This window comes from Humulus lupulus, chromosome 1 (assembly GCF_963169125.1).
Source record: "Humulus lupulus chromosome 1, drHumLupu1.1, whole genome shotgun sequence".
NCBI lineage: Eukaryota > Viridiplantae > Streptophyta > Magnoliopsida > Rosales > Cannabaceae > Humulus > Humulus lupulus.
The window spans coordinates 303352577-303424665 of NC_084793.1; the positions used below are offsets into that span (position 1 = coordinate 303352577).

A 72089-nucleotide genomic window follows, 5' to 3' on the forward strand; every position below is an offset into this window, starting at 1 on the left:
CAAGAATAAATCTACTTGGGTTCGTAAGCCCAAATGAGATTCCCCATTTTCCAGAAAAATATCTATTATATATATATTATGAATGTATGGATTCATACCTTCTGTCGACACAAATTTAGCTGCCTTCAATCTGTATTTCTCCATCAACTCAAACAATAAAAATATATGATTCAAGTTCAACCCACCTTATTTCAATCGACAACAGGAGAATGAGCCCTCAGCCGACACCAAGTTTTTAAAAAAGGATAATCGAACACCCTTTTGTATAAAAGAAATCACATATGCAAAGCAAAGTCCTTGTGTAGTTGTGCCCCAGTAAACGTTTAAAGAATGATTCAATCAATGGCCCAAAATGATGTGCTATCACCAAATAAAGTAAGGCCCAACATGGTGATGTCAACATATGAACTATTGCACATCATCACAATTAATTCTTCCTGCTTAATTAAATACACGTGTGCACTATATATATATATGATTAAGTGAAAAGATGGCCCACATGGAGGCATGTTAGATAATTGAACAAATCTAAAAGAGGACTCATGGCCTAGCTCGTTAGTCACATCAACATGTGAAGCTTATACCAAGTAAACATATCACTTAAATCTATGATAAAATGGAATGGATTTCCAAAAGCTTGATAAACCTCACATGTTTCCTTGTTCATCAAAAATATATGTAACATTTAAATAGTTGCATATTATGGCACTCTAAAGCATAATCAATCTCTCGAAATAAAAATACTTTTAGTTAGAGAGTGGGGGACAAACTGTAGTGGCGAAAAATGGTACTAGAGGCCTACGGCCCAAAGAATACATTTTCAATCAAATAAAGCAACAACCTACCAACTTGGTAAAATGGCCCAAGAATAATTATGCTTGGGTTCGTAAGCCCAAATCGTATAGATATACAAGACCAAGCAACTCGAGCAAAATAGGTACTCAACTATGTAGTCTAAATCTTTAACAAGTACTTGCAAAAGACTTAGACTAGGAGAATAAAAGCCAAGTGCCAAGACCGACCTACTCTAAAAATAAGCAGGATGTTATCGATTATAGCATAAGAACATCAATTCTAAGCAGAAATACATAGTTGGAGAGATCGTGCTACCCGTGTATGCTGAAGGCATGAACGAACAAACCAAATTCTTAGTGGTCGACAACCCCTCAACTTACAATGTCATCCTCGGTCGCCCATGGATCCACGCCATGCATGCCGTTCCATCCATATTTCTTCAAGTCATCAGGTTCCCGACAGAATGGGGTGTCAAAGAGATTTGGGGAGCTCAAAAGATCGCAAGAGATTGTTACCAGAATACACTAAAGGAGAATTCAGCGACAATGTAGCAATAACAGCAAGAAGTTTTGTGCCCTACACCAGACGAGCCTCAAATGGAAGATCTCGATGAAGTCCAGATCAATCCAGACGACTCGAAACACAAAGTACAAATTGGCGCAAAATTAACTCCAGAATTCAGGACTCGACTCACCCAATTTATAACAGAGCACCATGATTGCTTTGCATGGCCACATGAAGACATGACAGGAATCGACCCTAAAGTCACAGTTCATCGACTCCAAGTCGACCCAGACTTTCCTCCCATTCAACAAAAGAGGAGAAAGTTTGATCTCGGGCAAAATAGAGTCATCAATGAAGAAATTCAAAAGTTGATTGACATAGGTTCAGTCAGAGAAGTAGACTACCCAGAGTGGTTAGCAAACGTGGTTGTGGTAAAAAAGAAGAACGGAAAATGGCGTGTGTGCATCGACTTTACAGACCTTAACAAGGCGTGCCCCAAAGACTTGTTTCCTCTGCCACACATTGACATGATGGTTGACGCCACCGCAGGTTACGAAATCCTCAGCTTCATGGATGCTTTTTCGGGTTACAACCAAATACTCATGCATCCAAGCGACCAGGAGAATACCGCCTTTATAACCGAACGCGGGACCTTCTGCTACAAAGTCATGCGAAACTTATTATGAGCAAGTACTTGCAAAAGACTTAGACTAGGGGAATAAAAGCCAAGTGCCAAGGCCGACCTATTCTAAAAATAAGCAGCATGTTATCGATTATAGCATAAAAACATCAATTCTAAGCAGAACTTTTTGGAGCAACCTGGTGTTCTAGTGAACAAACATACACTTGTTCATAATCTTTGTATAAATAAGATGCAGTCTACCGATAATAAGTTAATCTTATATGGAGTATAAAAATACAAAGTCAATATAACAAGGTTCAACAACCAAAATACAACATATCCTCGGACCTCCAGTAGTTACTGTCATTCGCAACAAGCAAAAGTCTAAGATCCTGATGTCGCCCATCAGTAGGATCAAATGCCTCTACCTCATGATCGATGACCCCTAGCGATTCAAGCAGTGGCGGGAGCAAACCCTTGTCACGAGCAGCTTGCTCAACTTCCTCGGCTTCAGACGCTATTATATGCTCATAAACAGCTATGTCGCCATCAACATCCCAATCCTTATACTTGCCAGCCTTGTACGCTTTCATGATTTCTCCCCTTGTCTTTAGGACAGCCGACTCCGCTATGTCACCAAGTTGCTCATAATACTTCTCCGCACACTCCAGATGCATGTCACAATCAATCTTCATAGCCTCAAGTTCGGTGATGACCTTTTCCAGGCTTGCACCATGGTCAGACTTGTATTTCTCAAACTCTTGACGAATAGCGGTATTCGTTTCTAACGAAAGACGATTCCTACGAGAAAGCTCTACCTCCGACAAAGCTCTACCTCTTTCTTCTTTAGGTATACTGCACCTTGAAGAGCCTACACAACAAACAAAAAATTAGCACATTACAAAATGAGCTAAGTAAACTTTCACAAACAAATTTCATTTACCTTGAATGAACTCTGGATTGTGTAGTTTGAAACACCAATTAGCCCTAACTCACTCAATTGTAACTCATCCACAGGAAACAAGAATTTGTCTACTTCTCCAGAAATAGATCCAGGGATCGAGTAGACAGATATGTCCTTCAAGAACGAAAGAGCAATAGATCCTTCGTCAACTGGTTGGAATTCGGGACGCTTCCTCTTCGAGAGAGTCGGATCTAGTCCCTTGTGCCTGGAATTCTTTCCCGACTTCATACGCTCAAGGAACTACGCCTTGGCAGCGTTGGAGGATGGAACCTTGAAAGTCATATCCATCAACACTTTATCTGCAAACGCCTGTTCCTCTTCAGTCAAATGACGAGTAAAGGAAAAATGGGATCCCAACCGCTCAATAGATCGAATGAGCGTCAAAAAATTTGACGAGCAAGGAATAATACCTTCAGGATCTCGGTCTACAAGCCTCTGTGGCACACTAACTTGCAATTCGTTCTCTTCTAAGATACGCTCCCAATGACGCTCTGTCGCTGGTATCGCAAGTATGGATTCAGTACTCTCCTTAGCTAAAACACCAGGTGCCCCCGTAAGGTTGCACTCCCGATCTACAAAAAAGAAAAGATAAGTCTCAGCATTAACTGGAATGCAAAAGAAAAATGTTCAAACTACATACCAAGGACCTTCCAATAAAAGGGAATATCACGACAGCCCTTCAGACCAAAGATTAAGTCTCCTTTAGCAAAGAAGAACTTTTCCTTCCATCTCCCACGAACATTGGTAGTAAAACCAGTAATCAGATGGCTCCGGCGCCTTCGGAGATTAAACTGGTAACGCCCTTTATTTGTATCATGCTCTTGAAGGGAGTATGAATAATGAATTTTGTTCCTCCCAACCTCCAAATTATGTCGCTTCGCTAAGTAATGAAGTGATACAAGTAACCTCCACGAGTTGGGCATAAGTTGACTCGGGGAAATTTCGTAAAAATATAGCACATTTAACGCCAAGTCAAAGATTGGAAACCTAAGCCCATTCACAAATGTTTGCTCATAAAAAAAAAATCCAATCTCCCATGTTCCATTCAACCCTCTCATATGACTCTGGTAGTCTCAATCTGATAGATTCTGGAATTCGGAAAGAAGACCTTATTCTTTCCAAATCTTTTTCCTTAAGTATAGTACAAGGATTCAAGCTCAAGACATATTGAGGTCAACCTACCCCTTCATCTGGAGTAGAATCAATCTCTCGTCTAGATAAACCAAACTCGCTACTTGGCACACAAGTAAGGATTGAAGACTCTAGTGGTGACATAATATGAGTTAAATCCTCCATTTCGTGACATGAATGGACACCAACGATTATCACACTACCATTATCCAACATACCCAACCTCTTGATACTTCCAATCTACACCTCAATGATAAATTTCAAAGTCCCTAAACCAAATGACTTCATTTCAGTCTACACAATTTCAGTCAACAACCAATCTCACTAGTAAACAAATTTGGCAAAAAGCTCTTTCCATCCTACCATATTCACCGTTAACAAATAGGTCCAATGCTAAAAGCCCACTACTAAAGCACACAAACAACAAATTCCCATTTTACTATAACATCTAAAGATCAAAAGGAGAAAAAACCAAAAGTAAAATCAACATGGAATTCACTTTTCACCACTCAAGAGCACCAAGAACATCAAGAACACTTCAAAGGTAAAAAGTTGAAGCTAGGGAAAACTTACCTCAAAGGATTCTTTTCTCTCATTTGCTCCTCTTTTACCCAAGTGTGAAAAGTGAATATGAGAAGAGGAGTCTCATCTGATATAGGGTCCAAAAGTAAGAGCTCAAAGACGTGTGGCAAGATCACATTGGTCCATTAGTCCAAGGGTAGGAAAGTTAAAATCAAAATCAAGATAGCTGAAATTCAAAATTTAATTGAAACAGAATTCGGTCACACAAAACAATTATAGAAATACTCTTGCCTACACACAATCAAAACAACAAAAGGCAAAGTCGACATCAAGTATGAGAACGAGAACTTCCATTTATGGCTTTACATGTAGACTACCGCAAAGAAAACTTTTGGACTTGTACCATCGATACAAAGGCCACCAAAGCATCGAACACCTCAAAGTGCAGTATTTCAATCAACACAACTCGCTGAAATTGGTCCTACTTTCAATCGACATAAATAAATTAACCAAATGCCTGATAGAGTTCCAATTAACACTATATTCGACACTATAATGCCTTCCAGTCTACACTGTACCAACCAGAAACTTACTTTGTTTCAGTTGAGTTCAAGAATGACAAGACCAATGTGCTTCAGCTCATTTTCCAAATAATGCTAGTGAAAATCAAAAACTTTAAAAGCCAGGAAAAAAGGGGCTTCAGTCGACATATACTTACAATAAAAATAGAATAAATAGCATTTTTCCCCTCGAACTATGACCACCGTATGATCGTGCCCCTCGAATGATTTGCGATGTTAAAAATTCCCCCCGAACTATGCACGTTACTGAAATATGGGACTTCTGTTAGATTTCACCCTAGGTTGCTAACAGATTGATGATGTAGCATTTTGTCTCTTGATGTGGTAGTGCCATGTGTAGAATAATTAGAAATTTTGCCCCCCGAACTTTGACCACTACCAAATTGTGCCCTTTTTATTAAGATTATTTTTAAAAAAAATTGTTAATTAAATCCTTAAAAATTAAAAAAAAATTATTTTAAAAGATTAAGAAATTAATCAATACTAAAAGTTTCAAATTAATTAAATAAAATTCGAATACTCAAAAAATAAAAATCTAATTAATAGTTGTTGACTGCGTTTTTAGCCAACGACGTGAGAACGTCAAATAAGACAAGCCTTTAAGAGAATTTAAACGACACAGACGGTTCAATAAAGAAAATAAAGAACACACAAGATTTTATAGTGGTTCAGCCCCGATTGTCGGTAATAGCCTAATCCACTTAGAGTTGTGATTTATAGATCTGTACTCAAGATCAGATGGACTGAGCCAACTGAGTTTCTTCAGTACAGATTGCAAAAATACAAGGATTCTTTCAAATATCAGCACTTTCTCTCTCTAGAATACTCAGACCCAAATTTTCTCTCTCTAGAAAGAAGAAGCAGAAGAAGTCCCTCTCTCATCCCATAAGCCCTCTATTTCTAGGCTTAGGGTCATACATCTGATATCCCCTAGAATCGTGATATTTTATTATAGTTATTACATTTAAATTACAAAGAAACATTCAAAATTCAAAATGTAACAAACCCCCCATTTGTGGGAAGAGTGAGAGATTCCCGCATATCTTGTTGAAGCTGTTTCTGGGAATCTTGACTTAGTCCTCCTCTAGCTAGTTGATCCACCTCCTACTGACCACCCATGCAAGTGCTGGTCGAACATGTGCATGGTGGTAGGACATACAGTTGTTGGTCGGACGTGCATGGTGGTAGGACATGCACTTCTCTCCTCATCCTTGGGGTCTCCTAGGTCCACTCTCTTGAGTTCTCCTCGGACCAAGGTCTCTTGGGCTCTCCTCCTCGGACCTCATCCTTGGGGTCTCCTAGGATCACTCTCTTGGGGTCTCCTAGGACCACATCCTTAGGGTCTCCTAGGACCACTCTCTTGAGTTCTCCTCGGATCCACTCTCCTTAGCTCTCCTAGGAAGCACTCTCCTTAGCTCTCCTAGGATGCATTCTCCTTAGCCTCCTAGGATGCACTCTCCTTAGCTTTCCTCGGACCAAGGTGCACTTGGCTTGGTTATGACATCTTTCAAGCAGTCCAAATTCTTCGTCAGTCTACCGGGTCACTTTATCACAACTCTGAGGAGTCAATGTATTTATTGACTATTAATGTGTCTTTTACTGATCATGCACTGCCACTTGTTGTTAGGAAAAATAATATTGCCTCAATAGAAATGGTAAGATTATGTTACAACTCTATGCAAAATATTACAATGGACAAGATTGATTAAATAAAGTGTTACAACTCTATAACTGAAAATACAAATAAAACAAAGGAAATGAAGAAGATGATGAAGAAGAAGTGAATAGTAAAATACAACTCAAAACAAAAGTTACAAATAAAATAAAGTGTTTGGACCAAATGAAGAGATTACAACTCTTAAACAAAATATACAAGTAAATAAAACAAGAGAATAAGAAGAAGAATAATAGAACAAAAGGAAGAACATAAACCACAAACAAACTCTCACTTACACAACCTAAGTGAAGAGGATTGGGGATCACCAACTTGAACAAGGTTTAAAACCTTTGTCCAAAAGCTTATTTCCCCCTAACTCAAGCACTAAGGGATCTCTCTCAAATTTTGGAAATGCTTTATGGAATTATCAAGCCTCAAGGTGTTTCTAGCCAAGTGCTTTAGTGGATGGAAATGGTGTGTCATACAAGTGAGCATTAGGCTCCTATTTATAGAGTTTAGAGACACCCTTTGAATTTCAAATTCCACCAACCCCCATGGCTGTTACCAATGATTAATTTGGTGTTTTATGGAATTAAAATAGAGATTTGGGAGTTACTTAGCTGTTGGAATCGTTCAAAGTTGGATAAAAAACCGAAATTATAGAAGCTGTCAGCCATTAGGGCCGCGGCGCTAGTTCCAGGCACCGCGGCCCTCAGTCAATTTCAGCAAGACATTTTTTCAGTTTTTTCCAAAACATTCCAATTTATTCCCACTTGATTTTGTAACTTCCATACACAATATGGGAGTTAAAATCACATCTCTATCAGTCATTTCTCAAATGGCTTTAAGAAATTCATCTCAATATTGTGTAACAACAAATCTACACAATAATGGGTGATATTTAGGAGTTACAAATTTGTGATGAATTTGTAACACCAAATATGTTACATGTTTGGATATTTCACATATATCCAAATAATGTAACTCTCTATTATATGTTACAATATGTGACACTCCATGTCACATTTATTTAATCTAAAACATTATATTATAAAATAATATAATATTACATTATATTATAAAATAATATAACATTTGTCACATTTATTGCCACGTTATTGATCTCCAATTTTTGGGTATAACAATAGCAAATAATTTTTTTTTACTTTTTCTTTTCTTTTACAATATATATGTTAATATAAAAATTAAAAAATAAATCCTAAAACAAAGTTTTTTCCCTTTGTCCTCCTCTTAAATTAAAATTTGTATTTATTTATTTAAGTCTTTTGTCCACCTCTTTAATTAAAAGTTTTTTCTTTGTTTTAGTATTTATTTTAAATGTTCATTCTAAAATAGTTTTAATTAATATTGTTTAAGAAAAAGTAAAAAAGAGTTATTTGTTGATAATTAAAAAATTTTATTTATCAAGGAATTAATTATTATTTAAAAAAAACATATATATATTTTTATAAAATGGGTATAATTTGGTAATGGTCAAAGTGTGGGGGGGCAAAATTGATAATTATTCTACACATGGCACTGCCACATCAACAGACAATATGTTACGTCATTAATCTGTTAGCCACATAGGACGAAATCTAACAAAAGTCCCATATTTTAGTAACGTGCATAGTTCGGTGAGAATTTTTAACATCGCGAATTATTCATGGAGCACGATCATACAATGGTCATAGTTTGGGAGGCAAAAATGCTATTTATTCATAAAAATAATAAAATTTCAATACCCCACTATCAACAATATAGTATCAATTAGATTCTTAAGTTTCTAGCAACTCATCAGCAAGGAAGCCATTTTCTTTGAACTCTTTACTTTTCAGTCGACAATGAGAAAACGAGCCTTCAGTCGACACCACCAAAAATAGGTCTCCTATACTATTGAGATATAAAAATATATATCTCCATTATATCAAGCACCAAGGCAAAAATCTCACTTCCAGCCATCAATCGACACCCCATTTTCTAGAAAAATATCTATTATATATTTATACATTATGAATGTATGGATTTATACCTTTCTGTTGACACAAATTCAGCTACCTTCAATCTGTATTTCTCCATCAGCTCAAACAATAAAAATATATGATTCAAGTTCAACCCACCTTATTTCAGTCGACAATAGGAGAATGAGCCTCCAGCCGACACCAAGTTTTTAAAAAAGGATAATCGAACACCCTTTTGTATAAAAGCACTCACATATGCAAAGCAAAGCCCTTGTGTAGTTTTGCCCCAATAAACGTTTAAAGAATGATTCAATCAAAGGCCCAAAATGATGCGCTATCACCAAATAAAGTAAGGCCCAACATTGTAATGTCAACAAATGAACTATTGCACATCATCACAATTAATTCTTCCTGCTTAATTAAATACACGTGAGCACTATATATATATATGATTAAGTGAAAAGATATCCCGCATGGAGGCATGTTAGATAATTGAACAAATCTAAAAGAGGACTCATGGCCTAGCACGTTAGTCACTTCAACATGTGAAGCTTATACCAAGTAAGCATATCACTTAGATCTATGATAAAATGGAATGGATTTCCAAAAGCTTGATAAACCTCACATGTTTCCTTGTTCATCAAAAATATATGTAACATTTAAATAGTTGCATACTATGGCACTCTAAAGCATAATCAAACTCTCTAAATAAAAATACTTTTAGTTAGAGAGTGGGGGACAAACTGTAGTGGCGAAAAATGGTACTAGAGGCCCACGACCCAAAGAAAACATTTTCAATCAAATAAAGCAACAACCTACAAACTTGGTAAAATGGCCCAAGAATAAATCTACTTGGGTTCGTAAGCCCAAACCGTATAGATATACAAACTCATTTAAGCAAAAGTCTCAGCTACTTGAATAGACAAAGTCAATAAGTAATTTGAAATCTTCTCCAAGCAATTCACTTTACACAAAAGACTCGGTCTACACTCTCCCAACTGCAAAATGGAGAGAATCTCGGAAGACGTGTCACTCTATGCATCATTCGACCAAGCATTATGGAGAAGGGTTGTTCAATCTCCAAATGAGATTCCTATTTAAGAAAGAGATCATTCTCAGAGAAGGATCACAAGCTGCGCACTAAACTCTCTTAATTCTCTCAATTCTTACTCTATAAGCATTCTCTTTTCAATCAATCTCTGGCCTCCCCATGACGACCTTAGCTAAGTATTCTACTCTTATTACCAGCCTACTTATTACGAACTATCTTACTAACTTGGCCGTCGGAGTCTCTTTGGCCGGCACCACTCTGGTCTCCCAAAGACTTTACGACCTTTTTCCTTTTTGTTGTGTACAGGTTTCCGGTGCCCACCTTCGATCGATTCAATTGTAGATTCGTGCGTCTACACATGGCTTCTTGCCATTCTTTTATTTGGCTAGCTTGCTTGAAGCTAGTAGGCTCTGAAATGTCATTGGCACTTAGTATGGCAATAGTGAAAGGCTGAGAAAATCTGTCATAAGAAATAAATTTTGATAAAGGGTGAGTTGTAGAAGAAGAAACTATAGATAAGGAACATTGATATTCATCAAGATGTTTTAGTCGAACTAAATCTCTTCCAACTTTTGAAACTTTTGTAGTTTCAATGATGGGTGAGTTATGATGAGTTAATGACAAATTTGGTTTGTCATTGTTTGGAATTATTTCTTGAGCATAGTCATTTGTTGAATCTGTAGTTGGCAGCAAAGAAGAGGAGAATATATCATCAATAGAAAAAGAAGATTCAGTATTCTTGAGAGGAAAATTATCTTCATAGAACACAACATCTATTGAGTGGAATATTTGTTGAGTTTGAATATCTAGTAAAGTATATGCTTTCTTTCTATTTGGATAGCTAATAAAAACATAAGCTCTGGATCTAGATGAAAACTTATGACTTTTTGTATCTAAAGTGGAAGCAAAAGCACGACAACCAAAAACTTTGAGATGATCATAATTAGGGAGGTTGTTGTTAAGTAACTCAAAAGGGGCTTTGTGTTTTAATAGATGAGATGGAGTTCTATTAATGAGATAGACAGCAGTGTGAACAACATAAGACCAATAAGGAAGTGAAATATGTGATTGAAAAAGTAATGCTCTAGCCACATTAAGAATGTGTTAATTATTTCTTTCTACTACATCATTTTGTTGGGGCTTATCAACACAAGAATGATATTGTTGAATGCCTTTTAAAGCATAAAAATTAGTCAAGTTAAATTATTTTGCATTGTCAGATCAAATGCCTTTAATATTTCTACTATGTTGAGTTGAAATGAATGTAAAAAAATCATGAATTATTTGTTGCACATTTTAAGCATAAAAACCCAAGTGTAACGAGTATGATCATCTATAGTAGTAAAAAAATATCTATAACCTTCAATGCTCATTATGTGAAAAGGACCCCAAATATCAATATGAATTAAGTCAAAATGAGCAAAACTTATATGATTAAATGAAGGAAAAGGTAGTTGTTTCTGTTTTGCATAATGACAAGTAGAGCATAATTTATCATGAGATTTATTTGTAGAAAAAAGAGACTTTTATTCATTGAATTTGTGATCAACATAGATGGGTGTCCAAGGCAAATATGTCAAGGATTAGTTGCAGTACAATTATTAACAGTAGATTGCAAAACAGAGTAAGATTGAGAAAAAAACTTGTCATGGTCTATGAAGTATGGGTTGCATATCTTCTTAGCAATCCCAATCTTTGAATTATGTTGTGGTTCTTGAATATGGCATTGATTGTCAGTAAATAAAATACAATTAGATGAGTGTTTAAGAAAAGCACATACTGAAAAAATATTGAAGGTAAATTCTGGTATGTAAAGAACATCATGGAGAGTGATGGTGGCTGTCAAATGAACAAAAGCAACATTGTGAACCTTAACTAAGATACCATTAGGTAAAGTAACAGTTTGTGCAATATGCTTATTAGTAAATGAGTGAAAAAATGAAAGATTGTTGCAAACGTGATGTGTGGCACCGTTGTCTATAATCCACACAGTGTGAGAAAAGTTAGACGTGTTACCAGAAAAATTTGAAACCAGTGGCTAGTTGGCTTCGGATGAAGAGGTATTTTGCTTGAGTTGTTGGCAAAAAAGGGAAATAAGCTCTTGAGTTGTGTTGGAGTATTGGACAGAGGTGTTAGCTTTATTAGGATCATTTGAAGATGAGGCCAAGTTGTGATTGATGCAAGGTTTTAGATGTTGATCTTGCTTGTTCCTATCACCATAACCATTTTGTGCTTGCTTGTTCCTATCACCATAGCCATTTGGTTCTTGCTTGTTCTTGTCACCATAACCAGGTGGGAAGTCGTGGATAAAGTAGCATTTGTCAACAAGATGACCCGGTTTGTGACAATTTGAGCAGGTGGGTCTTAGTTTTTTGTTTCTTTGGGCATATGGTTTTGGGTTTGGGGTGTTGGTTGTGGCAGTAGCTATTATGGAAGGGGATGGACAGATGTTGTAGCCAAGACACCTTTGTCTTTCTTCTTAGACAACCATGGAAAAAACTTTGGTAAGTGGGGGTAAAGGATCATTCAAAAGAATTTGAGCTCGTGTGGCATGGTATGATTCATTTAGATCATTTAGGAACTGAAGAACTTGACCTCTAGTGTAGAAATTTTGAAGATTCTTCATTGCTCCACAGGTACAGCCGCAAGTGCAAGGAGTGTAAGGTTTGAGTTCATTCAGTTCATCCTAGTAGGATTTGAGCTGAGTGAAGTAAGTATTGACATTTCGATCTCCTTGTTTAAGGTTGTACAGAGACGTTTGGAGTTCAAAAATCCTAGGGTCATTACCCTGATTGAATCTCTCATAGAGGTCATTCCACATGTCAACAGCTTTTTCTTGATACATAATGCTGACAACAATATCTGTGGACACAGATTGAAGAATCCATGCCATGACCATATTGTTACAAGTATGCCAAGATTCAAAATCAGGATGATCAGAAGATGGGCAAGGTAGCGTACCATTGATGAGTCTTGATTTATTCTTTGCTCTGATGGAGATTGTGGCAACACGTTTCCAAGATTTAAAGTTCTCTTGGCCAGTCAACAGTGTGGGAACAATGAGATAACCAGTATGATCACTGTTCCCCAAATGATAGGGATTCTTGGAGCTTTCTTGAGCAGATCGATCGGTGTGGGTGGTGGTGATTGGAGCAAACTAGTTGGTAGTAAACTCAGTGCCGCCAATGAAGTTGAAAATCGGAGGAGATGGGGGAATCGAATGGGTCTGAGAACCAGAGGTGGGTTTTTGAGTTTGTGCTTGAGGTCCAGAAATTGGGACCTGGGTTTGAGCATGAGAACCAGAGATGGGAATCTAAGTTTGTTGTTGTTGAGATCTAGAAATGGGGATCTGAGTTTGTTGTTGAGATCCAGATACCCTTGTGCGCGCCATGGAAGAGGATCTTGAGTTTGTGCAGAAGCTTTAGATTAGTGCTGATACCATATTAGAAGATAAAGAGCTCTGTGTATTTTCTTTATTCTCAGTAAAAAAAAACTGTCACAAATACAAAGGATTGTACCTCTTATATATAAGAAAGGCCAACCAATAACAAAACAGCACTAAGGTTACAATAGAAAAATAACAACTTAGAAAATAATATCTGTTTTAACAAGTACTGAGTACGAAAATGACTCTACACATCTCACACATCTCAGAGATCCAACCATCCTCGTAACCCAGCCCCTTCATCATAGTAGCAAGGAAAGCCCACACTACTCTATCATAGACTTTGGACATATCAAGTTTAAGGGCTACTTGTTTACCACTCCCAAACTGCCCTTTCTTCTTACAATGTAGCCCTTCAAAGCCAATAATAGTGTTATCCTGGATCAATCTTCCACCAATAAAAGCACTTTGTTCATGAGACATCACCAAATGTAAACTCTCACACATTCGATTCGACAAAATCTTAGAGATAGCTTTATAAACAATATTACAAAGACTGATAGGACGAAAATCAACAACCCGCAAAGGATGAGCAATTTTAGGAATCAAACAAATAATAGTTTCATTGAGCTTGTCAAATGATAAATTCTCATTCAAAATCTGAAGGCACACCTTCGTCACACTCAGACCCACAATATGCCAATACCATTTAAAATATATAATATTTAAATAATAGAGAGAATATTAGATAAGCTATTTTAGCTTTTTTTTTAAATAATAAAAATAAAAATGTTATAGTGTTTCTCCACTTTTATAGAAGCACTAATCCTACTTCAAATAATATTTTATTTGGATTTTGTTAATTTGTAATATATATTAAAAAATATATAATATGTAAATAATGGAGAAAAATTATAGAGAAGTTAATGTATAGTATAATGAAAAAAAATTGATATAAAAAAGTAAGATTGTAGCAATGTATTTTAAAAAGCACAATCATTTGATATTTTGAAGAGAGATTTGCATAATGGTTATGGTTACTTTCGCTTGCAATAAAATGTATTGATTGATTTAAAATTAATAATTCTTAACATTTATTTTTATTTGTCAAGCTTTTAAAACCAAATATGCATGGTGGTAAAAATGTCATCCTTTAGTATATAGGGTTGTGTTTCATACAAGTGTGAAAAAAAAGAAATTAGTTAATTTGTGTCATCAAGAGAATTATTATAGAATTAATGTGTGTGTGTGGTTATAACTCATACGCGGTAATGCAAGGCTAATTATAGGAAGAAAAAAATGGTAAAAGAGAGAACTAAATTAAACTAAGTTAAGAAATTAGTTTTGAGGGAAAGACCCTACTTTGTAGGAGTCCATTGGGGGAGGGCAGTGTTTCCCTATCCTATTGTTGAATTTCTTTCTGAAACAACTCTCTCCTTCTCTTTAGTTTGGGATTAATCCAACTTTCCCATTCTCTTCTTTCAGGTATTACCTTTGCCCCCATTTACACAAATTCTCTCTTTTGTTCTTTGAAAAAAAGAAAAACCCAAAACAAAATTTGTTCATATATATTGATTGATTTATAATATTCCATATAAAACTCAAAATATAACATCATAAACAACAAAGAAAAATGGGTTTAATATTTTGTTTAGTGTGATCATATTTTTGTTGTTTGCTAATATTTTGATGTGTATACATATATATCATAATAGGGATATCCGATCTTTGAGATGAGCAGTTGCAGGGGAGGTGAAGGTTCTGGTATATTATCTTACCTGAACTAGCAGAAATATTGGTTCAAAGTTGATGACCTAGAAATAATGTCTTCGTCATCTTCTGTGACTGCTCCCTCCCCGGATTCAAATTCCACCACTACTCCAGCGCCGCCGCCACCAGCGGCGACAACATCTCCGCCTACCCCCTTACCATCATCACCACCGCCGACCTCGTCACCATCACCACCGGCCGTTTCCCCACCTTCAAATGCAACATCATCACCACCACCTCCGTCGACGGGTGGCAACCCCCCTCCGCCGCCATCTTCCAACGATGCCTCTCCTCCTCCACCACCTCCGAACAGCAATGTTTCAAACCCGCCGCCCAGTGATCTCGTTTCGCCACCCCCGCCACCCCATTCTTCTTCTTCTGCCACACCACCTCCGCCGCCACGCTCCATTAAATCTCCTCCATCTCATTCCAACACGTCGTCGAGTACCTCGTCAAACTCCGATATGTCAGCCTCCACAAAGCAGTTGATAATAGGAATCACGGTTGGAGTAGGGCTTTTTTTACTGGCTTTGATCGTCATTTGTTTAGTTTTTGGCAAGAAGAAGAAGAGAAAACATGATCATATGCAGTACTATGGCGGTGATCCTTCTCATGGTCTAAAAGGTTCCAATCTTTTTTATGTATTACTCATAATAACATAGCCATGCACGTAAGAAATGTCCATGCACGTTGATGTATATTCGGTTTTGATTTTGATTTTTCTTTTGGGAACAGATAACAATACTTATTACAACAATAATCCATCGCATCAAAATTGGAACATGGGTCCACAAGGAACAGAACACGTGGTAAGGCTCAACCCGCCACCCGGTGGCGGTGGTGTAGGACCATGGCCTTCACCGCCTCCGCCTCTTCCTCCAGGCATGAACAGCGGCGAGATGAGCTCGAATTACTCGGGACCACGGCACCCGCCATTGCCGCCTCCTTCTCCATCACTCGCTCTCGGCTTCAACAAAAGTACCTTCACTTATGACGAGCTCGCCGCCGCAACCGGCGGATTCTCGCACGAAAATTTGTTGGGTCAGGGCGGGTTTGGGTACGTGCACAAAGGGGTTTTGCCTAATGGGAAACAAGTTGCGGTCAAGAGCCTCAAATCTGGAAGTGGGCAAGGTGAGAGAGAGTTTCAGGCAGAGGTTGAGATCATTAGCAGGGTCCACCATCGACATCTTGTGTCACTTGTCGGATATTGCATCGCCGGTGGACAGAGAATGTTGGTCTATGAGTTTGTTCCCAATAACACCTTGGAACATCATCTTCACGGTGTGTTTTATTATACGAATTTATACACATATATATATACAGATTTGATATTATAGCTCTGCATATATTACTCTACAATCAATTATGTTTTGGTTCGTTTTGGCTTTCAGGGAAGGGTCTTCCAACCATGGATTGGCCAACTAGGCTCCGAATTGCGACGGGATCAGCCAAAGGGCTTGGTTATCTTCATGAAGATTGTAATAACATACTACCATCTCTTGTATTAGATATGTGTTACATAATATGTATGTATACATATATTCTCATTGTAAATTTTCGTATATTCAGGCCATCCACGAATTATTCATCGGGATATTAAAGCTGCTAATATTCTCCTCGACTACAACTTTGAAGCCATGGTATTTGCTTTATATATCTCAAAAAAAAATGTTGGAAAAAAAAAAACAAAATTCACGTTCAACTTTTTTGTTTTTCTATGGCAGGTGGCTGATTTTGGGTTGGCTAAGCTGTCTTCTGACAACTATACTCATGTATCTACAAGAGTCATGGGCACATTCGGGTAAGCCATTTCTAGTCATGGACTCTATTGAAGATGACTCTCATAGAAAGTTAGCCTGGCTTACGATATGAATGTATTAAAATAAATATGAAAATTAATTATATGATGTGCAGGTACTTGGCTCCAGAATATGCATCAAGTGGGAAGTTAACAGAAAAATCTGATGTTTTCTCATATGGGGTCATGCTCTTGGAGCTCATAACAGGACATCGACCTGTCGATCCTAACAGTGCAATGGATGAAAGCTTGGTGGATTGGGTTTGTACTAGACAAGCCTTGCATTTATACTGGTCGATCTTTGTATCTTGTCTTAGAATTGATACATAAATTTGTGATTATACACAGGCTCGACCGCTTCTGCAACTTGCCCTTGAGAACGGCGTTTACGACGAGCTAGTTGATAAACGATTGGAAGACAATTACAACCCACATGAGATGGCGCGCATGGTCGCCTGTGCCGCTGCAAGCATCCGCCATTCGGCCAGAAAACGCCCCAGAATGAGTCAGGTATAACATGTTCGATAAAATGCCTCTGAGAAGGAGAAAATTAAAAGAACGTAATAAATATTGAACCTTTGGTTTTTGTTTCTGTGTTTGTATGGTAAAAACAGATTGTTCGGGCACTAGAAGGAGATGTTTCACTCGATGACTTGAACGAAGGCGTGAGACCAGGCCATAGCTCCATTTACACGTCGAGTGGGAGCTCAGACTATGACGCCAATGCATACAATGCTGACATGAAAAAGTTTAGAAAGATGGCTTTGACTAGCCAGGAATTTGTGAGCAGCGAGTTCGGGACTTCCACTAGTGGTGACTCCCACGACATGTCCAATCCTGGACACCAAAAGCAAAACTTTGGAGTTTAGCAAATCAAAACGACACAAAAAAGACAGTCGTTTTATTAGCAACTAGTTTCTGCTTTTGTTATTATACATTATTTGTGACTTAATTGGGATTTGGGGTTACGAGATTGTGAGACTACTTTGTGGTTGATGTTTTGTTGGTTATATAAAACTTACTTCAGAAGTTCTGAGATTATTTGTTTAATTAATGTTTGGTGTGAGTGAGTAAGAGATATCAATTGTTGTTGTGTATTTGATAATTACTAAGCTATTTTTTTTTTTTTCCATTTCACTAGAATGAGTATAAATTTTCATTAAAAATTCAATTGTTCACTCAAACTAGTCATTCCTTTGTCTTTGGTAGTCTTTTCTTATCTATTAGTTTTTTCATTTCAAGTCTTATTGTCTTAATTTCAAATTAGTATGAATGATCAATACAATTTTATTAACTTTATGTACACGATTTTTTTTTTTTAACTCAAAAACTTGCACTCGTTTAGGAACCATTGTATGGATTTGTAAGACAGAATAGTGGAAGAAATTTTAGGAAAATTATAACAAAGAAAGATTTAGAGGAATTAGAATTAAAATTATTAAAGAAAGATTGAGAAAAGGAACTATGAAAAGTTCTAATATATAGTTTTTTTTTCTTAGTAAATTTCTTACTAGTTTTCCTAATACAAATTTTAAGAAATAACTTATCCGTTTGATACAAGGATATTGCAACCAAAAAAAGATCATCTCCCAAGTCAAGAATCATCTCCTATCCAAATCATGTCATTATCTAACATTTTTTGGTGAAATTTGGTTGTTCATGGTAATAAAAACAAAGGAATAGAAATGAAAATTGGAAAATTAACAAAATTAAATTAAATATAAATAAAAAAATTATTAAATCTTTTTTTATTTTGTATTGAAATAGTCTTTCCTTCAAATTTTAATGGAATATTCATTTCAAAAAACAGTAGAAAAGTCATTCCATTTAAACAGGGTTGGCTCTGAGCATAGGTAAGCTAGGTTTATGCCTAGGACCCCCAAATAAAAAGATCTCATTTTTTTTAAAATGTTAATTTTTTCTATACAAAAAGGTCACATAATTTTACAAAAATATCATTTTATATATAAATATTGTAAAAATACCAAATTCTTCATTGGGTTTTCAATGTTAACAAGTAGGCCCTGCATTTGAATGACATTCTAATGTATTAAAATGCAACTGTGGTGTTTGATTAAGCCACTTAAGAGCTGGCACACATGGCTTTATAACTAAGTTGTTGGACTGATTTTTATAGTTAAGTTTGTTGGTCAATGCACACTATATATACTCTCATTCTCTCATTTTTATGTGTATAAAAAATTAGAGAGAGAGTTCAATCCCTGTAAATAGAGAGTTTGAGAGCAAAGTTTGCAGTGAGATTTCTTTATGTATTTTGAGGAACAAGATCCCTTTGTTTGTGTACAGATTTGGTTAAAGTAAACCATTGGTTGGCTAGTTTTAGATCCTTGGATGTAGACAGCAAAACACTTTGTTTTGTCTGTTGAACCAAGTAAATTTGGTGTGCATTGTTTACGTTTTATTGATCTGAGTTTGTGTTTTTGATTCTTGGTTGTTGTTTTTGCACAACAAGTGGTATTAGAGCCAGGTTACCATAGAGAAGATTCAAGAACCGGTTAGTGTTGATCTTGGAGATTCAAGATTGAGAAGAAAATGTCATTAGCAAAGTTTGAAGTTGACAAGTTCACGGGTGAGAATGATTTTAGTCTATGGAGGATTAAAATGAAGGCTTTGTTGATACATCAGGGTATCTCAGAGGCAATAGATGAAACAACAGTTGAAAATCTCAAGGATGAAAAGGTGAAGAAGGATACATAGACCAAAGCACACAGTGCTATACTGCTCAGTCTTAGAGATGAAGTTCTAAGGGAAGTGTCTCATGAAGAAACAATCATTGGGTTATGGAAGAACCTAGCTTCGATATGAAGAAGTCACTGGCAAACAAGCTTTATCTCAAGAAAAAGTTCTACACTCTTTGGTTGGATGATGCTAAAGAACTCAAGAAGCATTTAGATGACTTCAACAGAATAGTCTTGGAACTCAGCAACATAGGGGTCAAAATAGAGGAAGAAGATCAAGGCATTATACTTCTCAACTCACTACCCAAATATTATAAACATTTTGTTGACACTATATTGTATAGCAAAGACACTTTGACTATGCTGAAGTTAAAGCAGCATTAAATTCAAAGGAAATTCAAAAGAAATCTGAAGAGAAAGGTGACTATAGTGGTGAAGGGCTGTTAGTTAGAGGCAGAGCAGATAAACGAGAAGTCAAGAGCCATAAAAGCTCTAATGGTCATAAGCATCATGGTGGCATAGATCAAGATCTAAATCAAGACCTAGGAAGATCTGTTTTTTCTGTCGAAAGGAAGGCCATTTCAAGAATGACTGTTATCTGTTAAAAAACAAGTTGAACCGAGACAAGCAGAAGGACAAGGGTGAAGCTAGTGTTGCATCAGATAGTGTATCGACCCAAACTCGCTAATAAGGCTTAAGGGCCTTGATTAGTGTGCCTGGAGGGCATAATGGGAATTATGTGTGAATTTAATGATTAAGATGCATGATTATGATTTAAAGCATGGTATATGATTATTTGAATATCTGATATGCATGACTATGTGTATATGATTTAAAGCATGTTATATGATTAGTATGCATGTAGGCCCTGATTATGTTAGAAGGGCATAACTGTAATTCTGGCTATTATGGGCATAACTGTATTGATATATGTGATAATTGTCGAGACCACATTATTATGTGGATATAACTGTGATATGTGACTCGAGTCGATCCTAGTGAGCAAAGTCGCGAAAAAGTCAAGGCAGGGATTTATACCCGGCTCGGGGTGAGCCTAGGGATATAAATGGGAATTTAGTGAGTATACTGGAGTCTATTTTGACATTGAGGAATATTATTGGTGATTAATTAGGTATCGGGAATTAAGCGGGAAATATTAGAGACACTTGAGGAGTTAGCGGGAATTGGGTAAAATGACTAAAATGCCCTAAGAGGATTAAAGGGTTTAGACTTAATAGGGAGGGCATAATAGTCATTTGGCTTACAGGAGTTAAGTGTTACTAAGGCTTTATGTTAGTGGAGATTGTAGAAAGTTATAGAAGTCTGAAGAGAAAGGAAGGAAAAGGAAGAAAAAGAAAGGGAGAAAACAGAGAGAGTTTTCTAAGGTCGGTTTATGCTTCCTTCATCAGTTTCTTGAGGATTTTTGGAGCAAAGCTCAGAGGAGAGCTGGGTTAGGCTGAGCATCAAGGATCCTAAGCTAGGTTTGAGGAATTGGAAGAGGTTTAGCAGGAACTCACCAACACTTGAGGTAAAATTCTGTAAGTTTCTTCAGTTCTGGTTTTGGTTCTTAGCTATGATATCTAAGTTGTGTTGATGGGGAATTTTAGGAAAGTTGGAGCCAAGAGTTGAGGAAGAGCAAGCCAAGAAGGTCTAGAGGCAACTTGAGGTCGAAATTTCACCAAAGGTATAAATTCTAAGCTTCTAACTTTGGTGCTTAACTGGTTTCTACTGAGTTTCAATGTCTAGAAGTGGCTATGGTGAATTTTGAGATTAGGGATGCATGTGCTAGAGTTCTAGGTATTTGGGGTGCTTGGAATGAGTGGAGTATGTTCATAAGGTTGTTTTTGTGTTTGGTAAAGGTTTGGAGAGGTTTTGGTTGAGTTTGGCTCGAGGAAATCGCAGGAAGGAAAAACTAGTGTTTGTCTGTCTGTGACTAGCGCTACAGCGCTAGCCTTTGGGCGCTGTAGCGCTAGGCCAAGCTTCCTGGGGGATTTTGCTTCTGTTTGTAGTGCTGTAGCGCCCTCCCATGAGCGTTGTAGCGCTGAAAGGGATTTTAGGGTTGTTTGCAAGGGTTTTTGACCAAGGGTTTGGGGTTTGGTGTAACTAGGACTTCCCGGGGGCTCGGGATTAGCCCCGAGGCTAGGTTTTGGACTTGAGGTTTGATGATGACTTTGTGATAACTCTACAAAATAGAGTTATTTTACCATATTTTATATGTTAATTGTTGCTTAGTTCTTGAGTTTTTAATTAACTTATTAAGTTTTATGTAATTTTTAATTTATTAGTCTTATTGTAGTTTTCTTGATTTTTTATATGTTTTTATATATATTTTATTATAATATGTTGTAATTTAATTATTTAAAATTTGTGTTGTTAGATTATAAGTTTAAAAAAAAATCTCATTTTATTGATTTTAATGGCCAAAGTAGATTAAATTTCAATTAGTATTTTCATTGACTTAATTTGAGTTAATTTACAATTGAAAATATTTGATTCTAATTTAATATTTACTTATTTTGTAGATAAATTGTTGCATTTTAATGCTCTTGAAAAGAGAAGAAAAAAATGTTAGTTTTGAAAGAAAAGAAAGAAAAAGTGAAGTTTTTGAAGACCACAAGCCAGGCCCATCTAGTAGCCTCCACGGCCCAAGTCCCCAGCCTCCTGGTGCACTTCCTCCTTCAGCATATATGCACTAATGCCCAGCTCCTTCCCACGGCTCAGCTCACGCCACCTGCCCCAGCAGCCTTCAACTCTCCAGGCCGTACACCACGTTCACCCTCCTTCATTCTCAGCCACATGCAGCTGCCCAATGAAGCCTTCAGCAAGTTGTTTTTCACAAATCACTTGGGCCTCTTCAGTTCACTCGCCCAAGGCCCAAATAGCATCCTTCGGCCCAGCAGTGTTCCAGCCAAGTCTCACTGCCCAGCCGCCTGGTGTACCGTACACCATCCCCTTGAGCCCATCAATTTGCTCATTTGTCCCCTATGTCTAAAATGCCACTTTTTACCCATTTTTCTACACACTTTTTACCCCAAAATCATCATTACTCCTATAATTTACCCCTATTTACCATATTATTATTAATTTAATCAATTTACTTAATTTAAATTGATTATTTTAATAATCTCATTTTGGCTATAAATAAGGGTTTTGAAGACCATTTTAGTGCTTAATTTTTTGGTTACCATCTTTTTCTCCCATTTTCTCTCTACCATTCTCTCTTCCTTTTGGGTTTTTCAAGAGCATTTTGCAAGTATGTATGTCATTTATTTTGTAATTTCTACTCTAGTTATGTGCTTCTAATCTTTTTCATAAGATTATTAAGATCATGCTGAAGCAACTTGTAACTAGGTAATATTTATGTTGTATGTTGATTTCCCTTGTAATACAACAAAGTTTATGGATTTTTCTTCTACATATATTTCTTTCATCTTAAATATCTTGTATTTTAGATTGTTAGAACATATTTACACTTTGTTCTTCATTAGTGCATAAACATAATATTCTTTGTGTAAGATGTGTCATTAAATTGTACACATCCATGCTTAGAATAAAAATATTATGTTTTGCCTTATAACTAATGTTCATTGATTTATTTGTTATTTCATTAGATTGATTTACACTAAATGCTTTGAAATTATAATTTTGAAAGGTGAAGAAAAATCCTATCTTTTTATAAGAAATTTGTGCTTAAAATTATAAATCTTTTTGGAAAATGATAGTTTAAATTATTTCAACTATCACTAAAACTTGGGAATCAATATACTAATAAATATTATTAAACTTACATTTTGTGGATTCTAGTATCTTAATAATCTTTTCTTTTAACACTTATTGTCAACTCATTATTGCTTTATTTTTATTCTCTTAAATAACTTTATTTTTCAATGTTTTATTTTATGGTCATAATATTAAAACTCATCAATCTTTGGAGTTAGGTTAGAATTTATTACTTTTGAATTAAAATAGTTTTCTTTTTTATTTTAGACAACTCCTTTGGGTTCGATCTCGTGCTTACACGAAAACTATTCTATAAATACGATTCGTGCGCTTGCGAGTTATAAATTTTTAAACATACCCGTTTTGGGTCCATCACTTTGGCTTATGGTTGTGTATAGGTGAGCGCTAGGGCTCGAAAGGGATCGTACTCAAGGAGTCAAGTGATCAAAGTTAGCAAATCGAAAGGAAAGAAAACTGCACCGGGTTATATGATTGTGGTGGGACTAAGTGCTCCTGATACTTGTATTGTGTCAATGATGGTATCATGCCATGGGACATGTGATAGCGGCCTAAGAGTGTCGAACACAATATTTGCGCACAGGACGTAGCTTGGCCACTGGTAGCCGAGGACAGCTTGATATTCACTGAGCTCGGTTTAAGCGGGCCGGAGTCAGTGGGATAACGGAGGGAGCGGCCTGAGGGCGCTAGCCCTAGTTATCATTTGTGAAATGTTATGTGATATGAGTTAATATGTTAGCATGTTGAATACCTGATTATACTGGATGATTATATGGTTGAGAATATGTGATGCAATATGAGATATTGATTTGTCTGTTGATTGCTTATGCTCTGTTGTTGTGTTTTCTTGCTGGGCCTTGGCTCATGGGTGCTACGTGGTGCAGGTAAAGGCAAGGGCAAGTTGGACCAATCCTGAGATGGAGAGCTGCGGGGTTGAATGTACATAACCGGCTGTTCGATCGCCATTGGTCATTCACTTGACCTTGGCTATTGTCATTATTCTGACCCTGACCATTCTGGCCAGCTGAGGTGCCTGTCTGTTCTGGGTTCATTCTGTCACTGATACCTTACTGAAACAATGATCAATACGGCCAGTCAGGTAGTAATAACTAAACCTCTTGCCGCCTTACGGTCCAAGAACAAACAGATAATAGTCACATTCCACAGTCATTCAATATTCACAATCAGATACATGTTCATGGCATTCAGCACTCAGCATGTATCACATGATAACCCAAAAACAACCATACTAATAAGCAGGTGCCAGCAATCTCAGTACTACTCAGTACACATTTGCTGAAGATATAGTATTTCAGGGCACAGGCTCAACATATTATCTCATACACGCAGGTAAAGCATATATATCACGTTTAAACAATTATTCATGTAACCACGTAAATAGTTACCAAACCGTGAGTCGAGCTTGTCTTCGACGATGTGTGTACATACCCAGCCAGTCTATAGGAACCCTAACCTTGGCATTGCTCTGATACCAAGTTGTAACGCCCTGGCTACCCCAGAACAGTTACGGAGAACGGTGAACCGGAAATTTGACTCGCTACCCGAGTCCTTTGGTTAAAAACGTGATCTAAGTGTCATTAACAGGTTAAGGTGTAAAACCAGTAAAAAGGAAATGACACTTTTCATTAAGTAAATAAACTGCTCATGAGCCTTTTTAAAATGTTTACAAGTAGTTCATGTTACAAAAGAGTTGCTACAGTTCCAAATATACAATCCCCGCCGGCCTAAGCGGCAAAAATAGGGTAAACCCCTAGTCCCTCTGAGAACTCCTTGACCGTGGCGATCAAGCGGCCCTGTATGTACATTACATCGCCCAAGCTCTCCACTCAAGGCTGGCCAAGCTTTTCCTTTCCTTCACCTGCACCACATAGCACCCATGAGCCAAGGCCCAGCAAGAAAACATGATATAATATCAACAACGATCACAATAACCATTCAGGACTATCAGTCCAACAAATAGGTGACAATAGCCAAAAGTCACAATAATGAGCATCGCTCCCTCTGGCCATGTGACGATAGGGTCACCAGGGCTTAACTGAGAAATGAATCTTTCACAAGTTGTTTAGGACAGGTGTATGGTGATTAGTCACCAACATAACCTTCCTCACGACTCTGGAGTCGAAACTATGGACAACGTCCCTTAGCCATGTGACAAACAGTCACCGGGGTCATATACCTTGGCTATATTCATCTGGTTGTAAGCCAGGCAAGCGCTTATAAGTTCCTCGACCCTAGGGTCGGTCTGGCATTAATGCTATAGAGCCATTCAATGCGTGATTCTCGACTTTAGAATCGGTCCCTGACTAGTCAGTGTCTCAAGCAGGTAATCAACGTTCAATAGCATTTAATATGCAATCCATGTCCACATATATCAACCAGCATGCCTCAAATATCAAACCAAACATGCCATATATCTATACAGGGTGCAACTATATTCTTACACTGTTTTCTTACCTCTGGTTCGAGTGAGAATACTTATATGAACGACCCCTGAGAACGATCAACCTTTAAATTCCTCGACGGTCACCTGGTCATAACCAAATTATAGAATTTATCAATAAAATGATAACCGAGGGTTCCTAAACCAAATCCCAGCCCCCGAGACCTCATACACTACCCAATCGGGTACTAGGTTCAACCCCGAGGCCTATGGTTTGTGTCCCTGAGCTAAAAACCACTTTTTTAGCAAGTTTGGCCTTATGGGCCGCGACCCCCAAAAGCTGTGCCGCGGCACGCCCCCAAACAAAGAGGCCCCCATCTGCCAGACGCGCATGGGCCGCGGCACGCAAAATCTGTGCCGCGGCACCCAGCCCAGTTCAGCAACTAGCCCACGCACAAACCAGATTTTTCCCCCTGTGCGTTTTTCTCTCAAACCAGCCTCTCAAACCATCATAAAACCTCCTCCAAACATGTAATTAAACCCCCAAATAACAACCTTAGCTCACTCACATTAAACCCCAATCAAAACAACATAAAAAAACTCCCTTTAATCCTCACTCCCCACATCAAAAGCCATGAACTAAAAACTATAAGCAAAACAGAGCATCAGTTGAAATTAATGGCCAAAACTCACCTTGAGACTAGCTTTAAGCCTCCCTCACAGGCTAACACAAGTGCTCCAACCCAGCCTTAAGTTCCTCTAGCTTGAATTACCACCAAGAACACAAAACTCTCAAAGAAGGCAATGGAGAAGATGAAGCTATGGGAAGGTACGGGAAGAGAAGATAGAGCCTCTGTTTTGTTCTGTTTTATTCTACAGCCTTCAGCCATTTAAAACAAGTATATCCACCCCTAAAATGACCAAAATGCCCTATACCATCCAAAGCCTTTTAAGCTACTCTAGGGGTAAAATTGGTACTTTCCGCTTAACCCGTTAATTATAATTAACGCTTCCCAATTCCCGCTAATCTCAAAATCCTCAAACACTAATAATTCACATCCCGTTACCCTAAAATCCCCGGTAACGCTATAATCATTAATAACACCCCGAGACTCACCCCGAGCCCCAAGCTCAAACCTGATATGACCAAACTGATAAATCATGTTTTAAGATCGTCTCATGTCGGAATACTCGAACCAATCCACATTATAATGTGGTCTCACAATATATCATTATCACGCAAACAAATATTCAAGTATACCCTCAACTGGCCAAATTACCAAAATACCCCTATAGGCAAATGTTGACTCACATGCATGCATTTAACATCATATGATAATATAATTCTCATAAACATGCATAAACACATTTAAATGGCATAATTAAGCAGTTATGGCCCTCCCGGCCTACTAATCCAGCCATTAACCATAATAAGGAATCTGGGGCATTACAGCCTAACTGTCTTTTTTGCCTTAATATGGCTTGTTATTGTATCTTGATGGACCCAAAACAGGTATGTTTAAAAATTTATAAATCGCAAGCGCACGAATCGTTCATATAGAATAGTGATCGTGTAAGCAAGGATGTCGAACCCAAGGGAGTTGTCTAAAATCGAAAAGAGAAAACTATTTTAAACCAAAATTAATAAATTATAACCTAGTTCCAAATATTGATGAGATTTTTGTATAATAAAAATAAAATAAAAGACAATAATAAATATATTACAGACAATATATATAACATAGATTAATAATAGAAATGAAGATAGTAAAATAAGATTATTAAGGATTAGAATCCACAAAATATAAGTTCAATAATATTTATAAGTACATTGATTCCCAAGTTTTAGTGATAGTTAAAATAAATCAAACTATAATTTTCTAAATAGATTTATAATTTTAAGCACAAATTATTTCTAAAAAGGTAGGGTTTTTCTTCACTTTTCAAAATTATAATTTCAAAGCATTTAGTGTAAATCAATCTAATGAAATAACAAATAAATCAATGAACATTATTTATAAGGCAAAACATAATATTTTTGTTCTAAGCATGGATGTGTACAATTTAATGACACATCTTACACAAAGAATATTATGTTTTAGCACTAATGAAGAACAAAGTGTAAATATGTGCTAACAATCCAAAATACATGATATTTAAGATGAAAGAAGATATTTGAAGAAGAAAATTCCATAAACTTTGTTGCACAAAATGGGAAATCAACATACAAAATAAACACTATCTAGTTACATATTGTTTCATCATCACCTTAATAATCGTAAAAAGATTAGAAACTCATAACTAGAATATCAAATACACACTAAAAATTACAAACATAAATAGGAAAATTTAGAGGAGAAACCCCCAAATTTTTCCTCTAAAAATACATAGAAAATAACCAAAAAGAAGAAGAAGATGAAGATAATAGAGAGGTTTTGAATGTGTAGAAATTATGGTATAGTAACCTCCCCCTAAAATGGACACCCTAAAACCCTTATTTATAGCCAAAAATGATGATTTAAAATAATCAATTTAAATTGATTAAATTAATTTAATTAAGTATAATATGGCAAATAGGGGTAAAATATAGGGTGTAATAATGATGTTTTGGAGTAAAAGGTGTAGAAAGTGGGGTAAAAATGTGGTATTTTTGGAGAAAATGAGACAAGGGAACATTGATATTTATGGGCTCAATGCAAAATAAAGTGGCTTGGGGCTGCTTTATGGCAGGCTGGGCCTTCATTGATGCATGGCTGGAGAAGTGCTTGTGCTGAACGTGGAGCATGGCTGTGAGGTGCTGGGGACAGCTGGAGCATTGATGAAGGCAGTAGTGGAGTCTCGCCTGGAAGAGAAATGGCATTTGGAGGAGCTGACTGGTCTTGCTGGTTGATGGCATATGGTTGGAGCTTCAGCCATGAGATGCTGAACGTGGAGCTCCTTGCTGGGAAGGAAAATTTGGGCTTGGGCCTTGGTAAGCTTTTGCTTACTTATGGCATTTGAAAAATGCCATTTTCTTCTTCTTTTTTTCAGCTTTATATTTTTTCTTTTCTTTTCTTTTCTTTTCAAAGCCCAAAAATACAATAAATTTCCTACAAAATAAACATAAAATAAATCATAATAAAATATTTTCAACTATAAAATAAATCAATTTAATTCTTTGAAAATATTAATTATAACTTAATTTATATTTAACATTTAATTTCAATAATACAACATTTTTTCCTCAAACTAAACCACAATAATTCAAATAATTAACTACAATATTTTACAACAAAATAACTATAAAAACACACAAAAATCTAAAAAATTAAAATAAACCTAATAAATTCAAAATTACTTAAAAACTTAATAAATTACTTAAAAACTCAAGAATTAAGCAACAATTAGCACATAAAAAGTGGTAAAATAACTCTATTTTGTAGAGTTATCATATCTAAACTTTATGACTTTTGTATACGGTCCTCAAACTTAATATTTTTTGGATCCCATGTAAACAGATAATGTTTCTTCATGAAAAGTGTGGCTTTTGAGACCAAAATGTTTAAACCCTAGTTCCTTTATAGTTTCAGTAACACGTTTTAAATTAAATGACTTGGTTAGCAAGTCTAGCACTTTATAAACACACAGTGTAACGGTCTTGGCTATCCAGGACGTTACAGATAGTGAGGGTTATGACTCCGCTGATGTTCTTATTATATTAAACACAAAATCAAGAGAATAGTGGATATTGGATTTCGGATGTTCGTTTCATATGAGTCCAAACAAGCTTTTGTTCAGTACTTTTGAAGACATTGCAGGAGGAACAGTCTTGCTAGGAAACAATAAAGCATGCAAGGTTCAAGGAATTGGTACAGTAACAATAAATATGTGTGATGGAGTACAAAGAATCATCAAGAATGTTAGATATGTACCTAAGTTAAGGAGGAATTTACTGTCAATTAGTCAGAAGGTTACACAGTAAATATTGATGTCAACTCAATGAAAGTTCTCAAGGGATTTATGATAATAATGAAGGTCTCTATTTTCTAAATGGCAAGTCATTAATTGGTACAAATACTATAGTATCAGGTACTAAAGATTCAGATAAAACAAGATTATGACATCTTAGATTGGGACATGTGAGTGAAAGAGGCATTTATGAGTTGAACAAACAAGGACTGCTCAGTGGTAAAGTTAGTGGTAAACTAGATTTTTGTGAAGAGTGTGTTTATGGGAAAAGTTGCAAGGTCAAATTTGGTTCACGAAAACATACTACAAAGGGTCCACTAGATTACTTGCATTCTGATCTTTGGGGGCCATCCAAGGTTTCTACATTGGGTGGAGCTAATTATTTTATGAGCATTGTTGATGACTACTCAAGAAAAGTGTGGGTTCTGTTATTGAAAATCAAAGATCAAGCCTTAGAAACTTTCATAACATGGAAAAAGATCATTGAAAATCAGTTGGGAAGGAAGATTAAGAAGTTGAGAACTTGATAATGGTCTCGAGTATTGCTCTAAAGAGTTTGATCAATTCTGTAACAATGAGGGAATAGCTAAGGACCGTACAGTTCGAAACACTCATCAATAGAATGGCTTGGCAGAAAGAATGAATAGGACACTCTTGGAAAGGGTAAGGTGTATGCTAAAAGTAGATGGACTTGAAAAGCATTTATGGGGTGAAGTTGTAAAAATAGCAGGGTATTTGGTTAATAGGTGTCCCTCAACTGCTCTTAACTTTAAAACTCCCCAAGAAATTTGGACAGGAAAGAAACCAAGTTTTGAGCATTTTACAGTGTTTGGGTGTACTGCATTTGCACATATTAGACAGAATGAACTTGAGCCTAGAGCAATAAAGTGCATGTTTATTGGATATTCAGATGGTGTTAAAGGTTACAAACTATAGTGCTTGGAACAAGGGTTTAAAAGATGTATCATTAGTAGAGATGTTACATTTAGGGAAGATGAAATGCCACTAAAAGGAGGCCAGGAATCTGTTCAGAATTCAAGCAGTAGCAAGGCTAGTTTTGAGGTGGAAAATGGTATTAGGGACCCAACTCTCGAGTCACACACAAGGCATGAAGAAACAGAAGAATTGACAAATACATCAGCTGGCTAGAGACAGGGAAATGAGAGAAACAAAAGCACCAGATAGATTTGGCTATGCAGATTTCATAGCATTTGCCTTAGCAGCTGCAGAAGAAATTAAGATTGAAGAACCAACTTCTTACAAAGAAGCAATGGAAATTAAAGTCAGCAACCATTGGAAACTTGCTATGGAAGAAGAAATGAAATCATTAGCTAATAATAATACTTGGATTCTAGTTGACAAATCTGATAAACAAAAGCTAGTTGGATGTAAGTGGATTTTTAAGAAGAAAGAAGGGATACCAGGGATTGAGAAAGAAAGGTACAAAGCAAGGTTAGTTGCAAAGGGATTTACACAAAGGGAAGGTGTTGATTACAATGACATCTTCTCACCTGTGGTGAAACAAACCTCAATCCGAGTAATGATGGCAATGGATGCTAGATTTGATTTTGAAATTGACCAAATTGATGTTAAAACAGCCTTCTTACATGGCAAGCTTGAAGAATAAATTTTTATGCACCAACCTGAAGGATTTGATAATGGCAATCCTAATCAAGCTTGTCTACTCAAAAGATTGTTGTATGGGCTTAAACAAGCTTCAAGACAGTGGAATATCAAGTTTGACAGGTTCATTATAGCTATTGGTTTCACTAAGAGTGCTTATGATCCTTGTGTTTATCTAAATGGTCATGTGTATTTGTTGTTATATGTTGATGACATATTTATCATTGGAAAGAGAAGATTTGAGATAGATAAACTTAAATCTGAATTGAGTAAAGAATTTGAAATGAAGGATTTAGGTTCAGCCAATCGAATTCTTGGAATAATAATCAAAAGGGATAGACCTGGAATAATCAAGTTGTCTCAGGGAAATTATCTCAGAAAGGTACTTCAGAGATTCTCAATGGGAAATGCAAAACATATATCTACTCCTCTTGCAAATCATTTCAAATTGTCCCAGTCACAAGCACCAAAGACAAATGAGGAAAAGAATTATATGGCCAAGATTCCTTTTACTAGCATGGTAGGGTGTCTTGTGTATGCAATGGTTTGCACAAGGCCTAACTTAGGATATGCAATGAGAGTGGTTAGTCGTTTTATGTCTGAACCAGGAGAGGCTCATTGGACTGCACTAAAATGGATAATGTGGTACATAAAAAGGACTTTAGATCATGGTCTTATCTATGATAAAGAAGCTGGACTTCATGAGGTTGCAGTAGGGTATGTAGACTCAGATTATGCAGCTAATATAGACACAAGGAGGTCTTTAACTGGGTTTATTTTTAAGGTATTTGGAGGTTGTGTTGGCTGGAAGTCCAATCTACAAAAGGTTGTAGCATTATCTACAACAAAAGCCGAGTGCATGGCTGCTACAGAAGCCTTTAAAGAAGTTGTTTGGTTGAGAGGATTGACTCGAGAATTTTGTTTGAACTCAGAGGATGTCACATTCTATTGTGATAATCAAAGTGCTTTGCACTTGATCAAGAATCCAATGCTGCATGACAAATCTAAGCATATTGATATCAAGTATCATTTTATTAGAGAGTTAGTGTCTCAAAGGAAAGTTTTTGCCAAGAAAATCAGTACAGAAGAAAACCCAGCTGATATGTTGACTAAGAGTGTCCCTACTTTAGGCATTGTCTAAACTTGATCAATCTTGGCAATTGATTGAGAGCCATCATGGCTCTGATCTAAACAACTAGAACTTATAAAACCTCTTAAGTGACTCAATCAAGGTGGATTTGTGGTGTTTGATTAAGCCACTTAAGAGCTGGCACACGTGGCTTTATAACTAAGTTGTTGGACTGATTTTTATAGTTAAATTTGTTGGTCAATGTACACTATATATACTCCCATTACTATGTGTATCAAAAATTAGAGAAAGAGTTCAATCCCTGTAAACAGAGAGTTTGAGAGCAAAGTTTGTAGTGCGATTTCTTTGTATTTTGAGGAACAAGATTCCTTTGTTTATGTAATAAAGCCATTACAGCCATTGGTTGGCTGGTTTTAGATACTTGGATGTAGATAGCAAAACACTTTGTTTTGTATGTTAAACCAAGTAAATTTGGTGTGCATTGTTTCTGTTTTATTGATCTGAGTTTATGTTTTTCGGTTCTTGGTTGTTGTTTTTGCACAACAGCAACCAAACAAAATAATGAAATAAAAATTTATTCATTTTCATTTCATACCATTACACCAGCCAAACATCACCTTATAGTATATATTTATTGTAACGCCTTGGTTACTCCAAGATCGTTATTGTGAACTTTAAACAGTGCTTAACTCGCTAAATGAGTTATTAGGTTATAAACGTGCATCTAGGTATTATTAATAGGCAATGGTGAAAATTTTCTATTAAAAGGAATGGATATATTTTATTTAAAACATTAAACTATACATGGGCCCATAAAATCATTTACAAGTTATTTACAATCCAAAATGGTCATTACAGTGTAAAAATTACAACCCGCCGACCTAAGCGGCAAAATATATAGTTAACCCCTAGTTCCCCTGAGAAACACCTTGGTCGTGGTGGTCAAGCGGCCGCATATGTACACATCGCACCCAAGCTCTCCACTCAAGGCTGGGTAAGTTTTTCTTTCCCTTTACCTGCACCACATAGCATCCGTGAGCCAAGGCTCAGCAAGAAAACTCATTACCGCATGAATACAATATCAATGAATGATTATGATAATCATACTGGGGCTTGTAGCCCAAATCAGATAAGTGAAGATCAACAAATGATTATGGTAATCATTCTGGGACTTGCCGCCCAATCAGAGGAGTGATTAATGAATCACACGTTATTTAAGTGACTAATGAGTCACACATTTGATAGGTGACTAATAAGTCTACCTCAAGGATTCGTCCCCTGTATAGATGACTAATAAGTCCATCTCTAGGGTTCTGCTCCTTAAATAGATGGCTAATAAGTCCATCTCTGGGGATCCGCTCCCTAAGCCATGTGACGTGTCAGTCACCTTAGCCTTTTGGCTCTAACTCTAAGTAACTAGCCTTTAGACTAGACAGTCGCTTTTGTTTTCATCGAACTTAAGGTCGGTCAAGCATTTCACGCTTATGTTAATAGTGCTTATGTCGATTAGATCTAATCTTTTCGGCTTACGTTAAACATGCTAATACCGTTCTTGACCCATAGGTCAATCCCATACGACCAGTGCTCAGTACTACTGTCGAGCTTGACTAATAAGTCACAGCTTCACAGTCAATACTGACACCATTGCCGATTCTGACTAATAAGTCAATACCATTCACAGATAAGTAAGACTACAATGCAATCAATGTCCACATATAGAGCACTCAATATGTCTCATCAATAACCATGCATGTCACATACTGGGTGCAATTTTCTTACCTCTGGTTCGAGCGTGAAATAATAAAATAACGACCCTTGAGAACGATTAGTCCTTAAGTCCCTTAGTGGTCACCTAGTCATAACCAAATAATAAAATCTCATCAATAAAATGAGTAATAAAAGGTTCCTAGACCAAGACCTAGCCTCCGAGACATCGAATCCTACTAAACTAGGTAGTAGGAACAATCCCGAGGCCTAAGGTTCGAGTTCCCACGATTAGACCAAAAATGCCCTTAAGAGTAACGGCCCCACCCTACTGAGCCGTGGCTCGCCTCCCAAAAACAGAGGCGCCAGCCTCCACTGCCTGCACCACGCACCGCGACCAGCCTCCCAAGTGTCGCGGCCCCAAGGCCCTTCAGCTTCACCTTTCTTCTTTACTAAGCTCGAGCCGCGGCACCCAAGAACAGGGTCGCGGCCCCACTTGGAACCTAGCCAAAAACCTTCGTTTTTCCTCTTCTAAATCATTCCAAAAACCTACTCAAACATTTCCAAACTTATATTTTAACCCCAAAAACCTCATCACTACCTCAACCTCATCAAAACCTAAGCTTTGAACCATTTAAAACCACCTCAAATAGCCACTTCTATAATCAAAATCCAAAGCTTATAAACTAACTAAAAAACAAAGCAAACTAGAAAATCTCAAGCTAAAATCTTACCTCAGACTTGAATTAAATCATCTTCAATGGTTGAACTAAGGTCCTAAGCTCTAAACCTTGATCTCCTAGCTTGAATCATCAAATTGAGCTTCAAAAATCCAAAGGGAGAAAATAGGAGAAAGATGATCGTGCGGAAGAGGGAGCTACTATGTTTTGCTTCAGCTTAATCTTTTCTACAACCATCTATTTTAAATATAACCGAAGGTCAAAATACCAAAATGCTCCCAAGCCTATTTATTTCCTTAATAGCCCCCAAGGGCAAAACCGTCATTTCTCGTCTATCTCGTTAATCATAATTAACGTCCTCCAATTTCTATTACTCCCAGTATTCTCAAATAGTAATAAATCATATTCCATTGCCCTATAATTCCTGGTAATGTACTAATCATCAAATTACCTCGAGCCCAGAAAATAACCCCGTTATGACCAAACCGCTAACTTGCATTATAAGATCGTCTCATGCCAAATAACTCGAACATATCCACATAATAATGTGGCATCATCCATATATCACCAACATACATGAAAATATACAAATATGCCATCAACGAGCCAAATTACCAAAATACTCTTATATTGAAAAGTGGACCCACATGCATGCATTTATCATCACATAATAATATAACTCACATAATCATGCATATACTCATTTAATTGCATAATAAATCAATTATGGCCCTCTTGACTCCCTAATCAATGGACTAAGCCACATTAGAGAATTTGGGGCATTACATTTGTGAACACTACTAATGTGCAAATTAGAGAAGGAAATGATGAAGATAATGAAACTTTAATACTCTTAATAGCTTGAAGTGAGAAGTGAGAAGAGCATGAGTTTCTAATGGCTTGAAGGATCCCACAGCAACAACTCCTCCTCAATGTTATGAATGACCCATCCAAATCCCATTTCTCACAACCTCTAGTCGAAGTAGCTACACATATAAATCTGACACTTTATTCAAATTCATTGCTAAAGATTTTTTGTTGGAAAACTATTTTCTAAATTCTATTTAAAAAATATTGAATATATAAAAAAGAAAAAATATCAAATTTATATGAGGTTTTTTTTGTCTTGTTAAAATCTAAATATATATGTAATTTAAAGAAGAAAAAAAGTCTATGATCTAAGTTAATAAAAGATAAATGAAATTACACCAAATATGAGATTTTTTCTTAAATTTTGAAAAATATGACAATTTTTTTTACATTTTTATGGGAGTTTTTTTTCATATACTTATAAAATTTTATTTGTATACCATATTGTATCTTTTATACATTTTTAGTAGTTAGTTTTGATATGTTTTGAGATTATTTTTATAATTTTAATCTATTTGTATTTATCATTCATATTTTATAAAATATTTTTTTTTACATAATTCTTTGAAGAAAAAAATCTGACATTCATCACCATACTTTTTATTCCCATTTTTCTTTTATTCTTCCGTTTTATATCTTCTTCAATCAGCATTTTATCTGCAGTAATTGGTTACGACTATCAAAACAATTTTGATTTTTTTTGTGATAGTAATATTGTGCCACTGTCAATTTTTTTAGTGAAGTGTGGTAACTGTTTATAACAATAAAAATCAATTTTATTTTTTAAGTGGTGTTGTAGTAACTAGTTATAGCTATAAAAATAATTTTGATTTTTTAAGTAATGTATCACTATCAAAATATAAACTAAACTGTAACTGGTTACTTAGTGAGATTTGGAAAAAAAAAAACTTATATGAAAAAAAAAAACTAAATTGATCATGAGGGTAACTGGTTACAGCTAGGTCTAAAAGACAAAATAGATATGAAAAAAAAAGAATCAGTTGCGATGGTAATCAATTACTTTGCCAGACCTGGAAACAAATAAGATCGCAAACAAAAAAGCTAAACTAGTCATAATCATAACTGGTTACAGATTCAGATCTAAAAAAAATAACCAACCACCATCGTACTTAGTTACTTAGTCAAGTGTGAAAACAAAATCAGATATAAACAAACAAATATAAATTAATCGTTATTGTAACTGGTTACAGCTAGTTCTAAAAAAAATTCAGATGTGAACAAAAATAATCAGACAACAATATACTCAGTTACTTAAACAGATCTGAAAAAAAATCCAGAAACAAGAACGGATCGTGACTGTAACTAGTTACAGTTAGGTTTAGAAGAAAAAAAATTAAATATGAAATACAAAATCAGATTTGAAATGACAAAACCAGATGTGAAAATGACAAAGAAGAACAAAGAAAATAAAAATAAAACTAGATCTAAAGAAGAAGAAGAACTAGAGGGGCGAAGATACGTCGCAATGAAGGGCGGGGGCGGGGGCAGAGGTAGCATCGCCGGTGGAGGGCAGAGACGAGAGAAGGGAGGAGAGAGGAAGAAATGAGAAAAGAGAGAGATGTCGTGAGCGAGAGAAAGGAGAGAGTGAGAGAGGGTTTTGTATTTTTATGGTAATCTACTTTTTATATTCTATGGAATTACCATATTTTAAACATTTTTTTTCAAAATTTACCATATTTTGTATAATTATTTTTTTCCCATACATTTTTGCATTAATTTTTTTATCATTGAAATTATTAATCTTTCAGAAATTTTACATTTGTTTTGTTAGCCCATTTTCAGGATAATTCTATAACTGAAATTTAATTTGACTATTTAATTTTGTTATTTTTATAAAATTAATTAACTAATTTTGTTAAAAGTTAGTATAAGATTTAGGTAATGGCATAAATTATAATTACATAATTTTTCAAAATAAAAACAACCACTCTTTTTTAGTGGTGGCCTATTAATACCCTATGCCAAAACCCTTTCCCACTATTGTTGCCGCTATCAGGACAGGACTTTCCAGATTGGACCCGATTGCTTCAATCGGATCCGGTTCGACCCACTTATGCTTCCGATCTTCGTTATCTGATACCCAAAACTCACCTTCCCTTAGTAAAACCCTAGCTTGGTTTTAATCGCTCCGCCATGGGAGACTTGAACGATGCATTCCTGCGAAACCAAAACGCCGCCGTCCAGGCCCGGACCAAGGCGCAGAACCGTGCGAACGTTCTTCAGCTCAAGCTGGTTCATCTCTATCCCGATTTTTTTTTTTTGAACTCTGCAGTTTTCTCTTATTCGATTTTGCAACCCTATCTCTAGATTTAGAACGCGAATCTGTAATTTGATGCTAGTCGAATGCAAGGATTTGACCTGTTATAGTATTTATTAAGGGATTTTGGTATAATTTGGTTGAACGAGTTTTGAATTTATTTATTTGTTTGGGTGCAGATTGGCCAGAGTCATCCCACTGGTCTTACTAACAATCTGTTGAAGCTCTTTGAACCTCGACCGCCATTGGAGTTTAAGCCACCTCCAGAAAAAAGGAAGTGCCCGCCATTAACAGGTTTTGAAAATCTTACACAGCTTGTTTGTTTTCGTTTGACTTTTAATTTTATTTTATTTTTGTAGAAGTTAATTTTTGTTTTTTTTTTCGGTCATGAAGGGATTGCACAATTCGTTAGTAAGTTTGCAGAGCCTGAAGATCCTGAGTATGCTCCGCCTGTTAAAGAGGGTGAAACTCCTGTAAGATATTTACTTGATCAATTTAGCGTGTCTTTAGAATATTTTGGTGTCAAAGTCTTCAGCCACTGTACCGAAACTCTGGAAATACATTACTTGAGCTCAGTCAATGATTAGAAACAATGATAAACATATGCAGTAGTAAAACGATCAATAATTACTTTTTATTCTTGTCAGCGTGTACCTTTTTTTTTTCCTTTTTGGCATTTTGCTGTGTTGACATGTTTTAATCAATTCAGACACAAAGAAGGGCTAGAATACACCAGCTAAGACTGGAAAAGGGTGCAGCAAAGGCCGCTGAGGAGCTCGAGAAATGTAATGAAACCGCCTTCTTTTACTTCTAATCATATAGAGCCTTAATGTTATTATGATATTGTTGTGCTTGTTTCTGATCCGTTCTTCTATGCAGATGATCCGACTAATGACCCAAATATTTCTGGAGATCCATACAAGACTTTATTCGTGGCCAGGCTTGTAAGAATACTAAGAAACATTATTTTCTAGATATGTGTTTTCCACTAGTGGTGTTTACTGAAGATGAGTGCTGCTTGTGTTTGTCCTTGCAGAACTATGAGTCAACTGAGAGCAGAATCAAAAGGGAGTTTGACGTTTATGGGCCTATCAAGCGGGTAGGTATTTTGAGCATCCCCACGGGGTTCGGTAAGAGGTTCAGTTGTGTTAAGCCTGCTCCCCTTTTTTGTTTATTAAAAAATCCCTGATAATTCATTACCTTAAAAATTTAACCATAACTAATAAAATATCAAAGATCTCAAATTCTTTAATGTGTCTGTTTTTACTCTAAATAAGAACCAAATTATTGTTTTGTAGCATTGGTATGGTCCTTATATAATTATGTGAAAATCACGTTTTCAATAACCTTGGCTGTCCCGGAGCTTAACTTTGTTCTGATCATCAAGCTGATGTGTTGCATTTTGAATTTGTTTTAACTTTGGATGGAAGATAGTTAAGTATCCTTGACATAGTTCTACCATTAGTGGAGTGTCCATATGAGATTCTAATACAGGTGTCAATGCCAATATGCTGATATTTCCTTGCGGGTTTGTCTCAATTAACCTATTCCTTCCTTAGCTCTCTCGTAAGTTTTGTTTAGAGATCTTCTTGGAATGAGTGTTTCTAGGACTTATGTTGGTTTTAAGTTGTAAACTTTAAGATATATCCCTGGTAAGGGGGGAGCTATTCTGTAAATGGTCTCTTGATTCCATTAATTTCTACGAACACAATTTCAAAGATGGTGGATCATCCTGCACAGCAAAGCTGAAACCTTTTAAGTTGAGAAGAGCAGTGATGCATTGTGCCTTTTGGCCTTGTTTCAAGCAACAAAAAGAGATCGACAACTTCTATTATTTTTCCTGCACTGGGTAAAACATCTAGGGAGTACTAGTTTCTTTCTCCTCATTTTGAATTTTAATAATACATGCATTTTTTTGCTGCTAAAAGTTTTACTTTTGACCTCAAAGGCTCACAAATAATATCAGCCATCAAGATGTCCTGGTATTTCTTATAGTCTCTACATTTTTAAATTGTTTGAAAACAAAAATTCCCTGGTAAGGGGAGGTTAATTGTTCAACAACTGGTAAATTGGCCACATTAAAGCCAGTTTTTCTACAACTCTAGCCGGTGGTGATGCATCTTGCGATGGGAAGCCTATGATTTAAAGGTGAGCACGGCTTATGAGGCATAGTGCCTGTCTGCCGTGCCATTTAGGATTTAACTTTTTAAGGTTCTGTAGCATGTTGATTAGTTTTAGATGTTAGACGGTATATAGGTGTAGATTTGTTTCCTATTCCTTTTTATTTTGGGTCTAACAAATCTCTTTTTTCTGGTTTATTCATTATTTTCTTCTTGAGTGTTCAGGTTCGTTTAGTTAATGACACACAGACAAATAAACCAAAAGGTTACGGATTTATTGAGTACATGCATACAAGGGACATGAAAGGTTTGTTTATTTATTTATATTTTTTTATATTTGTTGATTTTTTATCTGATATATCTTGTACATGACTTCAAATTCTTGCACTACACAGCTGCATATAAACAAGCTGATGGGAGGAAGATTGAAGGTAGAAGAGTGCTTGTTGATGTAGAACGCGGTAGAACTGTCCCGAACTGGCGACCTCGCCGATTGGGTGGTGGGCTTGGAACCACAAGGGTTGGAGGTGAAGAAGTAAATCAGAGATATTCTGGGAGGTAATTAGTCTGAAGCTTAAAACAAATAAATATACAATAGTATCTGCAGTCACACAGTTCAGTCCATGTTCTTGTATATTATTTGGATTAGCGAACTAATTTTTTTTTACTTTTTTTCAAGTGAAATGTGTTTTTATGTAGTTGTTGGACCTCTTTCTGTTGATCAATGTGTATCTATAGTTCTGTCATCAAGTTTGTGGTGTTTTACCTTATGTTTAAGTTTTGTGGTGGATCTGCTAGAACTTGTTATATTTTTTCCTTGTAATATTAATATATTGCACAGAGAACCTGTTATATTTCCCACATAAAACTTTGTATTGCACAGGGAGCAAGGTCAACCGGGAGGAGGACGACCTAGGTCTGAGGAGCCTAGGGCTAGAGAAGATCGACATGGAGACCGGTAAGTACATTTTTACAGGTCTTTTTTTCCTTCTCTCTCTAGAATTATCTTTGAGCCTTTTATCTGCATTTGGTCATAGCTCATATGTAGCACCAAGCTCCCAGAAATCTTGTTCTTTTTTACAGCATCTTTTATGCTTTCAAATAAAATTATTCCAGGGATAGAGAAAAATCTCGTGAAAGGGTAAGGGATAAAGAGAGAGAACGAGAGAAGTCCCGTGAGCGCTCCCCTGAACGTGCCCATGAAAGATCTAGGGATCGTGATCACAGAGATGATAGACATCACAGAGACCGTGATAGGAATAGGGACAAGGATAGAGAAAAAGGAGAACGCGGTCGTGATCGTGATCGAACCCGTGATCGTGATAGAGGGCGGGACCGTGGCCGTGACTATGAGCGTGATCGAGATAGAGAACGTGATCGTCCCCGAGAAAGGGAGAGGGATTATGAAGCTGTTGACCCTGATCATGACCATGGTCATTCCCGGGATAGGGAGCCTGAATATGATCGCGATGAGTCAAAGCATGACAGGGATCGACATGGTGAAAAGGATAGGGATTACGACAACACAGCACCAGATGATGATGGGGGATGGTATGAACAACCAGAGCATGGAAATAGGCTCTCAAGTCGTGACCGTGACCGATCACGTGACCGTGACCGTGATCCAGAGCCTTATGAGCACTATGAGCATCATCGTGGGCAGTACGACAGGATGGATGTCCAGGGGGAACATGACCGTTACGAGCAATATCCTGATCATGATCGTGACCGGTATGGTCGAATGGAGGATTATGAACGTGAAGCATCTGAGTCACGTGAAAGAGAGAAATCTCGTGAGGTGGACCGTGATTATCAACGTACTGAGAGGTCCCTCTCTCGGGAGTACTAGGATTGGAATTGGTCCCTTTCCAAGACTGGAAGTGAAGGCATGCTTTATGGTTTATTTAACTTCAAATTGCATGTTTCTGGAAATGGATTATATTTTGTGTTGGAATAATTTTGTGACCGAGCTTCTTATGGATACTTACTTGCTTATATTTTTAAGTTTGGTAGACTTGTGTAATTGACATTGTTGGCTTTTGTGGGATATTTTGTATTTAGGTGTAAGCAGGGGGAGGGACCTTATTGCTTTATTGTTTGAACTTTCGAAATCTTATGAGTTTTGTGCTTGCATTGCATCATTCTTCTGTTTCATAGGTGGCACAACGAAAGATCTGTTTTTATAAAACATATTATTATCTGGCGTTGTGTTGTTATGGTTAGCAAAAACGAGCTGTTTGCAAATATGTAAACTTCGTATATGCAGGTTTTGTTTTTTTATTTTTGGTTTTGTTTACATAAATTTATGTGAAAAGAAATGTGTTGTAAAGATTGCTGCCAAATCTGAGTTACAAAGATTTAAGATGTTTACTTGGAAGATAATGCTTTGGAGTAATTTTTATTGCTTAAAAAGAAATATAACCATAATTAAAAAAATTTGTTTTAACGGAATGTACATTTAAAATTAATTAAAAATAAATATTTATTAATTATATTAATATAAATTTAAATATTATAAAATATATTATTATAATAATATTTAATACAAATATTAATATAAATTTATATATTATAAAATATCATTATTATAATAATAATATACAATTTTAATTTTTATTAAAAAAATTATTATTTATGTTTAAAAAAATTATTATATTATATATATATTTAAAATTATAGATATGGTTTAATTTTTTTATTTAATATGTTTATTTCATTTTTTTATAAATAATATTATTTAAAATAATTAATAAATTCTATAAATAAAAATGATTTTGCTTGTGGGTCTATGCTTTGTGCCCTGAACTTACCATTTAATAATTTCAATTTTCAACTCCAACAACGTTACAAACAGACCAAAAGCACCTTTCCTCATATTGCAGCCAAATTAAATTAAAAAAAAAAACGACAGAGAGAAAGAGAAAGAGAGAGAGTGAGAAGTTCTCTACTTGATGTCTAATATATATTTTTCCATGACATTCAAGTGTTCTTTTCCCAAAACATTTTGATTTAAAGATAAGAGTTTAGCAACTAGCTAGTGTGGAAGTAAACAAGTGAATGGCTGAAGAATAAAAGCATAGATTTTGTATCATAATCGAAATATTTTATACATATGGTGTTGTTGTTGGGGTAGAGCGAAGAATGTAATGTATGAGAAAGACGTTAGAACTATGGGAGCGTAATAAGATGTCATTTTTTGAAGCAATTGTTTGGAAGCTCAATCAAGTGTTTTTGTAGTAATAGATAAAATTAAAACAGTTGCAAAAGAAAGTGCTACGTATGAAGCTTCATCACAATTACTATTGTTTTTCTTTACTTGAGAAGTCGTATTAAACAATACTTTGTACCTAAAATCATTCATTTGTTGGGGGTGCAGGAAAATTATGAAAATAAAACAGTAGTTAGTAGTAGTAGTAGTAGTAGTACTGGTGTATTTTTAACATTTTTCCAACTATTGTAAATTCAATTTTTTTTTTTTAAAATGATTATAAAATCTAAAAGTAATATCATACATATGTAACGTAAGAACTCATTTATATAAGTGTATATGCAAACTCCTTATCACAAAATAACATACAATAGAAATTATAAATACATGCATACATGTGATTTTCATACAAAGCTTCGTAAATACTACAATAGAGATCAGAGGACTTACGAATACGCAGCGAAATAAGATTACACATTTTGGATTCCCTAAACTTTTGTTCTTGTTGAATGTTAGGTATTGCAAGAAATTCAAACAGCTTTTAAAAAATACCACAATATTCCAAGTCTTTCTCTAAAATAATCTAATGTTTGTGTAGGCAAGTCTATTAGAAAAGGAAATCTTAAAATGCTTTATTGATATTGTGAAAAATTGTGTTTTGCTAAAAAGGCTAAGTGACAGCTTTATAGCCGTATAGTTACAGCTGGAGGAGTGGTTACAAGTTACTAGTACAGTAACAGAAAAGGTTACAAGTAACAGAAAAATGGTTAAAAGATTAAACCAGTAAAAACAAACTAAAAACTGTTGATAATAACTACTAGTAGGTTCTAATACGCCCCCTCAAGATGAAGAATATAAATTTTGGACATTCATCTTGGAGATAAACTCTTTGAATTGAGCTGGAAAGAGAGCTTTGGAGAGGATATCAACAAAGTTGTGTTAAGTAGGAACGTGGTTGAGCTTGAAAGTGTCATCCTGAATTTTTTCGCAAACGATGTGGCAATCAACATCAACATGCTTTGTTTGTTCATGGAATACGGGGTTCTCGGAGATGTGGATGGCAGCTGTATTAAGAGGAGAGTCAGTTGTGAGTGTTTTGATGCCAAAGTCACGAAGCAAAGAAAGCACCCAAATAATTTCACAAGTGGCATTGGCCATGGCGTGATATTCTACTTCAGCTGAGGAGCGGGAGACTGTGGACTGTTTCTTGGACTTCCAGGATATAAAAGATTGTTCGAGAAAAATGCAAAAACCTGAGATAAATCTCCTTGTGTCAAGGCAGCTTCCCCAATCGACATCTGCAAATATTTTTAAAGGCAAAACATCTTTGGTAAGATCGGTTTCTTCATAGGCCAGTAAGGTGGAATCCGTATGAGATGGATAAAACAAGCCTTGAGGAGGAGAGCCTTTTAAATATTGTAGAACTTTGTTGGCAGCTTGTTGATGAGGAACTCTTGGACAAGATAAATATTGGCTGAGACGGTTGACAACGAAGGTGATGTCTAGCCGAGTGATGGTAAGATATATGAGTTTGCCAATTAAGCTTCGGTAAGAAGTTGGATCTTTGAGTTCCTCTCTGTCATCTTTAGACAATTTCAGGTTGGGTTCCATTGGTATGGAGGTTGGTTTAACTCCAAGGTAAACTGCATCGTCAAGAAGTTGTAAAGTCAAAGGCCTTTGAGAAATAGAATTCCCATTTTAGGATCTTCCTATTTCAAGACCAAGAAAAAATCGAAGAAGGCCTAGATCTTTGAATCTAAAATGTTGCTTTAGCTGAGATTTAATAGAAGAAACAGTCATGTCATTGTTACTAGCAAGTATAATATCATTAACATAGATAAGTAATGCAAGAAATACACCTGATTTTTGGCGAATGAAGAGTGAATGGTCGGATGGGGACTATTTGAATCCGAGCATTATTAAAGTAGAGCTAGCTTTGCATACCATTGACGAGAGGATTGCTTGAGACCATACAAACTCTTTGTTAACTTACAAACCAGATTAGGTGGGGTAACTCCTTTAATAATGTATCCTTAAGGAATGGTCGTATAAACTTGCTCATTTAAATCACCATAAATAAATGCATTATCAATATCAATTTGATGTAAAGATAAGTTTTTAGAGGCAACTATTGCTAGTAATAATTTTAGCAACGGGTGCAAAAGTTTAAGAATAATCTATACCTTCTTGTTGAGTGTATCATTTGGCGCAAGTCGAGCTTTATAGCGATCGATCTCTCCTTTGAAATTGTATTTTACTTTATACACCCATTTACATCCAATTGTGTGATGGCCTTGTGGGAGAGAAACACTTTTCCAAGTGTCGTTGGCATCCAATGCATCAAGTTCTTGTTGCATAACATGCTACTATTCTGGTTTGGTGGCAGCTATGGTGTAATTCTTAGGCTCCAAAGTGCAATTGCCAGCTAAGATAACAGCCTTGAAAGAGGAAGAAAACTTGTCATAAGATAAGTAATTAAAGATAGGGTGAGAAGTAGAAGATACCATGGCTTGATATTGACATGTGTAATCTTTTAAATGAGAAGGCTTGGTAAGAGTTCGACCAGACTTAGTAGTATGTGGAGCATTGGTGGGCTGAATGGGATCTGGTCGAGAGGTAGTAGCAGCAGAAGGAGAAGAAGCACCTACATTAGATTGATTAATAGGTGGAGTAACAACATGAATATCATAGTGGACAGTAGCACCTGTAGAGATGTTAGTCTTGTGCATAGAAGATTGTGAAAAAAAGACATCTATATTAGCATTAGGTGTAGCTTTCCAAAGAGGAAAAATTGATTCATAGAAAATAACATCACGGGAGTGAAAATTTTGGTTAGTTTGTGTAATGCCTCGAAATCCCTAATGCGGTTTAATGGTTGGATTAGTAAGCCGGGAGGGCCATAACTGCTTAATTATGCCATTAACTGATAATATGCATGTTTATGTGAATTATATTATAATATGATATTATATGCATGCATGTGGGTCCACATTTGATTATTAGGGTGTTTTGGTAATTTGGCCCGTTGATGGCATATTTGTGTATTTTGGTGCATATTGTGAGTTATGGATGAGATCCCATTATTATGGAGATATATTCGAGCTATTCGGCATGAGACAGGCTTATATTTCAAATTAGCGGTTTTGTCATAACGGGGTCTTTTATTGGGATATTAAATAATGGGAGTGTTATTTGATGATAAATTGGGAGTTATTGAGATCAGGAGGAAATTCATGGAGTTTTGACTATAGTGTCCCCAGAGGTGTTTTTGGGACCCCGAGCACTATGTTTTATTTGAGGTTACTTAAGCTTGAAGTAGCTTGTCAAATAGAACCGTACGTTAGAAAACACTTTCTCTCTTCCCGTTAGTTCATTTTACCGTTCGAGGCATTTTCGAAGAAATCTTGAGTTCTAAGAGTCGGAATCAAGCGAGGATTGAGGCATAGCGATCCTAGGAAAGATTAGAAGCTTCTTGACTGAAGGATTTGACGAGAAACAACCCAATCAAAGGTAATCTAAGTTTTAAGTTTTGAGTTTTTAAGTTTTGAATTGGATTTTGTGAATCGTTGAGTTTTTGGTTTGTTTGAGCCTCGGGATTTGATGGTTTTAGATCATTGGGATGTTTGGGAACTTTGATTTTTGGATTTGGAAGTGTTTAGGTATGTTTTTGGGAGGTTTAGAATGAAGAAAATCGAGTTTAGGGCTAGTTCCTGGGTGGGGGTCGCGGCCCAGTTCTTGGGTGTCGCGGCCCAAGCTCGAAGAAGCAGGTGGAGGGATTTTGGGCGTGCTGGGCGCCACGGCCCTTGCTCCTGGTGTGGCTGGGAGCCGCGGCTCAAGGTGCTAGGGCCGCAGCTCAGGCAGGGTTTTGAGGCCGTTTGGGGGTTTTGACCTCGGGAACTTGGTTTTAGGCCTCGGGATTGTTCCTACTACCCGGATTAGTGGGGATTGATATCCCGGAGGCTAGATCTTGGTTTGGGAACCTTTGTTATTCATTTTATTGATGGTGTCCCATATTTTGTTATGACTAGGTGACCGCTAAAAGGCTAAAAGTCATATCGTTCTCAAGGGTCGTTCTTTTATTCCTTCTCGTTCGAATCAGAGGTAAGAAAACTGCACCTTATGTATATGACATGCATGATTGTTGTTGAGGCATGTTGGTTGATAAATGTGGACATTGATTGCATATTAAATGCTTAGTAGAGCTTGCTTACTTGTGTATGGCACTAATTAGTCAGGGACGGCACTAGTCGCATATTACTGACCTAAGAGTCAGAAATGGCATAAGCGTCCTGAACGCAGGGCCGATAAAAGATTAAATTTAATCGATATCAGCGTTTAATGACTCTAGGAGCATTAATGCTGGACCGACCCTAAGGTCGATGGAACTTATAAGCACTTGTCTAGTCTATGACTAGTTACTCAGAGCCAGGGCCAAAGGCCTAGGTGACAGCTTGTCACATGGCTAGGGAGCGGAATCCCATGGTTATGACTCTATGGTCATGAGGTAGGTTATGTTGGTGATTAATTCATCAGGCACCTATCCTATTTAAGCTAGTGAAAGGATCACTTATTTGTAAAGCCCCGGTGACTCTATCGTCACATAGCTAGAGGGAACGAAACCCACCTTAGTGACTTTTGCAACTGTCACTCATCTGTTTTGGACTGAAAGTCCTGAATGATGATTATGATCATTGTTGATACTATATTCATGATATATTGTGTTTTTTCTTGCTGGGCCTTGGCTCATGGGTGTTATGTGGTGTAGGTAAAGGGGAAGAGAAGCTCACCCAGCCTTGAGTGGAGAGCTTAGGTGGTGATGTGTACATATGCGGCCGCTTGACCACCACGGCCAAGGAGTTCTCAGAGGAACTAGGGGGTTTGCCCTATTTTTGCCACTTAGGTCGGCAGGTTGTAAATTTGAAATAGTAATGACCATTTTGAGTCGTAAATAACTTGTAAATATTTTTATGGGCCCATGAACAGGTTTATGTTCTAAATAAAATATATCATTTCCTTTTGATTGGTTTTCCACCTTAGCCTGTTAATAATACCTAGAAGCATGTTTTTAACCAAAGAACTCGGGTAGCGAGTTAAAATTCTGGTTTACCGTAACTATTCTGGGGTAACCATAACTGTTATGGGGTAACCAGGGCATTACAGTTTGAATATCAAATAAAGTATATGCTTTTATGCCATGGGGGTATCCAATGAATATACACGCTCTAGAGTGAGGATAACATTTATGTCTCTTGCTATCAAGAGTAGATGCATATGCTAGGCAGCCTATGTTTCGCAAGTGATTATAGTTTGGAGCCTTTTTGTATAATAATTCAAAAGGTGTTTTGAAGTGAAACAATTTTGATGGTGTTCTATTCATCAAATACGCAGTTGTATGAATAAGATAACTCCAATACGATAATGAAATGTTTTGATTGAAAACATAGTGCTCTAGCAACATTCAAAATATGTTGGTGTTTACGCTCCACAACAGAATTTTGTTATGGGCGTTCAACACTAGAATTATATTGTTGATACCCTTTGTAGCAAAAACGGATGTTAAATTGAGTTCTTTAGCATTGTCAGTTCTTACCGATTTGATGCTTGTGAAAAATTGAGTATTGATCAAAGTTAAAAACTTTGGAATAGCTTGTTGGGCTTCAACTTTTGATTTCAGCATGTATACCCAAGTAAAGTGTGTAGCATCATCCACAATGGTAAGAAAATACTTGTATCCTTCAATGCTTAAGATGTGAAATGGTCCCCATATGTCTAAATGGATTAAATCAAAAGGATTAGAGGCAAAATTATTGTGAGAAATAAAAGGTAACCTCTTTTGTTTTGCATAATGACAAATGGAACAAGGAATGCAAGAAGTATTAGAATTTGAAAAAACTAACTCTTTATTGATATTAGAAGTAACCAACATAGAGGGATGGCCATGGCGTGTGTGCCATTGGTCCACATTATTACATCTATTACATGAAACAAAATCTAAATTAAGAGAACAATCTTTTGTCAAGATATAGAGATTGTGGAGCTTCTTAGCTAGCCCAGTCTGTTTATGTCGAATAAGATCCTGTATAGAGCAATCATTAGAGTTAAAAACAAGTATATTAGAAGTGTTGTTAAGTAAGTAAAGTATTTACAAGAGATTAAACTGAAATTGTGGCACATAAAGGACATTATATAGAGTTATTTTGTCATTGATGCACATAGTTCCAGATTTGGTGATAGATATTTGGTGACCATTAGGCAGATTTAAGTAAGTAACAAGAGGCATTTGGTCAAAAGAAGCAAAGCTATTTATGTCAATACATACATGGTGAGTAGCACCACTATCAAGTATCCAAAGTTTAGTGGGAGAGAAGTTGTTACCAGAAAATTTATTCAATGTGGAATTTTTTTCTGGTATAGTAGTCTCTGCATGGTTGTGTTGGAGTTGTTGGCTGAGTATGGAGATGAGTTGTTGACAATATTGAGCTTGTGGATGGACCCGAGACATGGAATGTCTTTGAGGAAGTCCCATTTGAGTATTCATTCTGTTTCTTTCGATCATAGGCATTGTTTCGAGAACTTGTGTTGCTGTGAGTGCCATATTCAGGTGGGAAACCATGTAAGAAGTAACATTTCTCCTTCAAGTACCCTAGTTTTTAGCAATGAGTGCAGGTGGGTCGGAGCTTTTTGTTTCTTGGTTGTTGAGATGTTTGGTTCGGGTAGGAGTTTGTAGTGTTGGGATTGATAGAAGTTGTTGGTGTAGGGTTTGGTTTAGGCATTTGGGTGGGATATGGGGTGTTAATGGCAACAACAATGGAGGAATGGAAGGGGCCTAATTTTCTTTGTCGCTCCTCGTGGAAGACCATTGAAAACACTTTAGCAAGAATAGGGAAAGGGTTAATCAATAAGATTTTGGATTGGAGAGCATGGTAAGACTCATTTAATCCTGTCAAAAATTGAAGAACTTGATCTTGGTTATGATGATCAAGATTGTTAGCAAATGCAACATAAGTACATGGTATACGAGGCCTAAGTTCATGAATCTCATCCCACATAGATTTGAGTTTGGTAAAATAGGTACTTACAGAATCATCACCTTGGTGCAAGCTGATGACGGTATTATGAAGCTCAAAGATACGTGGCCCATTTCCTTGATCGAATCTGTTGTTCAACTCAGTCCACATAGCTGAAGTAGTCTTAAGGTACACTATACTGGTTTTTATTTCAGGAGAAACTGAATGGAGGATCCAGGACATTACCATTTGATTGCAATGATGTCAAGAATTGTGGTTGGGGTCTGTTGTAGCTGGAGGAGGGAGATCTCCAATAAGGAAACAAGCTTTATTCTTGGCTCCAATAGAAAGACGGAAATCACGCCTCCATGAAGGGAAGTTCTTCTCTGTCAAGAGTGGAGTGACAAGAACAATTCTAGGGTTGTCGCCATTGCCAAGACAGTATGGAATTTGCTCATCATAAGGTTGGGGTCGGATGGGCGAGGTGAGAGTAGAATACCGATTGGATGTTGCAACATTATGGTCTTCGGCAGAATCAGTAGGGTTTTGAGTCCTTGAATGTGGTTGTTGCGCGCCTGAGATGGGATTTGCAGAGGATTCAGGCGTAGGCACATGAGCAGTAGCAGCTGGTGGCACCTGAGGACCTTCGAGAATGGAGGTTCGGTTTCTGGTCCGAACCATCTTCAAGAAAGGTTCAAGAGAGTGTCAACAATGGGGGAAAGCAAGAAAGGGTTTAGGGTTTCAAGAATGGTATTTCTATAATACCATATTAGAAAAGGAAATTTGAAAATGCTTTATTGATATTGTGAAAAATTGTGTTTTGCTAAAAAGGCTAAGTGACAGCTTTATAGCTGTATAGAGTAACATTATAGCTGGAGGAGTGGTTACAAGTTACTGGTACAGTAACAGAAAAATGGTTAAAAGATTAAACTAGTAAAAACAAACTAAAAATCGTGGATAATAACCACTAGTAGGTTTTGAAATTCTGTTTTTTATGATTACCAACTTAATTATTTAAATTAAATAATTAATTGTTAAACTGTTACAGAAATGTTTAAACAGATACCAAGACTGTTTGAACAGAAACCAGATATGTTTAAACAGTTTGTGACCAGAAGATAAAAACGAACATAAAATAAAGAACACACAAATTTTTACGTGGTATCAGCAATCTTTGCAGATTGCTACTAGTCCACGAGGCCACGCCCAGAGAATGAAATTTATTAGAAGAATATCTAAATGATTACAAAACCAAATTGACTTATACAAATAAAGACTCCCTCTTGAATTTGTCGCAACTGTTGTAATCTAAACTTCTAATCAAATTTCTGAAGTGCTAAGATCTTGAACTCCTTGAACTCCCTTCAAATCATAACACTTGCACTTTTCCTCCCAAAAAGTGACTCACGAACAAGACTTCTCCCGAAGCTTGATGACCAATGTCCAAGTGTGTTCAACCTGTACAATTAACACAAAGGAAAACAATACAGAAGTACACTATAATAAATCACTAAGAACTTGCTGGACTCAAGTTCTTCACATAATAAAAAGTCTCTCTAAAACTTGAAAAATATTTGGAAAATAATACCCAAGAGAGATAGTCAAAAACCAACGACCTAAGGAATATTATATACATTTTAGAATCCCTTTAGGTCGTGGAAAACAAATCAGAAATCAAACAGCCAATAAATGAAAAATCTTCCAAAACAGGAAAGTCAGAATCTGTTCAAACAGACTGGCAATCCGTTCAAACAGATTCATTGAACCTGGACAGTTTTTCAACCCAGTTTCCTTAAATAAATAAGGAAACAATATATCTTTTATGATTGCAAGCTGTACACGATTTCTGGGCAACCAAATCAGATAAATAAAAAATAAATACTAATAATTTCCAATTCAAGAAAAATATATTCTTTTATAAGAAAATATATATTTATTTTATTAACACATAAATAAAAAATCTGAATATAGAAAGACATATTTCAACAAAACAAGAAACTACCCATTTTCGAAATTCACCACAAAATATTACAAAAGAGGAAACTACTAATTTCAAAAATACCCTTTTAATTAATTTTGTCTTTATTATTAAAAATACTAATAAAGGATTTTACAGGTTTCAAAAGTCTCAACACATGATAAGAAAATTCCTAGAAAGAAAACTAAGAGAGAGCGGACGACTAGATGTCGAATATTATGAGTGAATATTTACCTTGTCAAATTCATCCGATCTAATGCATTCTATAACACTAGCATATATATGTAATTCGCTAGGACATAAAAGTTTTAGTTTCCCATTTTAATACTTGTCAAAATAACCAATTATCATTTTTTATATTTATTTAATTTATTTTATTAATATTAATACAAATTTATCAATACTAACAAAATTGTCTCAATTGATTATAATACTCTCTTTTTGAGACTTTGCAATAAAATCATCAATGTTTCTTTTCTTTCTTGTCTCACCGAATATCAATAAATAATTTAACATTATTTATTTTCATTGACCTAGTCAATATGATATTTTTATAATTAATAATTAAATTAATTATTCAAGACTACTATGTTCATTTTAATAAGAGATGACATGGGGACATTGATCCATGAACTCAACTTCAAATAAGTTACCATGAGTTAAATAATCTCACTACCTTATTAATTCTTCGTGCTCCACTATAGACTCAGAATTGCACTCTTGAATTCACGGAACACCTTACACCAAATGTAAATACGTTATCCATTGTTATAATCATAACCGTAATTCAATCTTTGATAGATGATCTACTAATGAGACATGTGCAAATTACCGTTTTACCCATCATTGATATTTTATCCTTAACTCCCACCAAGTTCCTTGTAAATGATATTTCTATAAACTTAATTACAAAAACGAGTACTCTATCATTTAACACTTGAACCAAGCTACAAGGAAATCATTGTTTCGCTTCTTAAACAAAAGATATAGATTTCATGTCTATGATAAATACTCACACTCAATTATACTACTAAATCTCCAATATGTAAGTATGAGCTAGTCCGTAGGGTAAGTTGGTAACGAACAAATAAAAAAACTTGAATAATACAATTAGCATAATATTAATCACTCAGAATTAAGATTGAATTGACATATGATTAACGTTGTGATATAATTAGATTAGATAATAACGATACTTACTTATCTTATCAATAATCAATATCGGTTCAGTCCAATGTAACAAAATACATCTGATCTTATCTACTTGGTCAACGTCCTAGATAGGACATCACACCAGATGTGTAAGTAAATCTTGTCGTAGATTATCGAATCAGTAAAAATCTAGTGTATTAATTTAGTCTTAGGACAAAATGTTTTTGAACATATAATTACTATTATAATTCACTGTAACCGAGTCACTATAATTATAACTATACATATGTTTAGCATTTTATAAATGTTTGTATTAATAATAATTATATATATAAACAACGCAATTTGATTGAACAAATGATTTCTACTATTTATTAATAATGAATGAATTACGTAAAAAAAAAATGTAGTTTTATAATGACATAAAACCCAACATATTACTATTCATGATTTTTCATTTGATAATATATTTACATCTTATTTAGAACACCAAGATTATACTTGGTATTTCTAATCATTTGTTCGTTCTATAATTTTGTTAATAAAAATAGAAGACTTGTTACTTACTTAGCTATATCAATATTCTAAAGCCAATACATAAATAAGAATTTAAACTAATCCGAAAGAAGAACACACAACTTGACGAAGAGTGAATAATAATAATAATAATACGTAATTAGAAATCATTTTTTTTCTTCAAATTTCCCCAAAGAGTGAAAAAGAGGAACCAGCAAACAGATGTGTCATGAGCAGTTTATGTAACGGTACCCCAACTTCCACGAAATTTCTTTTTTTTTTCTGAAACTTCCATGAAATTTCTAGTGTGGTGAAAATATATAATATGTTCAATTTGAACAAGAACAAATTTAAAACGTCATTATCCAAAATAAACAAATAAGAATCCTATAATGTTTTCTTGCTGTTCCATGCTTCTTTATCAATTTTTAACTGAGATTTTTGGCTGCTTCTTATTATTATTATCCCAAGCCTAAGTGATAATTGATATTGAGTAAGCATTCCGGATGTGGAAGATTTTTTAATCATTTTTTTATATTGATATTTTTTTTTTAGTTTTTTGGTTTAATTAATTTAAAACACTTAAAGATTTCAAATGACAATTTTCAATTCCAACTATAAAACAATGAAAAAACTCCACCCACCGAATCCTCTAAGAGAGTGTATGTTTTGAGATTTGATTTGAGATTTGAGTGGCTTCTGGATTTGTGGAATGAATTAGGATGGGGTAATTTTTCAAATGGCTTGACTTTATCATCTAAAATTATGTGGGAGCCACAAATAAGTTACATATCCCCACCTAAAAAAGTAAGAAAAAATTACATATAACACTATAAATTTGAAAAATACAAATCATACAAAAATTATAAATATATGGATAAAATCACCTATTATAATTTTTTTTAGTATGTAAATGTTGTTTACAGAAAAATATAACATATGGTTACAAACTTGTAAATTTTGGTTACAAAAAAATTGTATTGTAACAAATTTGTAAACTTTGTTTACAGAAAAAAAAAAAAAAAAAAACTCATTATTTACGATTATACCCCTCCGTATTTTTGTAATTTTTTCCAGATTCAGTATTTTTAGTATTTTTTTTAATCTTAGATATTTTTGTGAATATCCCAAAAATTAAACTTAACATAAGGTGCACCATACATTCTCACCCATCTATTCCCTACCCGCTACACTAAAAGCCCGTAAATGATGTTTATATTTAGGCTTATTATGATTTTTCCCTTGAACTATTACCAATCTAAATCATGCCCCCGTATTTTTCAATCTGTTGAAAATTTCTCTTGAATTATTCACGTTACTGAAATGTGGGACTTCCGTCCAATTTCACTAACGAAATTGTGATGTGGTAGTTTGGGCGCCGATGTGGTATTAATAGTTAAATGCCTCGTTTATAATTTAAAGAATAAATATGATTTTCCCCCCGAACTATTACCATTACCAAATCGTGCCCCCCAAATTTTAAAAATTTAAAATTGAACAATTTTTTGAATATTAAAAAAAATAAAAAAATCATTAAACTAAAAATCAATTAAAATTTAAAAAAATAAAAAATAATGGTGGCAAAAAATTAGCTTAGGTGTTGGGCATGCGTCTGAGTGAGCCTGAAGTTGGCTAGGTAGCGACATCATTGACATGCTGGGCTCATGCAAGTTTTCCGACGACATTCAACTTTGGTGTCGCCTATGTTTTCCTTCTGCATCTCTCCATTTCCGTGTCCATCTCATATCTCTTCTCTCTCTCTCTCTCATTTGTTGAGTGTCCTAAGGGAATTGAATGGTGCAAAAGTGAAGAAAATCTGTATTTTTCGTTATGTTATTAATATCGGATTAAAATGTGTATGAATTTGAGAGATTGAAATTTTGTTTTGTATATGTTGTGATAATTTTTTTTTTGTGATAAATTTACAAGTGTTATTGAGATTGTTTGGTTATTGCAAAAGTTAAGGAAAGTAATAAAAAGTGAAAGATAATAAAAGGAAATTTTAATATAGTTTTGTTTTTAATCTATGTGATTTTTTAATTTTGTATGATTTAATTTAATTTAAATGAATTTTTAGTCTAATATTTTTATCTTTTTTTTTATTATTCAAAATATTGTTTAAATTTTAAAATTTTGAATTTGATGAGCATGATTTGGTAAAATTCTATTTATTCTTTAAATTATACACGTGGCAATGCCACATCAGTAATCAAAGAGTCACGTCAGCATATCGTTAGCCACATTTGACAAAATTGGACGGAAGTCCAATTTTACAACACTGTGAATAGTTGGGGGAACTTTTGACAGGCTAAAAAAATCATGGGGCACGATAATGTATAGGTTATAGTTCAGGGGACAAAAATCATAAATAGTCTTACATTTATATAGGAAAATTCCTAGGTAGGGGCATCATTTGCCCCTTCTTCTAGGAGCATTTTTGTTTTTAACATGTAGATAAATTATAACCTATTTTTTTTATATAATAGTATACAATATAAATATAATAAACATTTCACTAGTTTTCAAGAAATTCAGAATAATTTACGGTACCAAAATTAGGATTCAAACAGTCAACTGCACGTGTGACTAATTTTTTTTTTTTAAAATTGGTAGGATGTTTGTAATAATGATCATGTATATTATCATATAAAAAATGAGTTATAATTTATCTAGATTGCCAAAATTAGAATCATTTCTACCTTTAGGAACAAAAGTGATGCCCCTACTTAATAAGCTCCTTATTTGTATAATATATATAAATTATTTTAGGTAGTCATTTCTATTTTCTTGAAGAAATTATAACCTAATTTTTTTGGCTTATTTGTATAATTGGTCCCTAATCTTTATGTTGTTTGGCAACTTGGTCCCCAAATTATTTTTTTGGCAAATTGGTCCCTAATCTATTTATTTTGGTGCAAATACATCCTTGAAAGCAAACTTTGTTAACTGTACCGTTAAATAGTACATGTGATGCTTATATCATAATTTTTTATTGTATTTTAATCTTTAAATAAAAATTAAATGTTATAAAAAAAAACTAATAAATAAAAAAATAACTCAAAAGCTGTTTCTCTCTCTCTCACTCTCCCTTCTTTGTTCCTCTCACGTGCAAGTTTTTTGTTCAAAGATTAAAATATCATAAAAAAAGATTAAAATATGAAGAGAGAGAGTGAGAACTTTTTTTATATTTATTTAAGATATTTTAATATGTGAAAATTATATTTTATATGGCTTTTTTAAACAAGTTTACAAAATATGGCTTTTTTTCAAAAAAAAAAAATTCTTATTCTATGGCATTTTTTTTTTTTTAATTTTCACTTTTATGTATTTAGTTTCACATATTTTTGTATAATAGTTGTTTTATGCAATAATTTTACTCTTAATAAAGTTTTATTAAATTAGAATGATATTTTTGAAATTTAATTATTATTTTTTAGCTTAATTGATTGTATTCATATTAATATTATATAACTATTTTTATATTAAATTTACCGTGGTTGTTTTGCAATATTTTTTTTAATATGAATAATGTTTATTAGTTTTTTTTTTCCTTTTTTTCTAGATTGTATGTTTTTTTTTTCCAAGTCTGGGTAAGGTAATTAGTTACTTGATTGATTAAATTTTAACGATTCCAAACATGAAAAAAAAAATCATAAATCCAGGTTAAATAACATGTTATCGTGACGGGTAACAAATTACAATAAGATGAGTAATCTTCTACTATAAGAAATGTATCTAGTTAACATATGAGAGGTCATTTATATTAGATATGAAAAGAAACATCAAATTTGAAGGGAAAAAAACCTGATCTGATCTTATAAGCAATTATAAATTATTGAAAAAAAAAAAAGAAGAAGTAACTATAATTTTAGTAATATAGGTAATCTTTTAACAAGGAAAAAAAATGTCTGATTTGATCTTATAAGCAATTATAATTTATTTAAAATAAAGTATTGAAGAAAAAGAAGAACACCTCATTAAAAAATGAAGAAGAAGAGGTAACTATAATTTTAGTAACATAGGTAACCGGTTAGCATAAAGAACCAAAAAATATACACACATATCAGAATGTGAAGGTAATTGGTTACCATAAAGAACCCAAAAATATACACACATATCAGAATGTGAAGGTAATCAGTTACTTATCGCATATATGAAAATAGAAAAAATAAACAAATCCAAATAAAACAAACTAGATTTAATCTGCACACAAGAAGAAGAAAGTATATTTGTAATAATATGAGTAATTGTTTACCTAAACTTAAATTTGTTTACAAGTTAGTTCCAAATCTAAAAAAAAAAAGTTTAGACATAGAAAATAAAAAATCAAATCTAAAAATTGAAAAAGAAGAGTAAGATTAGTTGTTTGGAGCTTTCGAAGATTGTCATTGCCGTTGCAGGTGGCTAGAGTCTTTATTATTTTCTTGAGGTGGAGATCGGTGTCAATTTTCTTTGAACAGTTGCCGAATATGCAGGTGGGCAGAGTCTTGATTATTTTCTTGAGGTGAAGATCGTCGGAGAGTCCAAGCTTCATGTTGTTGAAGCCTCTAAAACTTGTTGCAGAGTTCATCACAACTTGGAGATGGAGATCGATTTCATCAATGGATTTTTTTGGGAGATACTTTATCAATGTAAGTTTTGGGAGTGATGAGATCACTATTTCCCAATCTACCCCTATGTTGTTTAATGTGTTTTCCTTTTAAATTCAAGTTTATTTTTTTGTTTAGCTACTAATTTGATTCCCATATTCTCTGAACTTTTTTTTAAACTATTCCCATATGTTGACCTGTGAAATTGGCCAACGGTCGTATATACAATATACGACACCTTTTTAACGAAATAAATTGAATAAACGACAGAGTACGATTATCTTAAATAAACACACATGAATTTTATAGTGGTTCAGCCATGTTCTGATGAACAGTAATAACCTAATCCACTTAGCTTTTAGTATTGAATCACTCGACAATTACACTGTTGAACCAAAGTATTCACTTGTTCTCACTTGCCCATAATTTCTCCCCAAATGTTCTTTAGATCTCCAAAATTCCAGAAAAAGCCATCCTTTGAAATGAAGCCCTGGGTCATTTATTTATAGTACCCAGGGGCTGTTACATGACCAATAATACTGGGATCATGGTTTGGTACACAATTATCAGGTAGTGGAGATACGTGTCCACCTCCCGATGATCATGAGATCGTGGGTCTTCTTGTTGTTTCTCTAGATCGTGGTGGATAATACATGATAGAAACCTCTGGGAAGATGTTTAAGTCTCTGTTGGTATGTGAAACTTAGGTGCTAGGCCTGATGACCCGAGCTTGGGTGCTAGGCCTGTGACCTTCTGAGTGCTGGACCTGTTGATTCTCTGGGTGCTAGGCCTGTGACCTTCTGGGTGCTAGGCCTATTGATATCAGTTTGAACGAGAGTGAGTATTTCTCAGTGAAGTGTACTTGGGGGTTTGAGCCGACCACCCTATGAAGAATAGGGTGGGCTGACCACCCAGGTGGTTCTTGAGCATGTCAGGCCGATCACCTCTAGGGATCATTGGGCAAACTGGGGCCGACCACCCCTAGGGTAGGGGTCAGGCCAACCACTCTCTTGGACACACTGGGACCGACCACCCCTAGGGCTCTTGGGCCTGCTTAGGCCGACCACCCTAGGGGTAGGGGTCAGGCTGACCACCCCTAGGGGGTTTAGGCTTGGTCGACTTCCCCATAGGTCCTGGACCTATCTTTTTTGTCTGTCAGTCTTTTCTCAATGCTTTGTCGTTTTTTCCCTGATTTGTGATGTCATGTGTCGCATTCTCATTCGCTACGTCATTCTTGTATTTTTTAGGGATAACACCATAAAATTTGGGAAAAGTAAATCCCCATATTTTTGCAAATAGTATGAGTAAATCCCATAAATCTGAAAAATTCCATTTTAATATTTAAATGAAAATGTACATAATAAAAAATAAATTAAATTATTATATACACTAATTAAAAAAAACAGTAAACCTAAACCAAAATATATCCACACTACACGGTTACACCATCAATCATATTATCATCTATTCTATATAATAAGTGTGTAGATAACATAAATTTTTGGTTTTAACGATTTTTAATATATAACAGAATATATTCTTATATATAACAGAATATTCTTATATTTAACGGTATATTATAAATATGATTTAAACTTAAATCAAATTAAATAAATAATTAATTAAACAAATTAAAATAATATATTTTTGAGATATTTTACAATGGCAATTATTTAAAAATAACAAAACCATATGTTTTATAACTTAAATAAAATTTAATTAAACTTAAGCTTCATTTATCAGAATAATATCATATTAAACATATAACATAATGTAATCTACTATCAACTAGAAACAAACTTCTTTTAAAAAAAAAAAAAAAAAAAACTAGCAACAAACTTAAATTTAAAATCTATGTATAATATTAATATGATTGTAGCTCTTTTTTTTTCATCAAATTCACCAAAAGACATTGCGAGTTACATTAGAAATTAAAAATAGTTGATGCATGTATACTACTCTATACTATTATTTTATTCTATTATTAATTTCTTTTTAAATATTATTGTAATTTATATATGTGTCACGTGGGCATGTAAATATATTTTTATGTCAATGTTGTGTTTAAATGTCACATATGTAGAGATTATTGATATAAATATTTATATATACTATTTATTGAAAAAAAAGTGAACCAGCTTTTATTAAAATTATAGACAATATTTTGCCCTAATTTTTTAATACATTTATGTCATATATTATATTAAACATATTTTATTTATTTTTATGATATTATTTATTTATTTAAAATATATATGATAGTTAAAAATAATAAAAATAAATACATGTTTGAATAACCATATTTATAATTTTAATACTAAGCAAACGTGTATTTCATGTTATCTTTACATAGTATAATTAAAAATATATTAAAACCATAAGATTTAAAGGAAAATATTTATGCTCCATTAAAAATAAGAACGTGTAAAAAAAATACACACATTTCAATTACAACAAGCCCCAAACTACTAAAGCTCTTATATTTATGATACGACTTTTAACAAAATTTACACTAACCACCAACCAAGTAGCATAGTAATAAAGTGGCATGCTTGAGGTCCTAGAGGTCACGGGTTCGAATCTGGGTGATTCCCTTTTGCAGCGTGGAGAGCGATAGTCCACGGAGTCTTAAATGTGAGCACTTTGTGCGCTAGTCCAGTCAACCTTGCCCTCTGCGTCAAGATCCCTATAGCACTAGTTGGTTGATGGGGCTCAGGTGACACATCTCATTGTAAGTGAGGGGTCCATCAAATAAGGTCTTGGTGAACATTCGTGAACGGGGTTGGAGCTCTCATGGGGCTCTCCTCTCTGAGGTTGGAGCTCTCGTGGTAACTCCCAGAGAGGGGAGCCATAGTGGTTGCCACCTCCTTCCTTTTTTCTTTAGCAAAAAAAACACAAAATTTACTCTGATAAAAAAAACTTGGATATGAGAAGAACAAAAAAGGGAGAGAGAAAGAGAAACTGCTTTTCATTTTTTTTATTTAATAATTTTTTTGGATAAATAGGAAATTTTCTCCATGAACCATGGCCTCTATATAGTTTTGCTCTCTATTTTTTTTTTTTAGCAAAAATCCTCACCGAACTATAGCAACTATTGTAAATGTGTCTCTTATATTGCATTTCGTTTATTTTTTTAAACAATTTGCTCATGTAACACTGATGTTGTGCTAATATGACATGATTCGACAGTACTAACAGAAAAAAAAATATGCATACATAGTGATATAATGATAATTTTTTAAAATATGTATGTGCATTTTTAGTACTAATTTTTATATGTTTAGCGTCAATAAATTCGATTTCGACTAACTTCAGTTAGTTAAATAGACTATCATACTATAACTATGTACGTGACATGTGGCTACACAACAACTTGCTTAAAAATGAACAAAATGAGCATGTTTGCAATGATTTCATAGTTCATAGAATATTTTTGCCACAAAAAATAGTTGAGGGGAAAAAATTGCTTTTAGTTCTAATTTTTTTAACATTTCATTTTAATTTAAAGATGTACTATTACATTGACTATTTGATATGCCCATCAAATACAATAAAAAATTATGATATGCCCATCACATGGACCATTAAACGGTACAGTTAACTATTTTGCTTTCAAGGATGTATTTGCACCAAAATAAATAGGTAGGGACCAATTTGCAACAAAAAAAATAGTTTGAGAACCAAGTTGTCAAACAACATAAAGATTAGGGACCAATTACACGAATAAGCTATTTATTATGTCAAAAATAGTATTCAAATAGTCAAGTACACATTTTTTTTATGGGCAGGTAAAATAATATTAATTCATAATTGGAAATCTTTTTTTTTGTTCAAATTTTCCGAAAGGAGTGAAAAAGAGGAACCAGGAAACAGATGTGTCATAAACAGTTTATGTAACAGTACCCCAACTTCCACGAAATTTCAAGTGTGGTGAAAATATAATATACAATTTGGACAACAACAAATTTAAAACGTCATTATCCATAATAAACAAATAAGAATCCTATAATGTTTTCTTACTGTTCCATGCTTCTTTATTAATTTTGAACTGTGAGATTTTTGGCTGTTTCTTGTTATTTTCCCAACCCTCAAGAGATGTGTTACTTATTATTATCCCAACCATCATTTATTTATATTGATATTTTTTTAATTAATTCAAAACACATAAGATTTGATATGACAATTTTCAATTCCAACGGTAAAACATTGAAAAAGCTCAGCTTACTGAAACTTCTAAAGGGTGTGTATATTTATATAAATATATATAAGAATTTTTATTTTTTGCAATTGGAGATATTTTTTTTTATATGATAGTGTACATTATAATTATATTAAATATCTTACTAATTTTTAACAAATTTCAAATATTTTACCATGCTGAAAATTAAGTTTATATAATCAATTGCACACATACTTATTTTTCTTTATATGAGTGTACAAAAAATTGTTTAAACTTTGTTTTTAACACTATAAATTATTTAAAATTTCTTAAAATATTTTGATAAAATTATTATAACTGCAATGTATACAGTCTTATAACAAATTTTAAGTTATAATTTCTACATATTCAGAAAATAAAGATAGGCTACCAGTTTGAGCAAAGCTGATACCTGAAACTCTTTTATATATATATATATAAATATAATACAGTATGAAAATGTACAGTAAACGGTAATTTCAGTAAATGATTTTTTTTTCTCAATTGGCATGTGTACCTTAATTTAAGTCTTAAACATAAACAAAAATACGCAAGTAGTAATGATATGTTACAAGTAAGAATGTATGTGTACGTATAGATTGAAGCTATTTTGCCAGCTCAAATATACACTTTTTTTTTTTGGTAAAGCACATATATACACTTGGTACCAAAAAAGTTAAATAAAATCTTGGGTCCCACTTTCTATTTTTACTTGTTAATTTTAATTTTCATGATTCATAATCCATAGACAACAAAACTATGCAAAATAACACTATATATATTTATAGAAAGAGAGATTGTATAAATGTCACTTTAAGAGTCACTCTTCAGTTCTACATACATTAACTGCTCCATTGTTTGTGCTTCAATTGGAGTAGTAGTACCATAGAAGGAAGCTCCTTCAATAGAAGATACAGAAGAAGAAAAACAAAAACGAAAATCAACGCAAGAAATATATATATACACAACGAAAGAAGTTTAGGACCTCTTATTTTTTTCTTTTTCTTTTTCTTAATTTTTTTTTCCAAGCAATATTTCAGTACTACTCTGAACAATGGCTCGAGCTCAAGTGATCATGAACCAGAAGGCATTTTCTGTATCAGCAGCAATTCTACTATGGATGGTTTTTGCTAGTTTCTTCTTGATGAGTGTCTTTGTCAATGGGGAGAGGCTGTTAAAAGACATAAAACCTGAAACTTTGCCCCATCAGGAAGAGAAGCGTCCTGGGATTATAATTAGAGTTATTCATTTTTTCTGGGAGGGTGGAAAGTCTACCTACCAACATGTTTGGCCTGTAAGTATAATATATATGTATATATCACCACATGTTTACATTCTTTTGTGTACAAACTCAACATGGTTTACTAATGGTTGCACAGGAGATGGAGTTTGGCTGGAAAATTGTGGTAGGATCAATAGTTGGATTCTTTGGCGCGGCTTTGGGAAGCGTTGGAGGCGTTGGAGGTGGTGGAATTTTTGTTCCAATGCTTACTTTGATTGTTGGTTTTGACCCCAAGTCTTCTACTGCCATTTCTAAGTGTGAGTCACTTACTTGTATCTTGAATTGAAGTGTTTTTTTCCCTTGTGAAGTGCATAACCAGCTATAAAATTTGGGTTGCAGGCATGATTATGGGAGCTGCAGGGTCAACAGTTTACTATAATATGAGACTTAGACACCCCACACTGGACATGCCCCTCATAGACTATGATCTGGCCTTGCTCTTTCAGCCAATGCTCATGCTTGGAATCAGCATTGGAGTGGCTTTCAATGTCATGTTTGCTGATTGGATGGTCACTGTTCTGCTCATCATTCTCTTTTTAGGTAATTACATTGTTTGATTTTCAACATGAAAAACCAGTCTTGTATTTTGCTTATGTCATATTAAGATAACCATTTAGAACACTGTATTTACAATCTTAACAGATACCTTCTGGAGTACTATAGTATAGTATAGATTCTAATGTAATGGCAGTGAAAACTCTTGATTCATGGCAGGTACATCTGCAAAAGCTTTATTGAAAGGTATAGACACATGGAAAAAAGAGACAATGATGAAAAAGGTAATAGTTTCACTTACTAATCTCTTTCCTTTTCTTAACAAAAGATTTGTGTTTGTCAAACATTTTGATAAGGCGTTTCAGATTTTACTCGAATTTCAGGATGCGCAGAAGCAGCAGGAATCAGAATCCAAACCAGGTGGTGAGTGTCTGAAGTGTTTCACAGATTTATTAATCTCATATTGTAAAAGCATATTAACAAGAAAAGAAGCTAAAAAAGTTCCATGTACAAAAATTTTCCTTTCACTGAATTGTAACTTGTACCTCAAAGGCTCAAACATTATCCTATGCATCTTATCTTTGTTAAATCAGTAAATAGCTGGCTAAACTCCTATGCTGCTTTACATTTACAGATGAATCTGAGGCAGACTATAAACCACTACCGAGCGGTCCAGCTGCTAGTGCTAAGCATGAGGAGGAGGTGAGTACCAAGAATGTTAAAGCTTCTTTACATAACTATTCTTTGAAGAACTGTCAATTAGACCATTGTGCTTTCATTATTACTATTTTTTTGGTTTCTTATTACCATTTTCTTGAGCTTAACACTAACTATATCCAGGTGCCTATGCTGCAAAACATATACTGGAAAGAGTTATCATTGCTAGTGTATGTCTGGGTGGCTTTCCTTATTGTTCAGATTGTTAAGGTAAGTTATTTCTATATGAAACTTCATATAAGAAAACAATATTTACAAGGACTCGTCAGCTTGCATAAGGGAAAAAAATGACCTGTAACATTTTGTAATGCTAGAGCTTATGGTGATTATTGTAAATATTCTCTTCTGCTCACTGAATGTGTCTAAATGCAGACGTATGCCGAAACTTGCTCCATCAAATTCTGGGTCTTAAACTCCTTGCAGGTAAGGTTTACTAACCAAAATCAGATGTGTTAAGACATAAATAAAATAGTTCTGTGGCCATATCTTAATGCCAAGTCTAATAGTTGAGATTTGTATAGGTGCCAATTGCTGTATCAGTTACACTTTTTGAAGCCATATGCTTATACAGAGGCACTAGGGTGATTGCATCAAAGGGAAAGGAGATCACAACTTGGAAGTTACATCAGATATTTATGTACTGTTCTTGTGGAATTATAGCTGGTATGGTTGGTGGATTGCTTGGGCTAGGTGGTGGTTTCATCTTGGGACCCCTTTTCCTTGAACTGGGAATCCCTCCTCAGGTTTGCTAACTATATCATTTAACTAGAGCAATCTAACCAAAGACAGAGCTATGTGAATTGTATGTCCAATCTTTCTTTGAACTCCCATATGGTACTAAATGGGCAACATGAGACATATCATAAAGAAATAAATCTTTTTTTTTCATGAGCTATAACTATAAAATCGATTTATTTGTTACTTAATTGACCATAGATCGATTTCCAATTTTATGTTTCATATTACTTTTACCAAGAGACATGTCAAATATGAGATATCGTAATTTGATTGAATGGGATAACAGTTTCTTATTGACATAATTGTTAAATCAATTAGCGATAACTCATTACATTAGAAAAATGAATTAGACTTGATTCATTACATGATTTCATATAACTCAATTATGAACCAAAATGAAGACTAACTTTAATTACTATGCACTGTTGTTTTCTCAGGTGGCAAGTGCTACATCAACATTTGCTATGGTTTTCTCATCTTCCATGTCAGTTGTACAATACTACCTTCTCAATCGTTTCCCAGTCCCATATGGTAAGTAGAAATGAAAACAACACATCAAAAATTACATAAAATTCTCAAATTCTAAGAGATTAACTGTGATACACCTACCATTAATTCTATATTGTAATGGATACTTATATTTGGTTATTAGTTTGTTAGGTGTTAAATATATTTGGTTATTAATTAGGAAATTTGTTTAAACTAAGTATGTGATTCTTTTATTAAATAGGGGTGTTAGCTTTTTTTTCTCAACTCAAATTTTGGCTTTAATTAGCTTGTGTTATAGTTCTATACTTTAATTTTAAAAGCTAATAAATTCAAGTTTACTATTTTTTTGCAGCTTCTTACTTTGTTCTAGTTGCTACAATTGCTGCTTTCACTGGTCAGCATGTAGTTAGAAAAATAATAGCAATTCTTGGCCGAACATCTATAATCGTCTTCATACTAGCGTTAACAATCTTCATCAGCGCAATCAGTTTAGGTAAAGTTCAAAGAAAATAAAAAATGATTACACATTTTGATTAAGTTCTAAAAATGATTTTGTTGGATTTATTACAGGTGGAGTTGGCATAGCAAATATGGTTGAGAAGATGGAAAACCAAGAATACATGGGATTTGAAAATTTCTGTCACCAGTCTTGAGTATGTTGTGTGATATAAAGCACTGGGATTTCACTCTTTTTTCTTTTAATGGTAATATTTGAGTACTGGAAAATCAATTGATTGTACCAGCAGCAGCTACCCAAAATCTCCATAATTTTCTTATGCATCTCATAAAAATGTTCTCCTTGTGAAACAATGTAATTTGCCATTATTCAACAATCATTGTAACAGAACTGTTCTTTAATAATACAATAAGATGTTAATGTTTCATATTTTCTTTTTATTTATTTATTTAATATTGTGCTGAATCATCAATTATTATAATAACTGAACACTCGCACTCAAACTTATTAGTGTGTTTGTCGAAAAAAAAAACATTTTAGTGTGAGATGGTCAATTGGTTTCTTGAATATTTATGGGTGATTTTATAGTTGTTTTTTTATATTATTTTGTCAATTTGTAACATAATATTGAGATTTACAAAATTAGACATACGTATGTGTCAAGTGTAACATATTTTGGAGTTACAAAATCATATACAAATTTTATATAATATAATGTTAGATTAAATAATATGACAAATATTTTGTAACATAATATTGAGATTTACAAAATTAGACATATGTATGTGTCAAGTGTAACATATTTTGGAGTTACAAAATCAGATACAAATTGTAACTTCCAAAATCACTCAGTAATGTAGATTGAGAGTTACACATTTTGAGATTAAACTTCATAAGCCATAATGTGATATGTTTGTTGAATATATGTTTTTAACTCTCATTAGGTGCATGGATGTTACAAAATCATGTGGGGAATGTATTAGGACGTTTTGAGAAAATGTGCAAAATTGAGAGGTTACAACAACCTCTAGACCGCGACCTGGGAGTCAGAAGCTCACAAACGCGGCCTAGGATCGCGACCTAGGGTGCTGTCAATCAAAAACTATTTTGTTTTTTCTTCAATTTGAATATTTTCAACAAGCCAAGTAACTCTCAAATCTTTATTTTAATTTCATAAACATCTAATTAAATATTAGTAACAACTAAGGGGTTGGTGGAATTTGAAACTCAAATGGCATCTCAAAACTCTATAAATAGGAGTCTAATACTCACTTGTAAGACACACTATTTCTATCCACTAGAGCACTTTGCTAGAAATACATAAAAAAAGCTTGATAAATCCAGAGAGTTATTTCCATTTAAAAGTTCCTTTGGTGCTTAGAGAACAAAGGGAAATAAATTTTTGGGCAAATGTGTGATCTCACTATTTTATACTTTGGTTGTGTAAATGAGAGAGTTTATTCTATTGTTCTTTCTCTTATTTTGTTCATCTATACCTATTATTTTTACTTCATGCTTCTTTTTTATATATTTATTTGTATTATTATGTTTTGAGTTGTATTTTCTTTTTATCTCTTTTCTTCTACATCTTTCTATTTTATTTGTATATATTGCAATTGAGTTGTAACATTTATTTAATCAATTACCTTATCTATTTTATTTTTGCATAGAGTTGTATTTTGGTTTTACAATTTTCATTGAAGCAAAATATATTTTTCTAACATTTTGGTATTTTATAGAGTGTCTTATATTATATTGCTTGATTTGTTTAGCAAATAACTTAATTTTATAACTTTTTTTCTAATTAAAGTGTCTAATTACATAGATGACTTATTAATAACTTGTTATTGCATGAGTAAATAGATATATATTCTCCAACCACCCTTCTACTAATAGTTTTTTAGTCATTTAAATTAATAATTATATATTAAAAAATTAATAAATCATATGTATATGTATAAATTACGTTTCGTTACAATTTGTTTTAAATAAAGACCTATACACTTTATTCTTAAAATTTCAAATTGTTATACAATTATACCACATTTATAATTAATTAATAGATTAAATTTTACTTAGATAACATATCATTTTAATATATTAAAATATCATGCCAACAACTTTTTATGTAATAAAATGCAAAACTTCTATAAATATTCTTGTACTTATGTGTAGGGCTGGCAATTTTCGATACAACACGATGACACGACTCGAAAACAACACAAAATAAATGAGTTTGGGTGACACATTTAATTTTCGTGTCATAATCGTGTCGACACGTTTATTAAACGTGTCATTTTCGGGTCAACATGCTTAACCCAAAAATGACATGCTTAAGACACGTTTAAGATGATATAAACATTTAATTTATTTATATTATGTTAATCGTGTCAATTTCGTGTCGTGTCATTATACGTTTAATTGTGTATTAATCGTGTCAGTTTTAGATTTGTGTCAAATGACAAATTTATTAAACGTGTTATCGTGTCGTGTACGGATTTACTCTAATCGTGTCGTGTCATAATCGTGTCAATTATGACACGATAACACGAATTGTCACCCCTACTTATGAGTAGTGATTAAAAATGACTATTATTGAATAAATTACCATTATTATTTTTGGTACATGATATTTGAAAGGAATAAAATAAAATTTTCTATACAATTTAATCTAGGAGATTTCATTTATGTCTTTTGTATATATTTTTTGTTAGAATAATCTTTTGATTTAATTATGTATATAGTAAGAAAGCAATAAGATATGCAAAAATACCATTTTCGCCTTTGTATTTTTTCTGAATACGCGATTGGTCCCTGTGTTTTGTTAAATAACAATTTGGACCATGTATTTTACAAAATTGATCAAAATAGTACCCTAGATCTCATTCTGGTCAAAATATTTTCAACTATAAAATCAATTCTTGGGTCGTTAGCGATGTGATGGGTTCAGAGAATCGGAAAAATTTGTCAATGAGCTAAGAATGAAAGGTTATATTTGATTTTTTTTTTTTACCAAAATTGAGTATAAGGTACTATTTTATCCATTTTGTAAACACATAGGGTTTGAATTGTCATTTAACAAAATACGGGACCGATTGCGTATTCGAGAAAAACATACGGCCCAAACTAATATTTTCCCATAAGATATTAACAAATGAACTTTTATATAAATTTGGGAATATACCTATTTGGTACCGATATTTTAACAAGATAGAGCTTTAGATGTTGAGTAAAGTGTGATTGAATGATTTACTAAAATAATTCTCCGACTCTAGAAATTCCCATTTTTGAACAATCTATTTAGGTTATGAATGGACCAGGAAATTGGTTATAAAAGGGCATATTCCTTATCAAGAGTTTTTATTTCATTTCTTGCAGCAACAAGGCATTCAAGAACAAGACCTTGCTTCTGCTCGTTGTTGTCGTAATTCTCCTTATATTGTCCATTTATTATGGTATAACCTTTTTAGGAGGGTGTACCCTATGTTCTCTATAATATTTATCGAGTACCTTTAATTTAAAAATTGGTATAAAATGTTATTTTGAGCTCAAATTTAGTCACAAATTACACAGAACCAAATGGATATATTCCCATGAATATTACGGTACCGTTTTATATCGATTTTCAAATTATAAGGTATTTGATGACTTTTTTTGAGAGCATATGATAACGTTTTATATTGATTTTCAAATTATAAGGCACTCAATGATCATTATCAAGAACATTGTATATCAAAATTTTATTTTGTTAAAACATAAAGTACTCAATGAGTATGTTCTCCATAAATTTTTATCCAATTTTTTTAAAGAAACAAAAATTTATTTATAATTTTATTTTGCACTCACACTATGTGTAACGCCCTAAACTCCAGGGACAGTTACGGTGTACATTTTAAACAGTGCTAAACTCGCTAATCAAGTCATTTGACCATAATTGTGTAACTAAGTATGATTAGTGATTTAGGGTTAAATTTTTTTGTTAAGATATAACGTTTCATTATAACGTTTACTGTATACATTGGAATCTAAAAAATATAATTTAAAGGTTAATTACAACAAAATATTTACAACCAGCCGGCCTAAACAACAAAATAGGGTTTAACCCTAGTTCCTATTTCAACCCTCGGCCTTGGCAGTCGAGCAGCCGCATATGTACACATCGTCACCTAAGCTCTCCAACTCAAGGATGGTCCAACTTTCTTTTGCCTTTACCTGCACCACATAGCACCTGTGAGCCGAAGCCCGGCAAGAAAACTCAATATGCTCATGAACAGTAATAACATATCATCAAATCATAATGTGCATGCCTAGCAATAATAGCCTTAATCACGCATGCAAATAAGTTCAAATAATGATGGTTGTGGGCCCTGCCCTCCTGTATGGATGACTATCAAGTCAATCCTAAACAAATGAGTGATTTACACTTGAGGTTCTGATAACCATGATGGGGCTTATAGCCCTAATTAAATGGGATCTACACCCTTAGATGAATGACTGATGAGCAAGTCACTAACATGGGATCTGCACCCTTAGATGAGTGATTGATGAGCAAGTCACTAATATGGGATCTGCACCCTTAGATGAGTGACTGATGAGCAAGTCACTAACATGGGATCTGCACCCTTAGATGTGTGACTGATGAGCAAGTCACTAACATGGGATATGCACCCTTAGATGAGTGGCTGATAAGCAAGTCACTAACATGGGATCTACACCCTTAGATGAGTGACTGATAAGCAAGTCACTAACATAAACCAAATGAGTGACCATGAAGTCACTAGTGTGGGTTCCGCACCCTTAGCCATGTGACGATACGGACACCTGCACCTTCTGGCCCTAGCTCTGAGTAACTAGTCATAGAACTAGACAAGCGCTTTTAGTTTTCATCGAACTTGAGGTCGATCCGGCATCAATGCTCATGATAAGTCATTCAATGCAGATGTCGATTAGATTTAATCTTTTCGGCTCTGCGTTCATGACGCTTATGCCGCTCCTGACTCATAGGTCAATAACACACGACCAATGCTCAGTACTATTGTCGAACTTGACTAGTAAGTCACAGCTTCACAGTTAGTTCTGACACCATTGCCGATTCTGACTTGTAAGTCAGTGCCACGCACAAGTAAGCAATACTTCCAGGCATATATCATATGTCAAAAATCTAAATGTAGGGCATTCAGCATGCTTACTTAACAATTGCTAGCATAATTAGGATCATGCACAAACACAAAGACTCAAGCTCTGATCAATCTCATATTCAATATTCATGGCATGCCCTAATCACATGTTTCTCGTGCATCACATACTGGGTGCAGTTTTCTTACTTCTGGTTCGAGCGAGAAATACGTTAAGAACGACCCTTGAAAACGAT

The 72089-nt window shown here is 34.6% G+C and overlaps 3 protein-coding genes across 4 annotated transcripts; all 3 read left to right on the forward strand.

The window, feature by feature from the left end:
- The first annotated feature begins 14996 nt into the window (after positions 1 to 14996).
- Positions 14997 to 17779, forward strand: LOC133780417 (proline-rich receptor-like protein kinase PERK4). The gene is made up of 8 exons (XM_062220178.1): positions 14997 to 15558; positions 15679 to 16224; positions 16335 to 16421; positions 16513 to 16583; positions 16668 to 16744; positions 16858 to 17002; positions 17090 to 17251; positions 17356 to 17779. Exons 1-8 carry the CDS (start codon positions 14997 to 14999, stop codon positions 17608 to 17610), a joined length of 1905 nt encoding a protein of 634 aa, XP_062076162.1. The 3' UTR covers positions 17611 to 17779.
- Positions 17780 to 37488: 19709 nt separating this feature from the next.
- LOC133812609 (U1 small nuclear ribonucleoprotein 70 kDa) lies at positions 37489 to 42096 on the forward strand. Its single transcript, XM_062246396.1, has 10 exons — positions 37489 to 37747; positions 37952 to 38066; positions 38166 to 38245; positions 38482 to 38557; positions 38652 to 38716; positions 38809 to 38871; positions 40118 to 40199; positions 40288 to 40450; positions 40776 to 40850; positions 41009 to 42096. Exons 1-10 carry the CDS (start codon positions 37649 to 37651, stop codon positions 41739 to 41741), a joined length of 1551 nt encoding a protein of 516 aa, XP_062102380.1. The 5' UTR covers positions 37489 to 37648; the 3' UTR covers positions 41742 to 42096.
- Positions 42097 to 63346: 21250 nt separating this feature from the next.
- On the forward strand, positions 63347 to 67145 carry LOC133812611 (sulfite exporter TauE/SafE family protein 3-like). Of its 2 annotated transcripts, none has more exons than XM_062246397.1 (12): positions 63347 to 63834; positions 63920 to 64079; positions 64162 to 64362; positions 64537 to 64601; positions 64683 to 64740; positions 64952 to 65019; positions 65158 to 65244; positions 65407 to 65457; positions 65556 to 65777; positions 66210 to 66303; positions 66614 to 66754; positions 66832 to 67145. In XM_062246397.1, exons 1-12 carry the CDS (start codon positions 63595 to 63597, stop codon positions 66912 to 66914), a joined length of 1470 nt encoding a protein of 489 aa, XP_062102381.1. In that variant the 5' UTR covers positions 63347 to 63594; the 3' UTR covers positions 66915 to 67145. The 2 variants fall into 2 exon arrangements, with proteins under 2 accessions (XP_062102381.1, XP_062102382.1); XM_062246398.1 differs by having other exon boundaries at positions 64701 to 64740.
- The last annotated feature ends 4944 nt before the right edge of the window (positions 67146 to 72089 follow it).

Coding starts and splice junctions, on each gene's coding strand:
- LOC133812609 (XM_062246396.1), top strand. CDS start 37,649: ATGGGAGACTTGAACGATGCATTCCTGCGAAACCAAAACGCCGCCGTC. Junction 38,246..38,481: donor TTAAAGAGGGTGAAACTCCT/GTAAGATATTTA, acceptor TAATCAATTCAG/ACACAAAGAAGGGCTAGAAT. Junction 40,451..40,775: donor AATCAGAGATATTCTGGGAG/GTAATTAGTCTG, acceptor TGTATTGCACAG/GGAGCAAGGTCAACCGGGAG.
- LOC133812611 (XM_062246397.1), top strand. CDS start 63,595: ATGGCTCGAGCTCAAGTGATCATGAACCAGAAGGCATTTTCTGTATCA. Junction 64,741..64,951: donor ATCAGAATCCAAACCAGGTG/GTGAGTGTCTGA, acceptor TTACATTTACAG/ATGAATCTGAGGCAGACTAT. Junction 66,755..66,831: donor CATCAGCGCAATCAGTTTAG/GTAAAGTTCAAA, acceptor GATTTATTACAG/GTGGAGTTGGCATAGCAAAT.
- LOC133780417 (XM_062220178.1), top strand. CDS start 14,997: ATGTCTTCGTCATCTTCTGTGACTGCTCCCTCCCCGGATTCAAATTCC. Junction 16,225..16,334: donor CTTGGAACATCATCTTCACG/GTGTGTTTTATT, acceptor TTTGGCTTTCAG/GGAAGGGTCTTCCAACCATG. Junction 16,422..16,512: donor TGGTTATCTTCATGAAGATT/GTAATAACATAC, acceptor TCGTATATTCAG/GCCATCCACGAATTATTCAT.